General features: G+C 67.2%; 4 protein-coding genes and 1 long non-coding RNA gene across 5 annotated transcripts; 4 read left to right on the top strand and 1 right to left on the bottom strand.

Annotated features, from left to right (window-relative positions):
* The first annotated feature begins 7,920 nt into the window (after positions 1–7,920).
* Positions 7,921–30,243, top strand: LOC118498869. Its single transcript, XR_004901357.1, has 3 exons — positions 7,921–7,930; positions 13,016–13,025; positions 29,896–30,243. It is a non-coding gene; the product is annotated as an uncharacterized LOC118498869 (long non-coding RNA).
* On the bottom strand, positions 15,577–24,323 carry TACC3 (transforming acidic coiled-coil containing protein 3). The gene is made up of 16 exons (XM_028503866.2): positions 24,182–24,323; positions 22,497–22,659; positions 22,180–22,322; positions 20,140–21,033; positions 19,432–19,507; positions 19,012–19,165; positions 18,554–18,606; positions 18,173–18,285; positions 17,841–17,934; positions 17,642–17,728; positions 17,274–17,350; positions 17,141–17,184; positions 16,825–16,985; positions 16,126–16,232; positions 15,919–16,039; positions 15,577–15,814 (listed from the first exon to the last, which is right to left on the bottom strand). Exons 2-16 carry the CDS (start codon positions 22,656–22,658, stop codon positions 15,749–15,751), a joined length of 2,352 nt encoding a protein of 783 aa, XP_028359667.1. The 5' UTR covers position 22,659; positions 24,182–24,323; the 3' UTR covers positions 15,577–15,748.
* On the top strand, positions 24,429–30,243 carry TMEM129 (transmembrane protein 129, E3 ubiquitin ligase). The gene is made up of 4 exons (XM_028503781.2): positions 24,429–25,054; positions 27,262–27,736; positions 28,397–28,556; positions 28,689–30,243. Exons 1-4 carry the CDS (start codon positions 24,601–24,603, stop codon positions 28,935–28,937), a joined length of 1,338 nt encoding a protein of 445 aa, XP_028359582.1. The 5' UTR covers positions 24,429–24,600; the 3' UTR covers positions 28,938–30,243.
* A 1,242-nt stretch (positions 30,244–31,485) lies between these two features.
* On the top strand, positions 31,486–40,988 carry LOC114489958 (stem-loop binding protein). Its single transcript, XM_028503839.2, has 8 exons — positions 31,486–31,632; positions 31,733–31,849; positions 34,147–34,251; positions 36,338–36,397; positions 37,283–37,420; positions 37,950–38,099; positions 39,221–39,305; positions 40,653–40,988. The coding sequence occupies exons 1-8, from the start codon at positions 31,574–31,576 to the stop codon at positions 40,767–40,769; spliced, it is 831 nt and encodes a 276-aa protein (XP_028359640.1). The 5' UTR covers positions 31,486–31,573; the 3' UTR covers positions 40,770–40,988.
* A 5,110-nt stretch (positions 40,989–46,098) lies between these two features.
* FAM53A (family with sequence similarity 53 member A) lies at positions 46,099–59,666 on the top strand. Its single transcript, XM_036017923.1, has 5 exons — positions 46,099–46,843; positions 54,654–54,886; positions 55,874–55,931; positions 56,971–57,584; positions 59,323–59,666. The coding sequence occupies exons 2-5, from the start codon at positions 54,809–54,811 to the stop codon at positions 59,593–59,595; spliced, it is 1,023 nt and encodes a 340-aa protein (XP_035873816.1). The 5' UTR covers positions 46,099–46,843; positions 54,654–54,808; the 3' UTR covers positions 59,596–59,666.
* Positions 59,667–65,307: the final 5,641 nt, after the last annotated feature.

The raw sequence follows: 65,307 nt of genomic DNA, 5'->3' as shown, positions 1-65,307 counted from the left end.
CGGCCCCACGGGGAGGACCGGTGGCCGTGGCGGCTCGGAGGAGACCGCCGCCCGGGACTCGGACACACGACGCGGCTGCCGTGGCCGCGCTGCCTCCGGGCCGCCCTGCTGTCATTTCTCGTCCAGGCTGGCGCTGGGCTGGCGCACACAGGCCTGTGGCACACGGGCACCCACACGGGAGCACACGCGTGGGCGTGGACACACACATGCCTCGACGCGGCGTCTGCGCTGGGACTCGGCTCACGGGCACCCGGACGGGGCGTCCCTCGGAGCCTGACCACGCTCTCAGCACCAGGGCCCCCCCCCCCCCCCCGCTCGCTGGCCTCCTCTGCACCCGCAGGGCTGAGGCTGCGTGGGGGGGGTCCCACCGTCCTCTGCAGACGCCCCAGCGCAGAGAACCCCGACCTCTGCTGCTGCCCGGGCTGCAGGACCCCGACCTGGGCCCGCCTCTGGAAGTCTTCAGCCCTGTGGGCTGCAATCACAGAATTCAGGCTGCGGCCCCACGGCAGCCCAGTACGGGGGCCGGCCCAGGGTGGGGTGCAGGGCCACTCCCAGGGTGGGCTCGGGCCCAGGGAGTGGGTTCTCTGCACAGAGACCCGGCATCTGGGAGAGAGAGACCAGCTCCCTCTGGGCCTCAGGCGCCCCTGGGTGCCTTCCCTGGGAGCCACCCCTGAGCAGTCTGGGCCTGACCACACCCCCCTCCTCTGGCCAGGGCTCTGGTGGGTTGTCCACTGCGGCTCCGACTGGAAACTTCCATCTGCGGCCACACTGCTGCCCTCGGCCCCTGGACACCTTCCCCTCCAGAAAAACAAGGATGGGGCACCCAGGGGCTGGGCAAGGGCACGAAGCAAGGCCAAGGGCACAGTGGCTGACAGACCCAGAGGGAGGAGACAATCAGGCGGGGTTGTGGGGTGGCTGGGGCCGTGGGGGCGATGCTGCCTCTGAGGACCTCAGGGGCCGGGGGTAGACGAGGACTGAAGGTGGGGGGCGGTCTTGCCCCCCAAAGGTCCCCCCCACCACGACCCCAGCCTGGGCCCCGGGGCAGGCGGCTCCCATCACTCAGCCTCCCCACCCACCGTGCCTGTCTCGGGGGTGGGGAAACTGAGGCGGAAGGGCAGGAGACTCCAGGACTGCGTGGTGTGAGTCACACAGGGCCTCCTCCCCCGCCCCCATGAAAGGCGAGGGGAGGGGCTTCCGGGGGGACAGTGGGTTCCCACGGGGCAGGTGGCCGCTCATCCTTGGGGGTCAAGCGGCTGGCCCGGCCGGAGAGCCGGGGGGCTAAGTGCAGAGGGTTCCGGGCCTGGGTCTGGCCCGCCCGGACCCTCGCCTCGGCGCCTTTGGCAGGGCGCCGGCCACAGGCTGCCCGGTGGGGGTGTCGGGACTCCGTTTGGAGAGATTTCCACTTTGTTCCCGGCCCCTCGGGGTCGGCGATGGGGGCCCGGCGGGCTGCGGGCGTCCCCAGCGTGAGGGCCCGACAGGGTTAACGAGCTTCCGTGCTGCCGCGTGACGGTCGGGTCATTAAAACCCCATCTCCTGCCTGTGTCCCAGCCCTCCCGGGGCCTCCCGGGCCTTTGTCTCGCTGTCTGAGGCTGTGACAGCGTTGCCTGTGGGGGCCCGGGAGGAGAGAGGGGCCGCAGCCCCCCGGGCCCCCGGCCCTGGCGCCGCCTCTGCCAGGGCGCCAGCCCGCAGCCCCTCCGGGGGTGCCCTCCCGGGGGGGCTGGAGTGGCCCCGCGGGGCCGCTGTCCCCTGGGTCCGGTCCGGGGCAGTGTGCCCGGCCGCGCCCAGGGCCACCCCGGTGCTGTTCCCAGGCCCGCGGTGCGGCCCCCGGCCCTCCTCCGATTCGCCCACGCTCCGCTGCCAGTTGCTAGGAGCTGGGTGGGGGCGGGGGCGTGTGGCAATGGCAGGGCTGGCGGGGGATCCAGGCCCGGCGGGCGCACCGGGGACAAAGCCCGCCTGCGATTAAGTCATCTGCCGGACGGCGCCGTGCAAGCCCCCGGGCCCACCGAGGGCCGCTCCTGCCGACACCGTGGCCACTGGGCCCGAGGCCTCCTGCTCCAGGCCGGCACGAGGCCCCACCGTGGTCAGGGGCGTCTTCCTCCTCAGCATCCCCCGCCCACGGCGTGCCCCCCCCCCCACAGCTCGTGGCCTCTGCTCCTCAGGTGTCCCTGCCGCCCTGCCGGCCCTGCTCCGACCCCAGGTGACCAGGGCCAGGGTCCCTCTTCCTCGGTGTGCCCATCAGCCGGACGGACACTTGCACGCCCCCGCACCCCCTGGCGTGTGACCCCTCCCTGGCCCCACCTGGCTGCCAGAGCTCCAGTGTGAGCTGCGGCCTCGGCCTCGGGCGCCGGGGCCAGGCCAGGTGGGCCCCCTCACGCAGGGGAGCGGGGCAGCAGGAGGCCCCCGTGCCCCCAGCCACCTTTCCGGCTGCTCCCAGCGTGCCCCCCAGGCCCCCCGGGGACCCCCTCCTTGGGTGGGTAGTCTCGGCCCGTCCCGCCTCCCACAGAGGCTCTGGTCTCTAGGACGGAGCCATGCACGGGGCGGCCGTGCCCAGCCCCCCGGCCCGTCACAGGAAGCACCCAGCCTCGGGGACCCTGGGGGGCGGGTGGGGTGTCTGAGGCACAGGAAGCACAGACCCAGCACCTCGGGGCCCGCCGGCCCCCTGGCCCTGCGGGGCCCTGGTCACGGCAGGACTGCACCCCTGCTTCTTCGGCCTCCGAGGAGCGGGGGCCCCTAGGGGACTTCCCTGTGTCTGAGCAAACGCTAAGGGGGGACCCCGGGGGCCTGGACCCCCCAGCCTGCCGCCCCTGAGGTGGGCGTGCCACCCTCGGGCAGGGCAGGCTGGGGCCTCGGGTAGGGGCGCTGGGGGCCGGCGGCCCGGATGGGCGGGGTCGCTGCCCGCCGGCGGGAGCCAGGCTCCAGATGGGGTTTCAGGATGGGGCGGGAACTTCCTGGGATTTGCGGCGACACGGGCCCGGGGCCGAGGAGAGGTTTATCTCTGCCTCCTCGCCTCCCCGTTATCTCTGTCTCCGCCGGGGGAGAGGGCAGGGTGGGGCGCTGGCGGGGGCCGGCCCAGCCGAGGCGGGGGAGCGGACACCCCCACAGCCTCCCTGCGGGACGGACCCGGCCTGTCTCTCTGTCCACGTCCCCAGCCCCGTCCGGGGGTGGGGAGGCTGGCGGGCTCTCCAGCCCAGCGGCCATCGGAGGAGCAGCCAGTGGGGGTCCCAGGGCCCCTGCTCCCCAGGCAGCTGCTGTGGGCGGTGGGTGGGGGTAGGTGTGGGCTTGGATGAGATGATGCCCAGAGTGGGCGCAGGACGGCCGCGGGCGTGCTCCCTGAGGGGGGAGGGGGTGTGGGTGGGGCCGGCCCCCAGGACCTTGCGAGGCAGGACCCCGTTTCCCGTCCCCGAGGGGTTTCGGCCCAGGACGCTCTCCTCCGGGCCCCTGGGCCTCGGCCCAGCGCAGGCCCAGGCGGTGGTGGGGAGTCGTCCTGGTTTGTGTCCCTGTTCCCAGCTGCACCTCAGCCCAGTCCCGCCCTGAGCTCCCCCGAGTGTCCGCTGAGCAGCCCCAGGACCCCGCAGAGCAGCCGAGGGAGGGGGCCGCTCCGGCCCCGGTGCGTCCCGGAGGTCCCGGGTGTCCCCAGCAGGCACTGCCTCCCGCCGCCTGCACCCACTCATGTTCCTCCCACTGCGAGCCCCACTGGTCGCCGAAGGTGGAAGGCTGGCACCGGCCCTCCTCTGGCACCTTCCTCGTCGTCCCCGACTCTGCGGCCTTTCCTTCACCGGCCCCCCCCACCCCGGGGCAGCTCGGAGGGTGGTCGCCAGGGCCAGGACCCGGGGCTGAGAGCTGGTGGGCGCCTGGTCTTTGCGTTTTCGGGTGTGAAAAGGGACAACGCCCCTCCTGCCCGGCCAGGGGCCACGCCAGCCGAGGTGGCAGTGACAGGGCAGGCCTGGCCAGCGCCCGGCGCCCCCACGCACCTGCCTGCCGACCCCCAGGAGGACGGCCCCCTGGGGCGGACGCAGCCCGTGACCCAGGCTGCACAGGCCGGCAGGGCCTCTGCTCACCCTGCGGCTGAACTGGTCCCCCTTTTGAGACCCACGTGGGGGCCCCTCAAACAGAGTCTCCCCTTCACCACCACGTGTGAGGGGCAGCTCCCGGGAGGGTTCTGGGGTGCGGCTGGCGGGACTTCTGGCAGCTGCCTGAGGCTGGATTGTGGGGGGGACTCTGGGGTGGCCACGGGCAGGGGGCGGTCAAGGTGGGGGGAGGTGTCGGCCCTTGTCTGTGGATCCCCCGTGGGTCTGCCCAGGTGCTGGGCGGTCGGCGGCCTGCCTCCCTCGGCCTCTCAGGCCTGGCCCAGCGAGCGCTGCGGGGTGGAGCGGCCGGCTCACGCACACACGTGTGAGTGTGGGGGGCCGTGCAACTGCTCTGTCCCCCGCCGCCCCAGCCTGGGTGGCAGCCCTGTGAGAGTGTGAGAGCCCCCAGGCCCACACCTGTGGTCAGCAAAGGCGGGTCAGACGGACAGACGGGGCCGGGGGCAGGGGAAGGTGCTGCGTGCCCGACAGGTGGCCAGGGGGGTGGACATCGGGGCTGGGTGAGTCCGTAGGCGTGCAGATGTCCAGGGAGTGTCGCTGGCCAAGTGGCTGCTGCAGGCGGAAGAGACGGGGGGAGGGGCAGGTGGGCTCTCGCGGCTGGGGGCGGGGGGCGCGAGTCTGTGGAGGGCGAGCCTGGGAACGCAGGTCGGCACCTCCTGGGGTCCTGGGAGCTGCTCCCAGTCTGGGCGCGTTTCTGAGACGCCGGGAAGGTGGTGAGAGCCCCAGAATGGGCGGGCGGGACCTGTCCATCTCAGGTGTGTCAGAGCGTGACCCGTGGGCTCGGTCCACACGGGGCAGGCCCCAGGCTGGAGGCGGCTGCCCACGTCCGCCCCAGGAGGCCCGAGCCCCCCGGGGTCAGCTCCCGGGCCTGCCGCTGCCCCTCCCGCAGGGAGCCCAGCGAGGGCCCAGGTGGGCGGGAAGGGGGTGAGTCATCCGTCAGCCTGGGGAGCCTGGGTGAACCCGCACCCACGCCTGCCTCGGTGGGCCCAGTGGGTGACGTCACGTCTGCCGTGGGTGCCCCGGGGCCGGGCGAGGAGCCGGAGCCCTCTTGGGTCAGGTGCCCTGCCCAGGGCGGGGCCCGGTCCCACCTGGATCCCGCAGCGGCTTCGGCTCGCTCGGGGTCACCCCGGGGCCACCAGCACGTGGGCGGACCGGGAGGAGGAGGCAGGCTTCCCCGTCCTCCCTGGGCAGCGGGTCCCTGCCCGGCGGTGGCCCCACTGCAGCCAAGGGCCCCGTCTTCCCCCCCGGGGCCCCGGGTTGGTGCTTCGGAGGAGTTGGGCCGGGGTGGGTCACAGCCGGGGGCACTGGCTGGGGCAGTCGGCGGGGCCAGGGGGGGCCGGGGTCCCATAGGACACAGCCAGCCCCTGCACCCTCCTGGGTGCTCTGGGAGGGACCCTGTCTCTGTGCCCCCGTTACGGGGGCGGGGGGGGGCACTGCGGCCGGGCAGCGGCAGGCCCGGGGGCTGCAGGCGGCACAGACTCCAGAGACCCTGGTCTGATGGGTTGGTGTCCCCCAGCCCAGGCGCGAGCCCCGCGGACCAGGGTCGCCCTGGCCCCCTGCGGCCAACACCTGGGGCGTGCGGGAGCCCCACCCACGGGCCCTGGCAGCTGCTGCCCCGCACCCCGTGCCACCGTGCCCACTCACGCCTCCCAGGCCGGCGCTCGGGCAGAGACGGAGTCTCAGCCCCCGGGGGTCCCCGCCATGCCCCCAGCTTCTGATCGCCACAGGAGGGGCCAGGGCCCGCGTCTGTCCCGCCGCTGGGCGGGACAGGCTGGGCGGGGCCGGGGTGGGGGTCGCAGCCGGCCGCAGAAAGGACGGCCCCGGCAGACGCCAGAGCCAGGAAAGCTGACGGGCAAATCTCGTTAGCAGCGGGCCGGCTTCCGAAGCGCCCGTCGCTGACCGCCCGGTGACCTCCCTCTGCAGCCCGCCCTGCCCTGTGCGCGCCCGGGGCTGGGGCTGCCCGGCGTGCAGCATGCGGCCTCAGGTCCTGGCAGAGCCCCGGGCCAGGCCGCGGCCTCCTCGGTCCTCACTGGGCCCCAGTGCCCGCTCGGGGTCTCGGGGTGCTTCCCCGCCCGGAGGGCCTGCAGGGGGCCGCCCAGCCCCGGGTCTCAGGCAGCGGCGGGGACACAGAAGGCCCGGGACCAGCCCCACCCACCCAGAGCCGGGTCGGCCCGGGCTCGACCCTTCCCCGTGGAGGCGGCTTTCCTGGGCCGCGTGGGTCAGGCCCTCTCCTGAGCTGGGGCCTGGACCAGGGGCCCATAGCCCTGACACACGGCCCCTGCAGGCAGGCCCCTGATCCAGGGTCTGAGCCGGCCCACCCCAGGGTCCTCCCAGCTGGGAAGGAGCGGGGTCTGGGTGCCACCCCCCACGCCTCCGGCTGTGCACACCAGCAGGCCTGGGCCTCAGGCTCTCGTCTACAGAATGGGAACCGCAGCCAGCAACGGCCACTCCAGTCTGAGCGTGGGCTGGGCAGCGAGCCCTGGGCCACGGGGCCCCTGTCACCCCCGAGGGGGCCTGGCCCCTGCCCCCCCCCCAGGCACAGCACGGAGAGGCCGGCAGCAGGGCCCCCATCTGGAAATGATTGCGCTGTGGCCCTCAAAGATATAATTAAAATATATTGGGTTTTTATGCTCCCTCCTCGGCTGGGGCAGAATCCAGGCTGGTTTTGAAACCGATCGCGCTGACGCTGGCATGAGGCGCGTCCGACCCCCGCCCGCCCGCCCGCCCCTGGGGCCGCTTCAAAGCGCGCTGCAGGGGGCCTCTGAGGCCCGGGGGGCTTCGCTGGGCCCACTGCCCCTGGCCCCCAGTGACCCTGTTCATGCCGGGAACACAGGGCGGGGGGGGGGGGCGGCACCCACCGCATCAGTTGCTCCCGGGCCCTGGGCGTGGCCCTGCCCCCAGCCGTCTGTCCGTCCTCCCGGCAGGGACCCCCTCAGCCTGAGTGGGGGGTGGGCAGCACGACGCCCACCCACCCAGCCCCTCCCCCCTGGGACGCCCATCTTCCCCGGTTCTTCCCGCTCCGGGCCGGCCGCCTCTCCCCGGGGGGCCCCTGTCACCAGTGCTCACACCGCCATGGGCCCCGGTGGTGAGGTCTGAGGGTCACCCGGCCCCCCAAGGAGCGTGTGGCCCCAGGACAGGCTTGGGTATGAGGGCCCGAAGCCAACCCCTCCTCCTGCCTGCCCAGGAACCTCCGCCCAACTGTGGGCTCCTGGGTTCCGATGAGGATGGCCCGCCGGGGCCTCGGAGCGGTGGCCCAAGGGGAAGGCGCGGGTGGCCCTGGGCCCACGGAGCCTTCCCGCTCCTCTCAGCCTGCAGTGCCGGGCCCGCCCCACCTCAGGCAGCAGCCTGCGCCCTGTGGCGGGGCCTCAGGCTCTCCCTGTCCAGGTCACCCTGTGGGCAGAGCCAGTGGGGCTGGGCCCGGTGACCTGCCCCTGCTCCGGCAGGCTCTTCAGGGGCGGGGGTGGCAGCACCCCTGGCCCACGTGTGGCCACGTCACCCACCCCACCTGAGCAAGTGGTGGTTCCGAGGCCCATGGTCACTAGGGACAGTCACCCCCCAGGGCCTTGTGGCTGCCACCCCTTGGACTCCCACCACACCCCCCCACCGGGCTCTGGTTCCCATACCCTAGTCCCAGTGGCCCCCACCTCCCCAGCATCCCCCCAGGACAGGCCCCAAAGGTTGCCATCCAGCTGGCCGCTGGTCTGAACCCTCCTCACCCCACACCCAGCCCCCCAGGGACCCGCCGCGTCTCTGGACCTGGATCCTAGGCTGGGGCTCCCGCCAGGGTGCGGCCATGCGCAGGCCCCCTCCCCCGTCCCCCCAGCCCCACCCGGTCCCCAGCTCTGGTGGAAGGGAGGGGCCTTGGCTCTGGGGTGGGGTCTTCAGCGAGAAGACGGGGTGTGCGCCCCTGGAGGCAGGAGCCGGGAGAGGCCCCGGCTGGGGCTCCAAAGCCAGGTGGTCCGGTCCCCCTCTCCCCGCCCCTCCCCTGTGGCCCGAGGCGAGGCCCTGCCCTGTGTCCTGGCCCTGCAGCCTCCCCACCTCCGGGTTGGCCTCTGGGAGGCCCCAGGCACCTCCACCAGGAAGCCAGCCTCGCCCCACTGGGAGCGGGGGCGGGGCGGGGGGTGGGGATGGGGGTGTTGTCAGGCTGGGTTGGTGGGGCATCTGGGGCCAGGCAAGCCTGGGCCGGGGCGAGGGCGCATTCTTGCTTCCTTAGCGTGTGGGGGGGTTCCCAGACGCCGAGGAGGCCTGGCCGGTGGCCCGAGGGGAGAGCCCCGGCGCTTCCTGCCCGGCGAGAGGCAGGCCCCGGAGGAGTGCGGGTGAGGCCCGGCCCCCGCGCCCCTGCTGCCGGCACATCCGCTGCAGCAGCCTGCTGCGGGCCACCGGGCCTGGGCCTGGGCCTGGGCTGGGCCCCCCCCACACCGTCACCCTCCAAGCGGGGACAGGTGGGCTCAGGCGCCCCTGGGCTCCTCCGGGGACAGAGGAGGGCGCTGGTCGGCAGGGCGGGCAGCCCCCGGGGTGTTGGTGGGACCCCGGGCAGGTCACGTCGCCTGCCTGCGGGCGGGGTGTCGCCAGGGCCCGCCCTGCCGACGAGGATGAGATCACGCTGCCGGCGGGTGAGCCGGCACCTGGCGCAGGGAGCGCTCCCGGGGGCAGCGGCGGAACAGGGGCACGTCCGGGCGGGCGCGGGTCTGGCCCGCACTTGCCTGGCCTGAGTGGCCCTCCGCAGGGTGGGGTCTTCCGGGGCGGGGGGGAAGGGTTGGGGGAGCACAGCCAGCCCCTGAGCAGCCGGGAGAGTGGCTGCTGCAAAGAGAGAGGCCGGGGCCTGGCCTGCCGCTGCCCCTGCAGAGCCCAGCTCAGGAGCCCCTCCCTCCAGGCTGCCCGCCCGCTGGGCCCGCCTCAGGGGTCACCCGCAGCAGAGAGGAGCGGCCTGGTTGGCAGGCCTGGACTCCAGGGCAGCCTGGGGCCCAGAAGCTGCACCCACAGCTCTGGAGGCAGCGCTTAGGGGCTGGGTGCTCTCACAGGGGAGGGACCCAGCACCCAGCTCCTGGCTGGGGTGTGGCTGAGCCGCTGACCAGGGCTCAGGAAGGGCCGGGCTCCCGGTGGCTCGGGGCTGCCTGTCTTCGACGAGTCCCTTGGACCCTGGAGACCGAGGTCCTCTGGACGCTGGGCTCCTGGGGCAGGAGGTGCCTCCCTGTGGGCCCCTCGGACCCTCGGCTCTGAAGGTCCACCTTCCACCAACAAGGCTGGGCGCAAAGTCATGAGCCTCCAGGCGGGCGAAGCAAGCAAGCCGAGCTGGGCGATGAAGGGGCTGGGACCAACGGCCTGTCCTTGGCGCGGAAGTAGAGTGGGCAGGCAGCTCCCAGCAGACCCCTGCCGCCTGGACCCCCGGCCCAGTGCCTGGTGCAGCTCTGTGGGTGAGCTTTCCGAGGGTGGACGCGGGGACACAGCAACGCTGGCCCAGCCTGGCCATGTGTCCATGTGTTTCTGATTTCTGGAGGCCTCCCCAGAGCTGCGTGCCCCCCCCCCGGCGGGCCCGCCCAGTGCCGGGCACAGGACGACCCATCCTCCGCCGACGCCTCGCCCAGCTGTGTGTGTGTGGGGGGGCTGGGCCCAGTGGGAGGCTGCCTTCCAGGCCCGAGGGGCCCGAGGACCACTGGCCCCTGGAGGTCTGGGTGGCACAGCCGGGGTGAGGCGTCGCCTGGGCCCCAGAGCAGGGGCAGGGCTGGCCAGCACCCCGAAGTGTTGAGTGTGAGGCCTTGCTGGCGTGCGGGGGCCGGCCCCTCCCGCGTGGGGGTCAGACCACCCAGGCCCAAAGCGCCTGCTCACGGCTGCTCTGGCCTCGAACGTGCCGGGTGCCCTGGAGCCCCTGTCTGGCTGGCATGGGTGGGAGCGAGCGCCCCAGCCCAGCACCCTGGCACTTCACAGAGGTGGGGGGGGCCCTCCCTCCGTGGAGTGGGGGTCAGGGGACACTGGCTGCAGGGGCACCGGGAGCCCCCCAAGACACACCTCCACCAACTTCCTCCCCTCTCTTTGCTGCCCCGCCTGCCCCGTCACCTCCAGACGTGTTCTGGATTTGATTGTTTATCCCCCCCGCCCCTCCCTGTCAGCTCCCCCAGCCGCCGCTGCCACCAGAGCCCAGGTCCTCCGGGGCAGGCCTGTGCCCGAGGCCCCCGGGGCCTGGCGTGGAGAAGGCTCCCCACCCGTGTCCTCACTGTCCTCACGTGTGGGAGAGAAGGGCCCAGCGTGAGGGCAGCCTCAGAGCCTCGGGGTTCTGCTCCCTTGGGGGCTGATGAGGTCACTGGGCGTGGGGCTGGGAGGGGGCTGGGCGGGCTCTGCCCAGAGCTAAGGGCCCCGCCCTCGCTGCCCCCCACCCCAGCTGCCTTCTGGGGGCAGCTCTGCCGATGAGACACCCCAGGCGGAAGCCCCAGCCGGCAGGCCTCTCTCAGCCTTGTGGCCGCTGTGCACCCCCCCGCCCCCCGGCCCCGTGGCCACGAGGGAGCCGCCAGGGGTGCCCCTGGCTGTCCTCGGCTGGCCGCAGGCACCGCCCGGGGATCCCCCTCTCGCAGGGCGCATGGGGAACCGGCGCCCTCTGGTGGGCCCCTTGGGCCGGCTGCGACCGCCGTCTCCCCACACTGCACTGGCACCCGGGTCACCCTGCAGAGAGAACGCCCCTTGGGGGTTCAGGCCGCTCCGTGGCTCCTGCCCAACGGCCCCCACGCAGGCCCCCCCAGACTTGAGAGTGGACACCCACTGGGCAGGCCCAGGCCAGTGTCACCTCCGCTGCACTCCGGCCAGCAGCGCCCCAGGTGGCCCCTCTGCCCCGGCCGGCCTGGCTCACGTGCTCTCCCGTCGAACATGAACACGCAGCGCCCTGGCCAGGTGGCTCAGCTGGCCGGAGCGCCGGGCTGTGTCCCTGAAAGGCTGCGGGTTCGATTCCCGGTCAGGGCACAAGGGTTCGGGCTTGACCCTCTGTCAGTCCTGAGCACGCACCACCCCAGGTCCGAGTGCGTCCGGGGGGCGGGGAGCAGCCGATCGATGTTTCTTTCTCTCCCTTCCTCTCTCTCTACAAAGCGAGGAAAACAATGTCCTCGGCGGAGGGTTTAACAAACAGACAAACAGGAACTCCGCCCCACAGCCCCGCCTGCCCCCTGCTCTGCTCCCCTGCAGAGGGGGCTTGGCCCCAGGAACCCCCCCGGTGTGGGTCCCCTCACCGCCTGCAGAGCCAAGGAGTGGGCGTTGGAGCACAGGAAGGGGATGCGGGAGAGGGGACGGGGCCGCCCACCCCCGTGGTGCTCACAGCCTTGCTCACTCACTCACTCGCTCGTTCATTCAGATGTCCATTCCAGCCCCGCCTGCTGTCTGCAGGGGGTGGGATGCCCTCAAATTACCCCTCGCCCTGGAGCAAGGGGGCCTGGGGGCCACTGGTGCCGCACACCCGCCCCTTACTCTACAAACACCTGTGACCCTGGCCCCCCCCCCCCCCCCGCTCAGGGGCCCAGGGTCAGGCTATGGCCCGCCCTGTCTCTCCGAGGGCCCTGCCCACTCCTGAAAAAGTCCTGGGTGGTGCTTCACAGGGCCAGGGTGCAGTGTCCACCCCGATAGGGCCTGGGAGGGGGGGCCCAGACCCGGCCACAGACCCTGTCCCACCCTAGGCTTGCCCAGACCCTAGGCCTGGGCCCTGCCCGCCTACTCCGCACGTCTGCCCCGGCCAGGCCTGCCTCCCACGAGCTTGGGGTGGAGGCCGTCCCTCAACTCTGCAGCTCGGCTGTCTGGGAGACACCCCCACCCATGCAGGAGTCTCCGCTGGACCCTCCGCAGGTGGTGGCTGAGGGGCCAGAGGCTCCAGCCGGCTCACCAGCGCCCCCTGCAGGCCTCCCAGCCCAGCAAAGCCAGCCCAGCCCTAGCCACTTGGGGACTCAGAATTTGGGGGAGCCCTTGGGGGTCAGGAGAGCTGGGGCCGGGGGGCTGGGGTCTGAGGATGGGAGGCCGCTAGGAGCCAGGGCCAGGATGCCCACACGGGTCCTAACACTGCCCCCAGGAGCCTGGGCCGAGTCGAGACGCCACTCTTTGGCCTCCTCCAGCCCCAACGGCTGTGGGGTGGGCGGCTGTCCTGCTTCCAGAGTGGGCTGCCCTGCACAGGGACACCGGGGATGTGTGCCCAGCATCCCCCGGGCACCCGTGGGCCGCGCAGGGAGGGGGGGCCTGACCGGAGCACAACACGGGGAGACGCCAGCAGGCGCTCCACCCCAGGCGGGCCCTCTCAGGCCGTGGGGACAGTGGCGCCCACAGGCCCGGGCTTCTGCGCGGGGGCTGAGGCCCTGCGGGCCGAGGGCCACGGAGGATAGGTGGGCAGTGGGTCACTACGACTCGGACATGGCGGCCCCCTCCAGAGGCACTTCCTGCCGTAACAAAACATCACGGACAGTGGACGGTCATTCTGCGTGGCGCTGGAGGCCGGACGCCCGCGGTCAGGGTGGCGGTCAGCTCGGTTTTTGGTGGGGGCCGTCACTGCCCTCACGCAGCGGAGGGGGACGCTCGGCCTCCCCTTCCCGGCATGGACCCCCTCGGGGCCTCGCTCGGGGCCTCACCCCGCCCCACTCAGCTCCCCACTCTGCCCCCGTGGCCCGTGGCTCCCACACGTGGGTCTGGGGGGAAGCAGAAGTTCCGTCGTGCTGCGGGGTCTCGGTCTGGGTCCCAGGGACTGGCCCCCAGGCCCACCCCTCTGGGTGCAGGGGCTTGGCCTCCTGTGCTCAGGAGGGGGGTAGCCCTGAGCCTGGGGGGCGGACCCCCGGTGCTCTGACCACAAGGCCTCGCTGCTTAGAGATGGGGACCCCCGGAGGTGGCCCCCAGGACAGCTGCCCCCTCCCCGTCTCCCCATGGTCCCCCCCGCCTGGCAGGCGGCCGCGTGCCGCTGGGGTGTTGAGGGGCAGGGGGTGCAGGGTGCGGGGTCCAGGCCCGCTGCCGAGGGCCCGGCTCGGGGCATGTTTACCCGCAGACGGCCCGTGCCAGGGCCCCCGCCCGGCCCCACGGCCCCGAGTCAACTCAGGCTCCAGGGTAAACACCCGTTCAGCTGCACAAGGCCCCTTTGTCCAGAGGGACTCCCGGCCCAGGACGATGCCCAGTGGCCTGTGGCCTTCACACAGCCAGGCAGCGTCCTGGGGTCTGGTCCAGAGGCCCCGGCGGGGGACAGGGCGCTGGGCGGTGCTCAGAGTGGCTGCAGAGGCCAGACAGGCTGAGATGGGCGGCGAGGGTGCCCCTCCAGGCCCCCTCAGGGCAGCCTGACTCTGCAGCAGGGGGCAGCCCCGAGGCCACGTGGGCAGCTCTCGGACGGAGCCCTGGGGCCGCAGGCCCCACTGGCCCCTCGCCCGCCCCCACCCTGACCCCAGGCGCCCTGCCCCCCTGTCTCCAGCCAGGGGTCACTGGGCCATTTCCCAGCCTGTGAAGCCAGCCTCAGCCGGCCCCGAGGGCTCCTCAGCCTCTGAGCTCCTCCCAGGTGGACTGCCCCCCACTTGTGTCTAGGAATGGGGGTGAGGACGGGGTCCCCGTGCGTGGGAGGGAGGTTCTTGTCCAGGGGCTGGTCGGTGTGAGGGGTGCCGGGGTGCGGCTGATACGGGGTGGGGCATACATGGAAGGGGTCACAGTTTGGGGGGGGGCTGCCTGCTGAGGGAGGGGCCCAGCATGGTGAGGAGGGGACAGAGCCCTGTTCTGAGTAGCAGGACTTGCAGGGGGGTTCTGGCCTGGGTTGGGGGGCCCACACCCATTGCCCACACCCCCACAGCTGGCGAGCGCCCCAGGGCCCGGTGAAGCTGAAGGCATCGCGTCTGCTCTGGGAGGGGTGCCTTCCAGGGGCCGAGACCCCTGAGACCAACTGAGCAGGACACCAGCAGTCGGATGAGAGCCCTGGACAGGGAGGCCGCAGGGCCAGGGTGGGCTGCTGGGCCTGCGGCCGGGAGGGGCAGCACCCTGCAGAGGTGGACCCCGTCCACCGCTGCAGCTGGTTTGGGTGGAGGGGAAGCCCTCCCCCAGGGGTGGCTTTTAAGCAGAGAAGCTCTGGCTGGGGGCGGCATCAGGCACTCACGCCTGGAGCCAGAGCCAGCGCAGGTGGGTCCGTGACCACAGGAGGGACGTGTGAGGCTGGTCATGCGAGCACCTCCCGTGGCTGCGCTGGAGGGGCAGCCGGGGTCCCAGGAGGCCAGAGGAGCTGCAGTGGGGACCAGCAGATGACGGGCCACAGCCCTGGCACCCGTGGGGAGCAGGGGCTAGAGCGGCCCCTGGGTCCCTGCCCCCCAATATGCTGAGAACAGAGGTGCCCTTCACCTGTGGGGCCCCAGACACCTGCTGGGTCACCAGAGCCCTGTCCCGCAGCTCCCGAGTCAGGACTCCACCGCCAGGTGCTGTGCGGACCCCACACCACGGCCCGTGGCCGGCAGTGCCCCCTGGTGGCGGACAGGCGTGTTGCAGCTGCCTACCCTCAGGCCCTGGAGGGAGACCTGACTGGGCAGGACCTGGCCGTCGTTCTGCGTGGGGAACCCTCCCCCACCCCACCCCCACCAGACACCGCTGACGAGAGAAAGTACCCCCTGGTGGGCTCTCCACACCCCCCAGCCTGAGCTGGAGCGCTGCCTGAGCCGCCCCCAGGTGGGCGCTGGCTCCCTGCACTGGAACCTGCTCCAGGAGCACAGGGAGCCCTGGGCCCAGCACCACAGGCCTCACCTGGGAACAGTTAGCACCACAGCCCTTGGCCACCCACACCCACCGGGCCAGCATGCAGGGGCCTGTGCCCTCCAGCCGGCCCCGGGGGCCGAGGAGGGAGCATGTGGCTCAGAGCAGGGGGCCACGTCTCAGCCTGTGGCCTGTGCCTGGTGTCCGGGGGCCGCAGGCCAGGCCTCTGCCCTGTCCCCAGGGGCTCCTGGGGTGGCCACACCCCCACTGCGCCTGTCCGGGGCCCCACCGCCACCCTGCAGTGCAGCCCCTCTGCGCCCCAGCCCCTGGACCACACGGGCAGTGGGGAGGGGCCGGAGGGCCCTGGTGTCCAGTGTGTACCACACGCTCCTCTGGAGTGGGCTGGGGGGTGGGCGCGATGCCCCCTGCGGCCAGGTGTCTGTCCCGAGACCTTGCGGGGGAGCTCACAGAGCCCCACCCACAGGCCGCAGACGCCCGCTCTGGTCAGGGCTCTGCAGGCAGGGCGGAGCGGGGGTAGCCCGCCTCAGCTGTGGCAGCCAGCTGTCCCCCGTGAGCCCCGGGGCACGGGCCTTGCCAGGGGACTCGACTGGGCCAGGCGGTGCAGGTGTCGACCCTCGGCCCCGCCGCCCCTTGCCCGTTCGCTCTTTCACTCGGAGACTCCAGTCCACCGGGTCCGGCCCTGGGCTCAGGGACCGAGCAGGCCGCCCACCCGGCTGGCAGCTCCGAGGCACAGGCGGCAGCGGCCGTGGCCGACTCGGACCAGGCTGGAAACCTCGGTTTTAGTCAAGACAAGGCGGCTGCAGCGGTGAACTCGAGGGAAACTTTATTTAGTCTTTTTACAGCAATCTAGTTTAAAAGTGAGCTGACGTGAGGAGAGGAGGGAGAACAGGGAAACCTCTGACGGACAGACACAGACACACAGACAGACAGACAGACAGACAGGAGGCGGGGAGGCCGGGACACGGAGCAGGCGCCGGCCGTCAGATCTTCTCCATCTTGGAGATGAGGTCGTCACAGATGCGGGTCAGCTCGTCGTTCTCCTTCGTCTGGGGAGAGACGTCGTCCAGCCCCGGGTCTGCCAGGGCTCAGGCGGGGCTGTGGGCCCCACACCCCGGCCCCCCCCCCCGCCCGGGCCCCCCGCGCGCCCCACCTTCTGCTCCACGGCCTTCTCCAGTGAGTGCACGCGCATCTGCTCCTTCCGCAGGCTCGCCTGGAAGGCCAGCGCCTCCGCCTGGGCCTTGCTCCGGGCCTGGGCGATCTCCTCACTGGCCCTGCGCACGCACCAGGTGGGGCCTGAGCACCCCTCCCCCGCCCCTGCCCTCCCCCCGCCGCCCGCGGGGCCCGCACTCGCACTCACAGCCGCAGTTTCTCCTCCGCATGGGCCTTCAGGGCTTGGTACCTCTGGCCTTCCTTCTCGATCCTGGCGATGTAGTCCTGCACGCACTTCTTCAGGGACTCCTCGTTCTTTAGGGAGGAGGGCGTCACTGCCGACAGGCCCCGCTCGGGGGAGCGGGCACCCTGGTTCTCTCTTGGAAAAGGCCCTCCCCACGCAGCCCAGGCTCCCGTCCCTGACCACCAGGCCCGACCCTCGGCCCCTCTGGCTGCTGGCGCCCCCCACGGGGCCCTGCCTGGCCCCAGAGCCATCCCTCGCCCTGTTGCCCTCCGCGTGACTCCCAAGAGCCCCACCTAGAGCACCACCAGGGCTGGCCTGGGCCCAGGCCCCCCCTCCGGAAGGCAGCAGCTGGTGTGTCAGCACCTGCTGTCACCAGGGCACCCCCCCCTGCCCCCTGTGGTCCTGCCTCCAGTTCCTCTGCTCACCTGCCCGGGCCTCCCCGGACACATGGCACCCCCACCCCCGCCCACTGAAGAGCCTGGCCTCAGGCCGGTGCAGGGCAAGGCCCGGCCAGGTGCGGAGGGACCAGGAGTCGGGGGGAAGGCTGGCTCCAGCCCGATGGGCTCGGGTCTGAGGTGGGGACACGGGGCAGCGCGGCCTGGTCACCGGTCACCGCCCCCCGCCCGCCGGGACACGCAGCGGGGCACGGCACAGCGCCCCTACCGTCCGGTAGCCTTCGATCGCCTCCTTCTGCTTCTCAAAGCGCTTGAAGAGGTCTGAGAAGGACTTCTCCATGGAGCTCAGGTCCGAGGCCAGCTGGTCCTTCTCCTTCAGAGCCTTCTCAGTCTCAGCCTTGGCCAGTTCCTTCTGCTTCTGAGCCTCCTCTTGAAAAGAGGGGGCGCATGGGGTTGGGGGGCAGCCTCCCCGCGGCTGCCACAGGTGACCGGGGGCGGGAGGCTGAGACGGTAGGATGGGGGAAGGGAGCAGGCCCTGCCCACCCCGCTCTTCGGCAGCAGGGGGCCCAGGGGCCCGCGCTCACCCATTGCCTGGTACACGATGCTCTCGAACCCGTCCATGACCTTCCTGGGGGGGGGGGGAGGGGGGTAGGGAGGGTGTGTGTGAGCACCGCGCGGCTCCGGGCCCCTCCCCGCCGGGCAGCCCTGGGGCCTCACCCCATCTCCAGGTTCTTCTCCTGCAGCTCCCGACACTGGCTCCGCAGCTGCTCGTTCTCCTTCCGCACCACCTCCACCTGCACAGACCACACCCCGGCGCCTCGCCCGCTGGACGGCAGCAGGCTGGGCCGGCAGGGACGTCGAGGGCCCAGGCTCGGGGGCGTCGTGTGTCAGAGCCTGGCCAGCTCCCCTTGAGGGCAGGGGTGCCCCAGGGTCCCACTGGCCCCGGGGCCAACTCGGAGCAGGGCAGGGACACGGGGCCAGGAGGCCAGGGTGGGACATGGCCCTGCCGAGTGCACACCCCCAGCCCCCACAGCAGCACCAGGGCGGCCAGCACCCGGGCTCCCCCTTCCCGCGCCTCTGCTCACCGCCGCATCCAGGTCCCTCTGGCTGTACTGCAGCAGGTCCACGATGGGCGCCCCTGGCCCGAGCACACACGGCGGTGGGCCTAGCACCTGGGGGGCAACAGAGGGGCTGGGGGCTCCGGGACAGCCAGGCGGCGACCAGAGACGAGGAGGGGGCCCCCCCACCGGCGCGTCCCCACAGGGCAGAGGGCGGCACACTCACGGGCAGGCCCGGCGCTGCGGGGAAGTCGAGGTCCAGCAGCCCGGCCTCGGGCGGGCTCCCTGAGGACGGCCCGTCGGTGCTCTGTGGGCTGGACCTGGGGCAGAGGCGCGGGCGCTGTTCCACTCCAGAGGGGCTGGGCCCAGGCCCCCCAGGACCCGCCCCCTGCGCCCCAGCTGCCATCACTGTCCCAACCCTTCCTGTCCCCAGTCACCCCTGAGGTGGCACCGCCCCCCACCCCCTGAGGGGCAGAGCCTGCCGCTCGGAGCTGAGCCGTGACGGCCCCTCAGACCAGACGTCCCTGGCACCTGAGCCCCCACAGACGGCTGGCGTACCTGTCCGTGTCCGGGGCCACGGGGGCCCCGGGGGCCGGTCTGCGAGGACTGTCCCTCAGGAGCGGGTCGAACTTGAGGTACAAGGACTGCTTCCTCAGGGCCGACTCCTTGAACTGAAGGGGCAGGCGCGTCAGCAGGGTCCCCGTCCCCCGAGGACGACGGCCCTGCCCGTGAGGCGGCCCCAGGGCCCGTGAGGTGGCCCCGGCCCGGCGCAGCAGCGTGCTGTGCTCTCGTGTCCCACCCCCCAGCCGGCCCCCACCCCCCGGGGCCCGGGCAGGAAGGGGCCCAGCCGCCGAGGGGTGGCCGAGGCACATGCCGCTCTGGGAACGCTGCCCCCCCCCGACGCCCCCAGGGACGGCCGCGGCGGGGGCGGGCTCTCACCAGGGTGGCCCCGAACTGCTCCAGGTAGTCCACGTCGGCCCCCGTGCCTAGAACTGAGGGGAGTGCGTCAGCGCCACTGCCGCCACCGCCCCCTTCCTCCGAGACTCAGAGCCAGCCCGCAGCTCCCTCGGCGCTCGGGTCGCGACTCCAGCGCCCCCAGCCCGCCCGACAGCACGCTCAGCGGGAAGCCAGACTCGGAGCCCGCGAACCCTGACCCTGGTCTGCCGACCAGTTTATCTCCCACAGCCCCCAAGGCCCAGGCGTCCACGTGCTCCTGACGGCCACAGCCCCACGCACGCCTCTGCACGCCGCCCTGCACGTGCCGGCGCCGGCCACCCCCAGCAGCCCTTCGCCCCCGGCTGCCCCCTTGCACCGCCGAGCTGCCCACACACACGGCTCAGCACACGGGCTGCCAGAGCTGACGGCAGGAGGACGGGTGACGGCCCGGGACGACGTACCCTCCGCCGGGTCCCGGAACTGCTCCTCGCTGGGGTCCGGGGCGGGCTCTGGCCCCTGCGGAGCTGGGGACGCCGGGCCCGCTGGTGAGACTGGGGGCTCGCGGCCCGGACCGCTGGGGGAGGCCGCTGCCACTGGAGAAGTCGGGATGCCCTCCTGGAAGGGGGGGGGGGGTGACGGTCACCGGCATGGCTCCATCTGCGCATCTCACAAAGTCGAGGGTCCCGGGGGTCCCCAGCCTCGCCCGGTCTGGTTGGGACGAGGGGGTGGGGCAGGGCTGTGTCCCGCCCGGTTCCCACCGGCCTTGCCCTGCTTTATGACAGCGCGCCAACCGTGACGGCGGTGCCGAGACGGGCTCACACTCGGACAGGCTCACACTCGGACGCGCTCACACTCGGACGCGCACACACACACACTCGTACCTCGCCCGCCGCTCCCGAGGCCCCCGCTGCGGTCTGTGCCACGGGCGTGCCCTCTGCGGAGGCTGGAGGCACCTGCCTGAAGAGACAGGTCAACAGGGCTGTGCTGCCCGCCCCGGGCTCCGAGCCACCCCTGCCCCGGGCACCCTCACCCAGAGGGCCAGGCGAAGCCCACCCGCCCCTGCGCGGGCCCCCAAGCCCAGGAGGAGGGCGTGCGAGCAGGCTCCGAGGGCTTTTCCACCCGATGGGCAGTGGCCCTGAGGTTCGTTTGTCCTTTTTACAGAAAACGGGTCGAGGAACAGAGGGGGCGAGGGCAGCCTCCCTGGGCAGTACCAGGATGCCAGGACCGGGGGCGGCTGGGGGTGGTTAGGGGTCTGCGTGCAAGTGGGAGTGCTGGGCACTGGGTAAGCTTCCCTAGGACCCAGCGCTTGGCAGCCACCCAGCAGCTGTGCCCAGGGCAGTGGCAGCTCGAGGGGCATGCACACGGGGACTGGAGCCTCGGGGACCACCCGCGCAGCCGCTGGCAGCCCGAAGCCCTGGTTTCCTCTCCAGGCACCTCTCTGCGGTGGGGACCTAGCAGGGCCAGCCCTGCTCTTGCACAAGAGCCCCCTGCCCTGTGGCCCCTTCTCAGGGGCGAGTGAGTGGCATTTGTGGGCCCGGGTCCTCCCGCACGCACCATGGGCCAGCTACGCCAACGCCCCCCTCACTCACTGGCTTGGAGGGGCGTCCTCTGCGGCCGCGGGCCCTGCCGGCTCGCTCCAGGGGCACGCTGGGGGCCAGGCCTCTCCGCCGCCTCCAAATGGGTTGAAGTTCGGGTCCTCCAGCTTGTCCCAGTCCAGGCTGTACGACCCCTGAGGGGGAGGAGCAGGAGCCGCGTCCACCTCCTGGGGGGCCTTGTCCTGCGTCGCTGCTGGTCTCTCCCCCAGGGTCCTCGGTGGAGGGGGCCTTTTGCCGGGGGCATCGTCAGAAAAGTCAAATTCTAGCCTTATGGGCCCATTCCTTGATGAGCTGGCCATTGGGCCACTGGCTTCCTCCTTCCGAGGACTTGGGGCCGTGGCCCCTCCAGCCTGCAGAGGGCCCGCTGGGGCGGTGTCCTCAGGGCCAGGGGTGTCCTCAGGGCCGGCGGGGGGCCCAGGCAGGCCTGGGAGGAGGTCCTCTCCGAGGGCCACTGCGGGGTGAGTGCCAGGGAGCAGAGCGGCCCCGGCCGAGGGGGCCAGGGGTCCGCTGGGGGATTCTCCTGTGGTTCTGTGAGCGCCCTGTGTTCTGTCTGCGGATGCGACCTCGGCAGGATCTTCTAGAACTTCAGAGGCGGACGTAATGGTTGTGTCTAGGGAATAAGAACTAACGTTCTCCTCCAAGCCCGGCTCGGGTCCGTCAGACATTCCTTGTGGAGATGCCATCGAATTTCCGAGACTTGCAGGGGCCTGGGGACAGCCCAAGAGGCCCGGCCGGGTCTGGGGGGCGGTGGCGGCGGCGGGCCTGCTGCAGTGCCTGTCCTCGGAGGCTGGTCTCACGTCCTCTGGAGGCCAGGGGGCGCCCGCCCCTGCTGGGCTCTGCGGAATCCCATCTGTCGTCGTGGGGTCCGCTTCCCGGGTGAGCTGTTGGCTTTTGGAAACACACCTAGTCAACACTAACGAGCCCGCGGCTTTGTGAGGAGACTTTAGTCTACACCGAAAACACTGGCTGACGACAGAAGATAAAGGGCGTTCGGTGAACCCCGTCCTCAGGATGAGCTTTCCCGAGCCTGTCCCCCTAAGTCACTGCTGGAGGGCCAGCTGGGGACACACGGGCCACCAAGGGACAGCGGAAATGCGAGAGGCAGACATTCACAGGTGAGGTTTTCTGCGCTGGCCTCTCGCCCTTCCGGTCGGGACCCCTAGCTCCGCGGTGAGGACAGTCAGGGCAGTCGAGGGCCATGTTTGCACTAAGGAGAGGGCGGCGGGGCCAGGGGGCTGCCCTCAGCAGCTCCCAGGGTGCCTTGCCGGGTCCTCTCCCAACCCGCCCCTCCCACTCTGGGGCCCTTGAGGCAGGGCAGGCCCCCCAGCCAGGAGGCGGCATCTGGGCCACCAGTCTCCCTGCTGACGTGGGGTTGCTGTATGAGAACAGCACCCCAGTTGCTCTCATCTCTTTCAGCTGAATTTCAAACATAAAAGTACAAAGTGAAGTTGAAAAGTAACAAGGAGACCTGGGGAGAGAAGCCCCCGCAGGGCCTCGGGCATGCACACCAGACGTTTTGCTCAAGCTGGACGGAGGGTCCATCAGTGGTGTTTTACTCAAATGCCTTTCTCTGTACGTCTGAAATCTCTTGAAGAGAGAAAAAAGTTCCAGCCCTGGCTGGTGTGCTCAGGGTTGGGTGTCATCCCGCAGAGCGAAAGGTCGCTGGTTCGATTCCCGGTCGGGGCACGCGCCTGGGTTGCGGGCCAGGTCCCCAGTTGCGGTGCAAGAGGCAACTGATTGCTGTTCCTCACATTGTTTCTCTCCCTCTCTCTCCCTTGTTTTAGAATCAATTAAAAAGTTTTTTTTTAAAGAGATAGCAGGTTTAAAAAATCATTTACTTATTTCTAGAGAAGGGAAGGGGGGGAGGGAGAAACGAAAGGCAGTGCCACGGGCCCTGGCGGGCCCCTCCTGCACGAGCTCAGAGCGCCGGCCAGGAGAAACCCAAGTGGGGTGGCCGGGAGCACCACACGGCTCTCCTGCCAAGTCTGTCAGAGACGTCACCAAATGCAGGATGACAAAAGCACCGACACTTACTTCTCTTTTTGGGTCCGGACCTGAGGAGCGTTCTCTGACCCGGCGGTGTCACCCAGAGCGGGGCCAGCGTCCGGTCTGCTGCTCACGCCGGGGCTCAGGATCCTGTGCGTCTGTGGGTCCCGTAGAGGCGTCTGAAAGGTCACCTGTCGGGGAGGGAGGAGCAGAGCACCTGTTTAATAATTCAGGTCCCCACCACTACACCGGTGACACCCGGCTGGGCCCCGCCAGCGCAGCTCAGTCAGCAGGAGGGCGGGCTCCAGGGCGACCGGAGGTGCGACATGGGGTCACTCTTGCTCGGGTGGGCGAAACGCACTCACCTTCACCGCTTTGGCCGTGCCCTTGGGCGGCACATTCTCCTTCTGTGACAGGCGGAGAACGGGCGATCTTCCGCTGAGTTCCGGTGGCAAAAACAGGAAGTCGCAGCTTTCTGCACTCCTGTCACCAGTGGCATTTTCGTCATTGAAGATCAGCAGACTCATTCTGGAGAAGCAGGCGGTTTGCGTCACTGTGAGGGCCGCACTGCCCGGGGGAACAGAGGCGACAGCGAGAGCTGCCCCCGCACGGAGGGTCGCGCCACGCCTCAGGCAGTGTCCTTCGGCAGGCAGTCCCCGTCCGACTTCAGGGGACTGGGACTCCTCCACGGGGCTGGGGGGCCTCCGCCTCCCAGGACAACAGCTAGTGGAGGCTTCAGCGAGGGGGTAGTGCTGGGTTCTCACTCAAAACCTCTGTGGGTGAGAGTCGGCGGACAGGTTAGTGCCGGCCTGGGAGGAAACTGGGGGTGGAGGAAGCCTGCTCCTGCCCGTGGGCCTCGGCTGGAGGAGGTGGCCGAGTAGTGGAGGACAGAGAGGCATGGAGGACAGAGAGGCGCAGCGGCGCTGGAGAGTGGGGCCCAGAGAGGCTGGAGCGGGAGACCAGCAGCGAGGTGCCAGGTGAGCAGGCAGGGAGTTGAGGAGCTTGGAGCTCAGGGCTGGAGTCTCTGAAACCCCAGGGGCCTCTGGTCAGGCCCAGAAGGTTTTAGGGCAGCACATTCTTCCTTCCCACGGTCTTTGGCAAGGTCACTGATTTGACATTCTCAATCTAGAAGCTGCCAGAGCACTGGGCTCGACCTGCCTGGGGGGCACCAGGGTTCCTGCTGGGGGTGTGGGGCCCCTGGGGGCTGTGGCTGGAAGGGCAAGGCCAGGGTGGCTGGGGCAGGGGGAACAAGGGTGGCCTGGAAAGAAAGTTTGGGGGCAGGGAGCAGGACAAGGTGGCTCGGAGGGCTTGGGGGCAGGGAGTGGATGGCTCCTGCAGCAGCAGGAACAGAAGCCAGCCATGGCTTGGCCAGCAGGCCACTACGCTCGGTGCTGAAGCAGGAAAGACAAGGCAAGGGTGATTCAGCTTTCTGGCCTGAGCAACTGGGTAAAAGGGGCCGGGGCCGCTTCCTGCAGTTCCCTGCCTGGGGAGAGAGCAGCACAGGGCTGGTGGCTTCCGTAAGGCTGGGCTCCTCCGGCGACAGGGGCTATGGGAGGGGCTTGCCAGCAGAGGCTGCCTGCGCGCTGCGGTGGGTGGGTGGGGAGGGTGTGAGCCCAGGTGTCGCGCCCGGTGCAGCTGGAGCCGGTGATGGGGTAGGGCTCCCAGGTGGAGGGGCCCCCAAGTGAGGAGGCGGGTCCAGGGGCGTCGGCTGGGGGCTGGGGGCGGGGCGGAGACGTGCCGTTGCCAGTAGCAACTATGTGTAGGATTTGGGACTGGGTGAGGTCTCGGGGGACCAAGGGGGAGGCCCGAGGTCCGCGCACGACAGACGAACGGACCTGGGGGACGGCCGAGAAACGGAGGAGCCCGGGAGGCCGGCGGATAGAACGGAAAGCGGGCTCGGGGAGGAGGGGCGGTGCCAGCAGCAGCCACCGAGGAGGAGCCAGGGGGAGGGGCGGCTCGCGTTAAGGACAGACGTCGGGCGGCGCCCATCTGCCGTCGGAGGGGCCACAGCCTAGTACGCAGGCCCCAGCCTGGGAGCCCGCCGCCTTACCTGCCGGCCGCCGCGCGTAGTCGAGGATGGAGCGGGAGGCGCCGAGTCCCGGAGTCAGCCCGCCCGCCACCGATTCAAATACCGACGTTTGGCGCGGGCAGCCAATCAGCGCGCGGCCGGGACGCACGGGGAGCCGGCAGCCAATAGGAGGAGGTGCCGGCAGGCCACGCCCCTCCAGCGCGCCCGAGGGTGTGCTTCCGGCATGAGGGGCGCACTGGCTGCGGCCGGAGCCGGAAGTCTTTGGGGGCCGTTTCTAACACAGCACGTGAAGGGGCAGGGCTGCTCGCGGCCGGGCGGTGACTGCAGGGTTCTCCGCCGGCCGGGGACCTCGGGCTCCGTTTCCAGTGCGACTGTACTGCGCGGAGAGGCTGGAGCCTGAGGGCCGCTCGCCCGAGAGTCTCAGCTTCCCCAGCTGTAAAATGGGACCAGGTGCAGCACCGCCTTCTAGGAGGGTCTTGAACGGGACCCAAACACTCGCGAGGACTGACGGGCGGCTCACGATTTCGGGCTCTGTCCGGGGTGCGAGAACTCCACTTCCCAGAATGCCTCTCGCCGGCCTGTGGGGGGACTCCATCTCCCAGGGCACCCCGCGCCGTACCGGCGCCTGGCTGACCGGGACGCTGGGGCCCGTTCTCCGTGCCGTGGGCGGCGGCGGCGGCGGCGGCACGATGGACAGTCCCGAGGTCACCTTCACTCTAGCCTATCTGGTGTTTGCCGTTTGCTTCGTGTTCACGCCCACCGAGTTCCACTCGGCGGGGCTCACGGTGCAGAACCTGCTGTCCGGCTGGCTGGGCAGCGAGGACGCCGCCTTCGTGCCCTACCATCAGCGCCGCACGGCCGCCACGCTGTTCTGCCACTCCCTGCTGCCCCTGGGTGAGGCCCCCGCCCTCCCGGCCGGTGTCCCCCTGTCTGCTAGGCGGAAGTGGTCGGCCCGGCCGGGGCTCGCAGTGGAACTTTGGGGTCCTAGAGGTGGCCGGGCCGCGGGACCGCTCTCTCTGGGGAAGAGTCGAGGGAGGGTTCTGGGATTCCCCGTCTCCCCGAGAGCCGAGGCTGCTGGCCAGCCGCCCATGTGTTTCGTACTGGCGGCAGCTGGTCGTTTGTAGGTGGCGGAGACGCAGGCTCAGGGCCCTGGGGAGAGGCGATGCTTCGCCCAGCTGGTGCGGATCGCGCACAGTCCTGTGGGTGGCGGTTCCCAGGAGAGGGGCGTAAGTTAACAGATCCCAACCGAGAGGGGAGGTGCCCTTGGCCCAGGCCTTGGAAGGTGGGTGTGGGAAAGGCAGGCAGATAAGGGTGATACCACCCCTGGGAAAGCCTGTATGTGGCCAGGACGCTCCCACCGTGCCCAGGGGCTGTACTGGGCAGTGACCCCGGTGCTGGAGGGCCTCTGGGGGGCGAGGCTGTCCGATGATTGATTGGCCGGAGTACAGGCTGATGAGTGGGGTGCCAGGCAGGTGTCTCTGGAGGACTTGGGGGCAGAATCAGGCTTGGGGCAGCAGGTGGCTGTTGCCTGCCCACAGCCCTGTGTACCCAGGGAGGGGTTGGCAGCCGGCAGCCGGAAGCAGCAGCCCTGGTGGGTGTGGAGAGCAGCCGGGAGGGAGGGCCCCCCCACCCCAGGCCGGAAGTGCATGGGGGCTGTCTGTGGGAAACCGGAACTCCTGGGGGTGGAGGGATTCAAGGAGGCCACACCTGGAAGGGTTAGTGGACCGTGTCTTAACATTTTTTTATTTCTCAACTACCGTTGGTGTACAATAGTAGTTTCAGCTATATGACCCAGTGATCGGACACAGACCGTAAGAAGTGGTCACCGTGTGAGTCCAGCTCCCACCTGGCACCACACGTAGTTGATAGAACGTTACCGACTCCACTCTCTGTGCTGCGTGCTTTAAGTTCCCCTGTCCTTTTTTTTTTAAATCCTCACTCAAGGATATGTGTATTGATTCTTAGAGAGAGAGAAAACATTGACCTGGGAGAGAAACATCGATTGGTTGCCTCCCATTTACAACTACAACAGGGGATCGAACCCAGGCATGTGCCCTGACCGGGAATCGAACCCTCCGCCTTCTGGTGTATGACGTGATGCTCCAACCAACTGAGCCACCTGGTCAGGGCTCCCTTGACTGTTCTGTAACTACCCGTTTTATTTAAGATTTTACTTATTTATTTTTAGAGAGAGGGGAAGGGACGGATAAAGAGAGGGAGAGAAACATCCATGCAAGAGAGAAACGTTGGTTGGTTGCCTCATGCGCCCCAACCGGGGACTGAACCCACAACCCTTAGCTTTTCGGGATGACGGCCAACCCAGTGAGCCACACGGACCGGCGCCAGAACTGCCACTTTGTACTTCTCACTCTCTTTGCCTTCTCCACCCGCCCCCTCCCGTCCGAGGACGGTTGAAATGCTGGTGAAGCCCATCCCGGGGTCAGGCTCAGGGCCCAGTTTCCGGTTCTTGTTACCATTTGTGTGGGACTGCTCGGAGCCTTTACAGCCAGAGTGTCCACTGCCGCACGACAGGGCACCCCGAGATGTCGCAGTGGGACCAGCGCAGGTGTTTGCTCTTAGCTTCGCCACTGCAGGCCTGCCATTGCAGCCCTTCGCACCTGCCTCGCACCTGCCTCGTTCCTTTCAGCGAGCGGGCTGGCCCTCAGGGGGCCTGGCGTGTCTGGCGCGTGACCTGTGACCTCCCAGCTAGGGCGGGCCTCCCTCAGATCTGTCTCCTCAGGGGGTGGGGCAATCTGTGCTGGGCGGCACCAAGCCTTGCATTTGTTTTCGCCTTTCCTGGGTTTTGCTGGGTTTCAGTGCTCACAGGCGCCAACTGCAGCGGCGAGTTAAAGACACTCTTCTCTCGCCTTCGGAGTTGTTGCCGTGGGCACGGGCTGGGCCAGGACCCATCTGGCCTGGGGCTCTGACTGGGGCAGAGGGTCAGTCCTAGGGTTGGTGTGAGAGGAAGTGGTTCCATGTGAGCTCACAGGAAGTGACCTGGTCAGGGCCCCCTTGACAGTAGTGTGGCTGTCAGTGGGCCCCACCGGGAGGACGGAGGCCGGGCGGCCCGACCTCCACTGAGGCCGCCCTGTCCTTTGCAGGCTACTATGTGGGCATGTGCTTCGCAGCCTCGGAAAAACAGCTCTTCCCTCCCAGCCAGGCCCCAGAGGCCTGGCGGCTCTTCTTCCTGCTGGCGGTGCTCCTGCCCACCGTTGCCGGCACCCTGATCTACTACTGGCACCGGGATGGGTGGGCCCGCCACCCCCTGGCCCGCTCCTTGGCCCTGTACGCCCTCCCGCAGTCGGGCTGGCAGGCCGTTGCCTCCTCCGTCAACACCGAGTTCCGGAGGATTGACAAGTTTGCCACAGGGGCACCGGGCGCCCGCGTGATCGTGACAGACACGTGGGTGATGAAGGTGACCACGTACCGCGTACACGTGGCCCAGCAGCAGGACGTGCACCTGACTGTCACGGAGTCGCAGCAGCACGAGCTCTCGCCGGACTCAAACTTGCCCGTGCAGCTCCTCACCATCCGTGTGGCCAGCAGCAGCCCCGAGGTGCAGGCCTTCGACATCCGGTAGGTGGGCCTCGGTGGGCCGGGGCTGGAGCTCCACCGGGCCTCGTGCCCAGCTGGCCCCTGGTTCCGGTCTCGGTGTCCCTCTGGGAGGTGCTGACGGGTGGGAGTGGCCCCTCCGGTGTGACTTCCGCTCAGGGCCCCTGTCACCTGCCTCAGGCCTCTTCCCTGGCCCTCTGCTCCCTTCCCGCCCCATGGGCACCCCCCCTGCGCTTCCCCTTTATCCACGCCGTGTCCTCTGAGCTGCCTTCTCCCCTTTCTCAGGGGAGCTCACTGGGACCTGCGGGGGCTGGACAGGACAGAGGCTGGGTGGCTGCCTCACCTCTGAGGCTCAGGCTGGAGCTGAGGTCCTCCCATCTCGTTCAGGCCACACTGGTCTGCTGGGCCCCTGCTGGGACACACCTTGCTCCTGAACCTGCAGAGGCCAGGCACTGGGTCTGTTGGCTCTGGCCTCGCAGCCATCTTTGCGGGCTGGTTTTCACTGGGCAGCAGGGCTGTGCCTGCAGCCTCCACGTTCTGTTTGTTTGTGGGCACCCTGGTCCCCGCAGGGTGCAGTCTTGGCCTCCCTGATGCCCGTCCCAGGGCTCTCGCCAGGGCGCGGGGGAGCAGGGTCCTGCCCCGCAGGGCCCAGGGGCCCCAGCTCAGCAGCCCCTCCTCGTGCAGGCTGAACTCCACGGAGTACGGCGAGCTGTGCGAGAAGATCCGGGCGCCCATCCTCCGAGCGGCCAACGTGGTCATCCGCCAGAGCCTGGGCGACCTGTTCCTGGAGACGTTCGCCTCCCTGGTGGAGGTCAACCCGGCCTATGCTGTCCCCAGCAGCCAGGTGGGGGGCTGGGGGGCGGGGTGGTGGGTGGGTTCCTCCTGCTGGGCCCCCATGGACCAGGTCCCCGGGGTGCAGTGGGGGACCCCTCGGGGTGTCCGGTGGCCTCCCGTGACCTCCTTGGGCTACCCGTAGGAGCTGGAGGCGTGCATCGGCTGCATGCAGACGCGTGCCAGCGTGAAGCTGGTGAAGACCTGCCAGGAGGCGGCCGAGGGCGAGTGCCAGCAGTGCTACTGCCGCCCCATGTGGTGTCTCACCTGCATGGGCAAGTGGTTTGCCAGCCGCCAGGACCCGCAGCGCCCTGACACCTGGCTGGCCAGCCGTGTGCCCTGCCCCACCTGCCGTGCACGCTTCTGCATCCTGGACGTGTGTGCCGTGCGCTGAGTCGGCTGGGCCAGGGTGAGGGAGTGGCCGTGGGGGTCCTGCCAGCCCTGCCAGGGCTTCCACTGCTGCCTCGGGGAGCGGCCAGGCCTCCAGGCCCAGGGCTCCTTACCCAGTGGCAGAAGGACAAGGGCTTTTTTTAAGAAAGGAAGTTCTCTGCCCGAGTTGGGGTGGGGGCGGGGGATGGGTCTTTCGGGCCTGCCGCCTTCATTTCCCACCCCTCTGGGTCCGGGCAGTGCAGGTCACAGAATACAGCGTGGGCCCATTGCCCAGGTGTTCCGGCCCCTTGAGCTGCTTTTGGGAGAGACTGGCGCCTGTCCCAGACGGCCCTGACCCGGGCCACTTGCCTTAATTTTATGGAGCACATCTGCCCCTTGGTTACATGCCAGACACAGATTCACCCGAGACGGGTTGTGGTCAGTTCTGCTACCGTCCCCACGCTGGCTGCTGGCCCCACGGAGGCTGCTCTGCGGAGCTGGGGCAGAGCCTGGCAGTGGAGGGGAGACCCAGGGTGCCACTGCGTGGTGACAGCACCACCCAGGGCTTCCTGGTGGCTGCTCCTGGATGGAGGGGCCCTACTTGCTCCTGGCCCCCAGGGACTCAGCTTCCCATCAGGGGCCAGGCAAGGCACTGGCTGCTTTCAGGCGCCTGTCCCTTAGCTGTGTGCTCCCAGGGCCACTCGTCCCCTGGAGGGTCACTGCCTGTATGCCTTCTGTTGCCCCCAAGAGTGCAGGGAAGAGCCGAGCTCTAGATTCCTGGCTGGTGAGGCGGGGAGCTGAAGACGGAGTGCCACAGTGACATCCTGCCTTACATGAACTTGTCAGGATGCAGCAGGGACTGGCCACAGCCCACGGGGCCCATCCGGGTCAGCAGGGGACATGCCCAGCAGCCAAGGCACCGAGTGGTGTCTCCCGGAGCTCTGGCAGTGCGGGAGTGGGGGCACTGCCAGGGCCCCGCTCAGACGGCATGGCCGCTGGAGCCCTCAGACTCGTGACTCGCAAGCCCCCCTCAAACTGGCCCCTTTAAGCAGAGGCGATGCACCCAGCTGGTCCAGCGCACCCAGGGCCATGCTGAACCCCAGGGACTTGTGGGTGGAGAATGTGTGGGCCCTTGGAGTGCGCAGCAGGTGAAGGCAGTAGAGGCCCCCGGGAGCCACTCCCAGCCCGGTGCGGAGTTCCAGGTGCTGCCTGGGGAGGGCCAGTGCGGGGCGTTTTTTCTACAAGAGGAACCGACCTAGTTTTATAAAGATAAGTCTGTTGTAGTTAAGTGACCCAGCCTTCAATAAAACCTTAGCCGGAGGTTAAACGCACTTTCTCCGAGTGGACTGTTTTTCCTGCTATTCAAGCTTTGGTGGCAGGCGAGGAGAAGCCGCCCTAAAAGTGTGCCCACTTCAGTGTGGGGGTTGCGTCCAGGAGGAGGAGGAGGAGGAGGAAGGGGGCGGCCTCCCCGGAGGACCTCCGCTCCGCTTTCCTGCTGGGGTGCAGGTCTGCGAAGCCCATTTCCAGAGCGGCTAGGGGGGCGGGCCCAGTGGTCCCGGCCGGCGTTCGGGTTGGAGGGGCGGTGGCCTGGGCCCCGGGGACTGGGGGGTGGGGGCTGAGGTCAACCCGGGACACTGGTGGCCCGAGGGCGCAGGCCTCCTCCTGCTCTTGCGAAATCCTGGAGGGTGGCCTGGGGGGCCCAGGGCCTGCTGCCCAGGCTCGGGGGTGGGAGGGGGCGAGTTCCCCAACTCCCGCTGCCGGACCCGAAATAGTTTTAGGGGAGGGGCACTGTAAGCCCTGGCCGGGCGGCTCGGCGGGCTAGAGCGTCGCCCTGGCTCGCCAGGGTTGAGGGTTCGACCCCCCGTCGGGGCGCGTACAAGTCGCTGTCTCGCGCTCTCTCCCCAATCGGTGAGGAACAAATTAGAAAACTCGACTTTTCTGCGTCCAGAATCCGAGGTCTCTTTCCACCCGGGGTCTCCTCCAGGCCGCGGCTCGGCTGCGCGGGGCGGGGCGGGGCGGGCTGAGCGCGGGGAGCGGCGGAGGGAGCGGTGCTGGGAGGTGGGGCCTGACGATGCGCGGCGCCGGCAGCCGTCCCGGCTCACGAGTTTCCGCAGACGTGCGAGGGGTGAAGACAGGCTTTTCGCGCGTCCCCGCCACCGCCCCTTCCGGGTTCCTATTCCCGCCAGCGCGTGGAACGCCGCCGCCTGGTGGACCAATCGGAGACAGCCCTCGCCAGGGCCTGGGCCAATGGAAGGGCCGAGCCTCTGGCCTCCCCGCCAGCGTCCGCGTCGCGCGCTCCCGAATCTCCCGCCAGTGCCCCGCCCTGCCCGCGAAGGAGCGTCCAATCAGCGTCCGAGGGCTGCGGGCGCCTCCACGACGAGGGGCGATTTTTTTTCTGGGTCACGTGCTCAGTCAGCCCCACGGCGTCTGCCCGCCTGCAGCCAGCGGCGTCCGAACCGCGGCTTCGCGTCTCCTGCGGTCCTAGGCCGCCTGCGCGGCGCGCGTCCGAGCGGGCTCCCCCCCGCGGCCCGTTGGTCTCGTCCGCGGGGCGCGGGGACTGCGCGGCGCGGGGCGGGGCGGGGTGGATAAAGGCGGTTGGGGGCGGGGCGCTCAGTGTGTCTGCGCCGCGGGAGAAGACGCGCCGGCTGCCGCTCCTCGGAAATGGCCTGCAGCCCGCGAAGCCCCCCCAGGTACCGGAGCCGCTGCGACCGCGACGCCAGGTGAGGACGGGCCGCGCGCTGTGGGCGGACCAGACCGGGGCGCGGGGCGGCGGGGGGCGCGGTCCGGCTCGCCCGCCCTGACGCGGCCTCTCGCCCGCAGCCCGCCGCCGCCAGCGAGATGGAGCCTCGGGCGCAAGCGCAGAGCCGACGGCCCGCACGGGGCGTCCGAGGACGCCGAGGGCCCCGCGAAGCCGGCGGACGACCGCAGACCCGACAGGTGGGCCCCGCGCGCACTCGGGGCAGCAGGCGCGGGCGGCGGGGTGGCCGGGGTGTCAGGCGCCGGTGCCGCCCCGCGCGACGGCGCGGCCCTTGAGGGTCCCGGGAGGGGCCCCGTGGAAGGTGTCAGCACCTCGGGCGGCCGCCCCTTTGTGTTCCCGGGCAGCTGGGCGGGCGCCGGCTTGGGAGCTGTAGTGTCGGGGCCGCCGAGGTGGCAGCCGAGCGCTCCTCTCTCCCGGGAGCTCTTTGCGGGATGCGCGTGTTTCCTAGGCCCGGCGGCGCGCTGGAGCGAGGTCGGGACTCGTGCCGGCCGAGGTTCCTCTTTTGTCTTGCCCGTGGCCGGCGCGGGGTGAGGGGGGCCGCGGGCCGCCCGTGGCCGGCGGCGCTGGCTCTGCGCTCCCTGGGAGCGTCAGGCGCCGAGGCCTTTGTCCTGCCGGCGGGCTGCGGCCGCGCGGAGGCCGTGGGCGCTGGGAGACTAAGCAGAAGCACGGGGGAACGAGCGCAGGGGAGGCTGGAGGCCGGACTCCGAGGGCGTGCCCGGGACTTGGGCTCAGGGAGGCCCCGCGGTTTCGGGGCTGAGCAGCTCCGTCGTTGGCCGGGTTGGGCCTGGCCTGGGGAAGGGTGGGGGGGTCAGGCTGCGAAGGTGCCGGGAGCGCGGATGACGTCGGGAGCTAATGGGATCCGAGAGTGGCGGGAGGCCGCTCCCGTGAGTCTCAAAGGTGAGGCTTGTAGAGCGGACAGGTGAGCTAGGAGGGACCCCGCAGGGCCTTGGGCTGGATGGGAAGACTGAAGACCGGGGCGGCGGCACCGGTGGGATCCAGCCCTGGGGCCCCGGAGCACCGTGGGCTCCCTCGGGTGAGGAGGAGAGGTGTGTCCCCACAGGCTCCCCACTGGCTCACCAGCCAGCCACTCGGGCCTCCTTCCGCTTCCCCTTCCCCTTCCGGTGCGGTGGGAAGGCTCGAGTCCTCCGCCCTTTCCCCTGCTGCTGCCCTTTCCCCTGCTGCTCGGCTCTGCCTGGCCTGACGCTGTTCTCCGCAGCCCCCTGTCGGGCAACCAGGGCGGGGCCTGCGGGCGGGGCCTGGCCCGGGGCCAGCCGCACGTGCTCCCAGGTCACAGGGTGCAGGCTTGGTTCCGCTGGAGTGCTTTCCCCGGGAGCACTCCCGTCTGCGGGTGGAACCCAGTGAGTGTCTCCTGCCTCCTCTAAGAGACGGTTTTAGCGCCACGAAAGGGAGTCTGTTACGTTACCGAGTGGGAGATGCAGCAGCAGGTCACTTGTAAGCACCTATGGGACGTTCAGGAGACCCAGACCTGAGCCTCGCGACCAGCCAGTGAGCGGGGTTGCCTGCGTCCAGCCGATGGCCCAGCCTGCGTCTCTGCATCCCTGACACGGCCACAGAGTCCGTCTCGCTTTGAGGTCGTTGATTAGGGCTCCCACTCTGCCAACTGTTTTCAGACTTTGGAAAGTTACTTTTGGAAATCCAATTTGGGAGTCTGGGCGGGGCAGCCAGAGAAGAAAGGAGAGCTTCATGAAGGGATGGATCACTCGCTACTGTGTTTCCAAAGTGCGTCATGGGCGGGCACCTAGGGCATACAGAGCTGCTTATCGTGAAAACGTAAGCTGACGTCGAACCTGGACCTGGACCGACCAGCGACTCTAACGGCCGCGGTTCTTGGCATCGGGCCTTGTGTGTTCAAACTGCCTAATCTCGACGAATGGTGTCCTTGAGCTCTGGGTGCAGCCGAGCTCCTTGGTTCCGTGGCACCCGCCCCGGGGGTCGCCTTTCCCCTTGGACGGAGTCCTAATGCAGCGAGGACCCCCGAGTCTGTTCCTGTCCCCCCACCCCCCCGTTTTAACCGTCACGGGGCGTGTTCCGGGTCAGCACCTGCACGTCTGCAAGGAGCCCGTCACCGTTGTTCATCAGGTCACGGTGCTGGTCACTCTGCTCAGCGTGAAGTGTGTCCTCTGACGTCCTTAAGGAGCCAGAAAATGAACTCCTTCTGCACAGAAGAGAATGCGCTGTCTTAGGCTCCGTCTCAGTGCAGATGAGGCCTTGCCGACCCCTCGTCTGCCTCCCCACGGACTCTGTCCTCATGGTGTGGCCCGCGCTGGCCCCAGGTGGGCCAGCGCACGCTCCCCCCAGAGCACGCTCCCCCAAAGCCCAGAGAGCAGCTTCTCAGACGCAGCCAGCCAGGTGGTCCCTGGGGGAGAGGGCAGCGCCCCCTCCCTCGATGCTCCCCAGACTCCCTCAGGCTGGGTCCCGGTGTCCCACCTGAAGGGACATTTCCCTCTCTCTGCAGCTTCACCACTCCTGAGGGCCCGAAGCCCCGGTCCAGGTGTTCGGATTGGGCAACTGCCGTGGAGGAGGACGAGATGAGGACCAGAGTGAACAAGGAGATCGCCAGGTGCGTGCTTCGGACCACGTTCGGAAACGCTGCCTATGGTCCGCTCCAGACCACAGCAGGCGGTGTCAGTGCGGCGGGCTCGAGCCTCTGGTCTCAGGCCCGCAGCGTCAGCAGCTCCTGGGAACTCGGCGGAAGTGTGGGTTCTCGGGCGCCCCGCATGCTCGCCCGCTGGGAGGGGAACTCCTCGGGGCGGGGGGGGGGGGGCCTCCAGACGAGTCTGCTTCCTGAGGTTTGAGGACTGCAGTCTCGGTGGCTGTCCCTGCGGACCTCGGCCGCCTGGCAGAGGACCGTCACGATGTGCCCAGACCTCCACGCGGGGCGCCAGGCCTGCAGGCTCAGGAGGAGCTCTCTGCAGAGAGGGGCGGGCGCACTCCTGGCCGACGCCTGGCCCAGGCTGCAGCCCCCGCAGTGGCCGGAGCCCAGAAGGGGCTCCCTGGCCTGGTGTCTGCGCCCCTCGCAGTCGTGCCCCAGGCTCTCCCAAGCTCTGAGTTGCTTCCCCTTCCTGGACTCTTGCTGGCTCAGGGGGCGCCCCCTGAAGCCCTGCTTGTCTCTCTCAGTGATGTTTCGCTGGTGTTTGGGGGCCTTTCTCCCCGTCGATGTGTGCTGTCCGACCCAGCTGGATGAACGAGGAGTTAAAATGTCATGGCTGGTGATGAGCCGAAGTGTGTTGAGCCAGGAGCGTGCTGGTCCCCCTTGAGGAGGACGCTTGGGGTGGGGTGGGGTGGGGTGGGGTGGCACGGCCCACCGCTGCAGGGCTGGGGCATTGGCAGCCACCTGTGCGGGAGAGGTGCGGGCACACGGGCTCTGGGCGTTGGCAGACGTGGGCCCCCGCGTCCCCGACCCCCTGTGGTTTGTGGGCAGGCCTTGATCCCGTGACCTCGGAGCTCAGCTGCTTGCCCTGGTCCGTGTGGTTTCCGTGCTCTGCTCCCAAGGCTCGGGGCGGTGCTTTCGGAGTACCCGGGTGCTCCGTGCGCCCCACCCCGTCACCCCTCGCTGGGGACTGTCTGCCGCTCTTAGGTTGTGCGGGGACCCCCCTTGCTCCTCGGTTGTCTCACAGGCCTCTCTGAAAATAGTCCTCCTTTGCAGACCAGGCCTGCTCTGTCTGGGGCCCCTCTGTCCACCACACCCCGTGACAGTGCCACCGTCTGGGGAACCCATGGGGGCTGGGGGCGGCTGGCGGCCTCGCCCTGGCTGGGGCTGTGAGAGTTCAGCTCACTGTGCTTCACGGAGGGTGACCTGGCGGCTGTCTGACAGCTTGGAAAGGGGGTTTTGTCACCCGGGGGTCCTGGGGAGAGAGGAGGTGTGGGGCGGGCAGGGTCTCAGTCCTCATGGGACGCTGTGTGGTCAGTGCTGCCGTGGAGACGAGCCAGTTCTCTGCCCCCTAGTGCCCCAACGGCGGGCAGCCGCTGCCCTGCGGGAGGAGGCACAGTGACGCGTGACAGCTGAGAGACAGGACCTGCCGCTGGAGGCAGTCCGTGGTGCTGGTGGCAGAGGGTTGGGCTGTTGCCCTGGTGGAGGCAGCCGCCCCCACGGGGCCACGGGGCGGCGAGGGCTGGGCCTCCCTCCAAGGTCGAGGCGGTGAGTGTGCGCCGCAGGTACACAGGCCCTTTGGCAGGTAGTTGTGCCGCCAGCGGGAAGCCCTTGGTTCCAGCTGACACACACACACACGTGTTTTGGGGCTGCAGGGCTCGGGGAGGTGAGTGTCCTTGTTGTTGGGGTCTTGGTCAGGGCGGCGGTGCCCAGCCTCTCTGCCACCAGGGGCTCGCCCCTGCTGGCTCGCCCCCCGCTCCCCTCCTGCTGTGCAGCCCAGGGGTCGGGGCTCCTGCGTTAGGGCTCCCCTGGCCTCGAGGAGCCGGTGTTCCCCGCGGGTCTGCGGGCACCAGCATGGTGGTGCTCCCTCCAGACCGCTGGCTTCAGGCGCTTCGTCGTCGTCTCCTGAGGGAGAGTGGCCGGGGCACGTGTAGACGACAGACGGCCCGGCGGGCCCAGCCGGCCCTGCTCGGGCGCGCGTGCCCCTGCCGCTCTGGACGCCGCGGGGTTCTGTGCCCGTGCCCCCCAACAACAGCAGCCTCTGCTCGGCCTCCAGGTACAAGAGGAAACTCCTCATAAACGACTTCGGGAGAGAGCGGAAGGCGTCGCTGGGAAGGTGGGTGCTGTCTTCTTGCCTTCCTAGTGGGGAGGAAGGGTGGGTGGGCCCAGGAGGTGCTGGGTGTCGGTGGCATTTACCGGCGAGTCTGTTCTCCCCTGACTGGGGGGCATTGTGCCGGGCTGGCCAGAGTCCGTTCAGTTCTTCCCGTAAAGCGAAAGAGAAGTTTTTATCTTCACCCGTAATTTTACTGATTTGGAAATGCTGAGTCTGTCGGCAATCTTCTGCTCACGGCCTCTCATGGTGAGGGGCCGGGGGCTGCTGCTGAGCACCCTCCCGTGCGGATACAGCCCCGCAGCACAGGGCTGTCTGGCCGAAACGTCAGCAGCACCAGGGAACCTCGCAGACCACTTCCGACACGTCCCGTCAGTCACAGCGCCTTCCCCACGCCCTGCACAAATGTTGTTTTTGTACTTCAGCCGCATGTTCACCTTCCTTGAAATAATAAGGCATAATATGTCAGGTGTTTATTTTCTTCTATCTTCAATACTAAAACGGCTGCACAAAAACTCACCAATTTTGTAAGTCTTTGTAAACGCATGCTGCTGTGACAGTTGTCGCAGTACAGCCTAACAAAACGGTTTCTGACGAAGTGAAAGACAAACGCCCGAGCGCTGTTGGAGCCGCACGCGGAAAATGCGGCAAACGAGCTTTCTGGCCAGCCCAGTGTCTGTCACGTACTTGACTCCCATGCGCACGGAGGTTTGGACTGTGCCAGGGCTGTCTGGTTTGCACTCCCGAGGGCAGGCCCCTCGTTACTGCTCCTGCACGGCGGCGACTCTGGTTGCGAGGGGTGTCCTGGTGTCGGACTCTGGTTGCGAGGGGTGTCCTGGTGTCGGACTCTGGTTGCGAGGGGTGTCCTGGTGTCGCTTGCGTCCTCTGCAGCTGTGATGCGAAGGCAACCCCACCCGCGGTGCCGGCCGACCTGGAGACAGACGAGAGCGTCCTGATGAGGAGGCAGAAGCAGATCAACTACGGGAAGAACACCATGGCCTACGACCGCTACATCCGGGAGGTCCCCAGGTAGGCCAGCGGCGCGCGCATGTCCAAGCCACGCAGGGTCCTGCGGTGCACAGATACCCAGACGGTGAAGCTGGCCCTGGGCCACAGTCGGCCGCCTGTGTGAAGGCATGGGGGGCTGGTGCTAGAGAGACCACGGGACGGAAGGGCTAAGGAGATAACATCCCGTTTCTCAGGACTCACAGCTGCCTTGCAGCTGCAGTCATCACAGACACGGGGGAGGGGTGGTGGTCACGGCGCAGGGTCTTCCCGGGGCACCAGGAGCATGGCCTGTGCGCGTCCAGGCAGCTCGGGCTCCCGGCTCCCTCACGGCCACACGCCTCAGACGGATGCCGCTTCCTCGGAAGGACTGGGCTTCAGACACACCTTTCTCGGCACAGGTCACGGGGTCAGGGAGTCAGAGAGGCGGTGCTCTTTCGGCCACCACTGGCTCGTTTGGAGAACACCGACCTGTGACGTTTTAGTGGTGCAGTCGCAGCAGCGCTGGGCTGGCCTTCGGGCTGTGTGCCGGGATAACCTTCCCCTCCCGCAGGCACCTTCGGCAGCCTGGCATCCACCCCAAGACCCCCAACAAGTTCAAGAAGTACAGCCGGCGCTCGTGGGACCAGCAGATCAAGCTCTGGAAGGTGGCTCTGCACTTCTGGGACCCTCCAGCTGAGGAAGGATGTGATTTTCAAGAGATGTATGTCTACTGTTTTTCTTTCTTTAGGACTTTGTTTATTTATTTATTTTTTAGGGGAGGGAGTGGGAGGGAAACATGTATCTGATGCTTCTCATACACACCCTGATGGGGACCAAACTCACACACCCAGGCCTGTGCCCTGCCGGGACCTGAACCGGCGACCTTCACGGTTTGCAGCACGACACCCAGCCCGCTGAGCGCACGCGGGTCAGGGCTCGTATTGCCTTCCCGTCCTGTGTTTCTGCAGCTCGCGCCCTGACCGGGCGGGCTGTCACGAGGCAGTCAGTTGTCAAAACAGAGGCCAGGAGGTCTAGAAACAGGTGGGGTTTTGTTTACTTACCGTTTGAGGTGGTTGACTTCAGGGGGCGGGGGGGCAGAGAAAGGCGGGTCTGTCGTCCGCCTCTGCCTGCAGGGTCGGCCAGTCTGGCCTGCGCCCTGGGCTGTCGGACGGCGCCCAGCCACCCAGCCAGGGCCTCTTCTGTTTGCTTTTAGGATCGACAGTCTGAAAGTCGTTCGAATAGTTTATGTCGAAGTAAAACTAAGAAAGGGTTTGTCCTTTCCCCACTGGTTTTAAACTCACGTCTTGTTGGGAAGACCTCAGGCCTGAACACGTGGCACGTGGTCAGGACACCGGTTGAACAGGGGGCTGGAGCGTTTGGTCCTGCCCCGCCTTCCGCTGCAGTTTCTGGGATTTTTGCTTTGTGCCAGGGAAGTTTATCAGAAGCTGTCGTGTTCGAGACGACTCCTAGCGTGGCTTTACGAATGCGGCCTCGCAGACGTCGTGCTGATGCTTCTGCCAGCGTGGCAGTGTCCCGCTCTCTTCTCGGGTGGGGGACTGGAGAAATGAGCGACGGGGTCGTCCGGTCTGCCCCCGCCCCCACCCCCAGATCTGCCTTCGGTCGGGGCCTCTGCTGGCAGGGGTGCTCGGCTCGAGGGTGTGTCCCTGCCCCCTGGGCGAGACAGCCACACCTCTGCGTGGCTGGGCGGGTGCAGTCCAGGCGGCGAGTCCCGGAAGGCCGTTGTCGCAGGGCCGAGCGGCTTTAGCGAGCGGCTCATGGGGCTCGCCACGGCGCGGGTCCCCCGGCTCTGCTCGGTGGGGCTGAGGCTGTTTGGTTCCGCAGGCGCCCCGTGGACCTCGGGGAGATGGAGACGGAATCCGTGGAGAGCAGCTCCGAGTCCCAGGCCAGCTCTCAGGACAACAACCTCGTGAGTGCCTGTCCTCGCCCCCCTGCGGCGTGGTGTCTCGGGCCACGGGTCGGCCATGCACGCCCTTGGTAAACTGTGGTCTCACCGCAGTGCAGTGACTCGGACGCCTCTGAGAAAGGGCCCTCCCCCTCCCCTTCCCCTTCTCGGGTGACCATCAGAAGGAGTGGGGGCGTTCCTAGGTAGTGGCCTCCATTTAGATTTTTGGTTCCGTCCACCTAATCCCATTTTCGTTGAGAAGGAGAAGGTCTTTCCCCTCTGGCCGCAGCACCTGCACAGGCGGGGCCGCCGGCATCCCTCCGGGCTGCGCTGGGCCTGCCCCGGCGCACTGCCGCCCGCCGTCACGGGTGCAGCGCTGTGTGTCTGGGGTTCCCCCCCGTCTGCCAGTTTTTAAAAATCCCATGTTTTGGTGGGGGCGGGGGTCCAACATTAAAAGCAATTAAGTCACATTTCCAGTTCCATGATTTTGGGTGGGTGCCCATTTTTGCAGACTTTAAAAAAAAAAACCCAGAGGGAGAGCTCGAGAGACGCCGTGCGTGGCTGCACTTACGGGCGTGCTCGTTGGTTGCTGCCTGTGTGTGTGCTGCGTGGGGACCAGACCCGCAGCCCTGGCGTGTTACACTGAGCCCCCCGGCCAGGGCTTTCCCAGCCTCCCCTGTCCGAGCAGACCCACGTCAGCAGGCCACCGGGAAGGGCCAGGCCCTTTGCCGCCCTCATGCAGGAGCCCAACGAGTGTCTGCACGTGGGCCGTGCGGCCGGCGCAGCCAAGTGTGTGAGAGCGGGCTCGGCTGGGAAGCCCCCCTCGGGGTTGTGGGACACTCACGCGTCCCGTGAGGTCCCCCTGGCCGGAGCGCGAGCAGTTCGGAAGCCCGAGCACTAGAGCCGCCCTCCCCGGCTCAGCCCTGGTGCGTGCCGCAGCGGTGCTCCCACGGGACTTGCACGGGTTGTGCGGTGTGGGGAGTGGCCTTCCCTCTCGGGGTGACGTGGGCTTGGCGCTCAGGTAGTCTGGTGTGACAGCCTCACCAGTCGTGGGGACATCGGTCACCGAGTCCGCACAGCAGCCCCTGAGCCCCCGTCCCAGCTGGGGGGCTGCGGCTCAGAGAGGCCTTGCAGGGCCTGGCAGTTTCCAGTCTGGGGGGGCGGTGGTTAGTGGGGTGGGGTCGCACACGCCCAGCTGTGGCAGAGTGAAATGTCACCCGTGACGCGTCGTCAGCCACAGGTTCCCTCTGGTGCACGCCAGCGCTGCAGGCCTTTGCTCCTGGTGACCGGCCTTAGGCCTGGAGTGCTGGGGCCGCGGGGGCGGCTCTCCCCGCCTGGGTGGGCCAGCTGTGACCACCGCCTCTGTTGCAGGACATGTACTCGGGCACGCCCACCAAAGTCAGACACGTGGAGTGCCGGCTGGAGGACCAGTTCGACCTGGAAGCCTGTTTAACCGAGCCCCTGAAGGACTTCTCGGCCACGAGCTAACCATCTGGTGCCATGCGGCGGCCTCGGGCGGCGCCCGGCCTGGCCCGGCGGAGGGCCAGCCAAGCAAGCGTGTGCTCGGCACACGGCGGCTCCTGTTCATAGTTTGTTATCTCCTGGTGAATTGTTCTCCTTGCCTTATTTTCTTAAGAAACAATTTTATGTATACTGAGTGAATTGTGCATGTTTTAAGTCGCAAATGGAACTAAATCCAACGAAAATCGACCTGGCCGCAACTTACGAGAGACTCGCCGCTCAGTCCCTGCCATCCCGAGTTCGCCTGACGCGCACTGGAGCTGGTTTTCCGCCCGCGTCTCGGCGTGAGGGTGCTGCTGCCCCTGCCCCGACGGCTGGTGTGGGCGGGGCCGGGGTGGTGTCCGTCGGGGTGCCCGCACACTCGGACCCTTGGACGTCTTGATGGGAACTCAGTTTTCGGCCTCCCGTCAGCATGGCGCGGAGACCCTTGCCCACATGCAGAGCGCTGAGGAGTCGGAGGTGCCGAGGTGACAGGTTTTATTGAGCTACACAGCCTTAGTGGGGAGCTTGTAAACAGTGTGAGGTGGGTCTCCTGCTGGACGTACTCCAAGAGCTGGGGCAGCAAAGGGGTTCAGGAAGCACATTTTTACGCCGTTAACGTGCCATGTAAAGTCGCTGTAAATGACGATGTACACAGGTTTTCTGTGCAGACATTCAGCTGTACACTTCTCGTTGGGACTGTTCTGTTTCTACCGCTTTTGTACGGAATGAGATTGCAAGAATAAAAAGAACCTTTGACGGACTGGCTGCGCTGCCAGATAGGCTAGCTGCCGGGCGGTTTCTGTGTTCAGAGGATCCGAGCGAGCTTCTGTCCGCGCCACGTGACATGGCGGGGAGGCCAGTGCACGGCGGGGGCAGAACCAGAACCGTGGCCCAGGCTTGTTATCCCCCTCCCCCCGCCCCCGGGCTTCCTGCTGAGGAGGCCCTACCTCTGCTGTGGCGCTGGAGCCGGAGCCAGGGCGGGCCGGTGCTCACCCAGGGCACGGGGGCCTGGGCGTGCGGGCTGCCGGCCTGCCCTGCCTCCTGAGACAGGCTGCGAAGTCTGCACCGGGGTGGAGTGAGTGCCGGACTGGGCCCTGCCTGCTGCTGCTGCCCACGACTGTGGGCCCCAAGCGCTCCTTCAAGACTCCCTTCAGGCCGGGGTGGGCTTTGGAGCTCAGCTCCAAGTGTTTCCGAAGGGCAGGAGCCCGTGCCCGGTCGACCAGCGTTTGTTGAGCCCCTGCCGTGCTGGGCAGCGTCCAGCAGACACTGGGGACGTGCGGGCAGCGGTGCCCTGCTGGGGGCCAGACAGTAAATGTGGTGTCAGGTTCAAGGGAAAAGGAGTGGGGGACGGTCCTGGGTGGTGGGACACACGAGTGGTTGGGAGAGGCCCGATAGTGGCATTTCAGCAGGGACAGCCTCTGGGGACAGGCACTTACCCCACACACGGCAGCAGGTGCAAAGGCCCTGAGGGGGCTGGTGTGTGGGCTGCCAGCCAGGTCCTCAGGCGTGGGAGGCTGGGCACTGGGGGCGGGCAGGGCAGGGGCGGCACAAGCCGGTGTGCTGGGAGACGGGGAGTGGCATGCCCCAGGTGAGACTGCCGGTGGGCTCGGAAGGCTCCTCTGGCTGCCTGCCACCGACACCCCCAGGGAACGGGAGTGGAGCTGGTGGTCCTCTGCAGAGCGGCCCTGGGAGGTCCCAGCCTTTCCAGGTGGCGAGGGAGGCCAGCTCCGAGGAACAGCCTCTGAGCGGAACCGAGGTCGGAGGGCAGCCAGCCGGACGTGGTCTGTGGCCAGACAAAGCAGTGTCAGGGCCTCTGGAGTGAGGCTGTCAACAGGAGGACTTCCCAGAAACGGGCCTGGTCCCTCCGCAGGGGCACCAGGCAGGGCAGCGCTTGCTTTGAGGAGGCCTGTGTGTGTGGCTTTTGTCACAGGAACCCCAGCGCTGTTAGCAGGACACTCAGAAGCTTTGGGAAATCACATTGTCAAACTCACTTCCAGTTTGGACTGAGGAGGACGGCGTGCAGGCTGAGAAAGCTACGCAGCTGCAGGCCGGCCCCTTTTCCTGGAGAGGGGCTCCAGAGGGCAGGGCGCAGAGGTCCCTGACGGGGTCGGGGACTGCTGTGGTCAGGACTCCTGTCCTCCACTCAGAGGGCAGAGAGCAGGTGCGTCTCTCTGTTCCGAGGTGTCCAGGCTGAGGACCGTCCATCCGAGGAGGGCCAGTCTCAGTGTGAGGGTCTGGACCTGGGGCTGATGTGGTAGGAGGGTGAGACCCGGAGGCCTGGGGAGGGTGGGTGTGGGCCCCTAAACCGGGTCAAGGTGCCTGGGCTGGCCGCAGCCGGTGAAGGAGGGGTCAGGGTCGGGGCTGGGGGGTGGACCTGGGCTTTCCCGTCAGTGAGGTGGGCAGCTGGGGTGGCCTTGCTCAGGGGCACGGTGTCTGACTTGAGTTCCGGAAGAATCTGCTCTGGCTGCTGGCTCTTCCTTCACATTTCAATTCTTGGAAGGCTCCAGAGCCCCAAGGAAGTCGAACGTCAAGGCTTCTGTGCTTGCCTTTTAATGCCGTTAACGTAATCCAGGATTTCCTGTGTGGGCTACGAGCACCCAGCCAGCCGGGACAGGACGGAGGTGTCCTTGGTCTCAGCCTGGCCCGCCGGACCGGGACATGTAGGGACTGAATCGAGTCCGTCCAGCCCGATGAATCTTCACAGCTCCCGGCTGACAGCTGTCTCGGTCCCCTTGGTGTGTCCTCTTCCTGGTGCCCCGTGGACGGAGGGATGTGGCTGGCCCGTTGCGGTGGTTGTCCACCCCCCACACACACACTCCCCACTCCCTGCTCCCGGGTACCGTGAGGCCATCCTGGGTTCTCGCTGGCCCGTCAGGACCCTGACCTCCAGGTGCGCTTTCTCAGCAACTCAGCCGTCAGGTCGCTGACGCCTCTGTCCTTTTGGCAGGACCGTGGCGGTGAGCACACAGGTGAGCCGACAGCCTGGACCCGAAGGCTGCACTTCCGGCTTCCTGGACCCAGGTGGGTGACTCTTCCGAGGATCGCAGAGCTCACAGCGCCTTGTTCTTCTTTCCACGCAGGCAAACGTGGAAGGCCTGCTGGGTCAAGTCACGTCACCAGACTGGGCCCACCGCCAGTGCCTTGGGAAGCACCGTGTGAGTGTCTCCGCTGAGCCAGGGCTGGCCGTGTGCCCGTGGCGGGTGGGCGCGGGGAGTGTGCCTTTGGATCACTGGGCTGCGTGTTAACTTTTAGAATCATCGGGGTGTTTGTTTTGAGGTTCTTTTCTTTGTTGTCATTGCTGTGTTCTTTGCTTTCCACGTGCAGGCCTTCACTGGACTCAGGCCACCCTGTAAAACTTACACTTCAGATAGGGGTGCACTCGCCTGGCACGGCAGCCTCCGCAGCGTGGAGCCGAGGGGCTGAGGCCCCAGGGGGGAAGTCACTCACCAGAGTGTGTTGCTTCTTCATCCAGAGCTGCTGGACTCCCCGGGCCAGCGAGGCCTGACCTTCCAGCTGCTCCTCTTCGTGCGCTTGTCCGGGAGCCTGCCTTGACCGGGAGTCACTGCACGGTTGGTCACGAGCTGGAAGATCTTGCACCTTGCACGTCAGCCCGAGGGGACTCCAGCTGAGAAGCTCTTAATTCCTGCGTGGTGTGTCCGAGGAAAAACCTCCAACCCATAGCGTCAGCTTAAAATGACGTGAACTGTTGCATGCTTTTGAAAGAACCATTGCTTTCTGCAGTAAAGTGCCTTCAGAAGGTGCATGTACAGCTTGATGTGAAAATGCCCCCTCAGGGTGGGTGGGCGGGAAGCAAAGGCTCCAGATACAGGCCCTCGGGGGCTTCAGGGCTGGCCTCTGGGAAGGACGCCGAGTGCACGGTGCCCCAGAGCACGCCGCCTGGCCTCAACGTTGGGCTCTTTGTGCAGGGCGAGGAACGCAGACCTGCCACCCGGCCCCAGCTCAGTCCCTTCCAGCTGTGTGACAGGGCTTCCTGCCCCTGTGGATGAAACTGGGATGGAAGTGTCTACCTCACAGGCCGGTTCTGAGAAGTCAAGGACAGCGTGGATGCCACTTGCTCACTAGTGCTCGGGGGCGGCAGCTGTGATGGTGGCGGAGAGCCCCCAGGGGCCCCTGATGCCCAGTGATCAGGCGTCCACAGGCCCTGTTCTGGACCCCAGCCTCCACCTCACACCTCCACCAGCAGTTACCCTCAAATGGGCCCCAGACTCCAATGTCAAGTGTGAAAGTATCTCACTTCTGGGAAAATCACTGGGGTTTAGGGTTAGGCAGGGGTCTTAGACTTGACGCCCAAAGCACAAAGGGACAAAGGCCTTGCACCTGAAATATATAAAGAATTCTCAAAACTCAGCAGTGACAATCCTATGGGGAAGCGAGCAGAGGGCGTGAGGACGTGTAGGTGGCCGGCGAGACCGCCATGCCTGCGCTGTCTTCCCGTTCAGGAATGAGGCGTTCTCGCCGTTCCATTCCGAGGAGACCTTCCCCCTAAAGGTCTGGAAACCTCACATCCACGCACAGGAACCTGACTGTCGAGAACGGTGCTTTCCCAAACGTCCCCGTTTGTCGCGGGTGCAAAGCTACAGCCCCCACTGCTGTGTGTGGGCCGTGGGCCGCATCGTAACCTATTATCACATGTTGGCCCTATCTTCCCTTGGTACTTAATCGTAGAGAACCATGTTTGGTATTTCCAGTCCTCATAACTCGTCTTTGCTTTTTGTCCCGTTGCGTTGCTGATGGCCAACAGCAGGCTCTTAAAGAGACTTGCTCAAGGTCACACTGCGGTCACCGGCACCGCGGGTTCTGTCCGGAAAGTGGGGACCCCGGTGTTGCAAGGCGGATACCCTGGAATGGCCAGGTGGCCGGCGGGACCACCGGTCTTCCTTGTCCAGAGGCCTACCGCCACCCCGAGTCGCAGTCGCCGTCCGCTGTTGCGATTTCGGAGAAAGTTGTGTCTAGAAAACACCCACGTCCCCGTAGGCTCCGCGTTTACACTGGTACAGCCCCGCCCCGGCCGCGCAGGCTCCGCCCCAGACGCAGCCCCGCCCTTCCCATGGCGCGGGGGGACCGCCCCTCGCGTCTCAGGCCCTGCCCACCGAGGCGCAGCCCCGTGCGCTCTGTCGGCGCCGGCCCGCCTCTGACGTATCAGTTCCCGCCCACACAGACGCAGCCCCGCCTTTCCCACAGCGCTGGCCCGCCCCTGGCTTTTCAGTCCCCGCCCACCCGGACGCAGCCCCGCCTCTCCCTAGGCGCTGAGGGGCGGGGCTGCGGCTGGGCGGCCAATGAGCGCGGCGCGAGGGGGCGGAGCCGCGCGGTGTGGTCCTCCACGGCTGAGGCGCGTTGGGCGTTGCGGGAAGAGCGCGGCCTGCGGGCCCGGCGATTCAGCCGCTTGGCCCGGCCGGCCGTGGCCGCCGCTGCTCGAACGCACTGAGGTACCGGCCGGGTGTCGGCCGGCGGAGCGGTGACCGGCGCGCCCACGCCTATGCGTGCGCGCCCCTCGGGGACGTGCGCGCGCGCGCCGGCGCGGGACCGCGTGTGAACTTGCACCGGACTGTCCGGCTGCTGTCAGCGCTCACCGCCCGGCCAGCGCGGCCTGATGCTCTGCCACTCTGGTCGGTGCCAGCGTTTTCGCCGCTGGACCCCGAGAGCGCGGCGGCCGGGTCGCTGAGGGCGCGGGGCCCCGGGGCTCGAGACCGGGACCGGGACTCCTGCCTCCCGCGAGACTCCGCGGACCGGCCCCGGGACCCCCGCGCCCCCCGCGCCCCGGGACTGCACGTGCGCCCTAGGACCCCACTCCCTCCACGCGCCCTCTGGCTGTAAGGGTCCGCGCCCGGGCCGCGCCGCCACTTGTTGAACCAACGTGGGTGTCGCCTGTCCGAGCTGCGGTCGTCCCCGCGGCTCGTGCGCTGGTCCTTTCGGAGCGAGAGGAGCAGGAAGTCCGAGGTGACACACTGCGTTAGGGGAGCTTCCAGGGTGGCCCGGGCGACGTGGAAGGCCGGACCCTCCCAGCGACCTGTGCACGGCGGCTGCACACAGCGCAGGGCGTAAGTCTCGGGCTTGGGCGGCCGAGGGGGGCGCTGGCTGCGGCGGGCGCGCGGCGCTGGGTCCCTCCTGTTCTTCCCGTCTTCTCCGTGCGCCGGCACATCTAGACGGGACGGTGTGCATTTTGTCTGGGGCACCTCTGCTTTGACCCACAACTTCAAAACGCGCCGGAAAACCCCTCCCATCGACTCTTCGACGATCGATCAGCACTGAGAACTTTTTAAAGACGGGTTAGGCAGCAGGGGCCTGCTTCAGTTTCACGGTATTGAAGGAATTGAACTTGAGTCTATAGATTCTGCTTCTTCAAACAGAGCAGCCGTCATCTCACGCCCTGTGACTGGGTGTGACCCGGGCCCCAGCAGGTCCCCGCAGGGAGGTGCAGCCTGTCCCACTGATGGTCGGCTCCCACAGGTAGAGCATGTAAGGACACTCTGTCCTGGTTGTTTCGAAGTTCTCGGGTACGACTCTGAAACTGAAATGGTGTAGAAACAGCAGCTTTTCTTTAAAATGGGTTAGTTGGTGCAGGAGTTCTGGTCTTCGAGGAATTTCCCTGCTCAGGAGGAACTCTGGGTCTGGCCCACGTCCTCTCCCAATCCTCTTTGCACTGTGGGCAGTGGGCAGTGGCCGTGGCAGGCCTGGTCCACTCCCGTGGCCCAGTAGACAGCCCCTCTCTGCCCCCTTCCTGTGCATGGCCTGGGCCTGGCCTGGGGCCCTGTCCCCCTGGCGCACTGTGTGATGCCACTTGGAGGCTTGCACACAGGGCAGCCATCATGATGGTTCTGCCCCGCCTGTGACACGATTTGATCTGGGCTGGATGGGGGGGCCACGGAGGGGAGCACAGCCCTTGTTGCTGTGGGCGTACGCAACGGAGAAAACGCCAGAGTCACTCTCGTCTTCTTTTTGAGTGGCTGCGCTGGGACGGCTCCTCGTCGCAGGGACAGTTACCCTCGGGCCTGGAGAGCAGGCATCTAGGGAGACTCCCTTGCTCTCACTGGGGGAGGAAGGAACCAGGGGGACACTTAGGTATTTTTCACAGGTGCATGGCAAACATTTGGGAAAAAAATTTTAAAAAATCAATTACTTTTTAAAAAGATTTTACTTACTTATTTTTAAAGAGTGGAAGAGAGAGAGAAAAAGAGGGAGAGGAAACATCCATGTGTGGTTGCCTCTCGCACGCCTCCTACTGGGGACCTGGCCCACAACCCAGGCCTGTGCCCTGACTGGGAATTGGTCCATAGGCCAGTGCTCAATCCACTGAGCCACACTGGCTGGGAAAAACCCAATATTCTTTTTTCTAAGATTTTATTTATTTTAGGGAGGGAAAGGGGGCGAGAGAGAGAGAGAGAGAGAGAGAGAGAGAGAGAGAGAAACATCAATGTGGGGTTGCTGGGAGTTATGGCCTGCAACCCAGGCATGTACCCTGACTGGGAATCGAACCTGGGACACTTTGGTTCACAGCCCGCGCTCAATCCACTGAGCTACGCCAGCCAGGGCTTAAAAACCCAATATTTTTAAATACAAACCCTTTCAGCTTTTTCTGCAGCAGTATTTTTTAAGGGAGAGTTGACTTTCACACTTTTTAAACATCTGTTATACGTGGTTGTAATTTAAACACGTGTGCCAGGAACCCGGGCGTTTTCTTGCATCTTGTTTAGTTTGACTCCTTGTGGCTTGTAGCGGGGGGTTCTTTCCTGTTTGCAGTCAAGACGACGCAGACCCAGAGAGCCCAGCCAGGGAGCAGGCCAGCCGGAATCAGGACCTGCGTCTCCTGTCCCGCCCGTGGGAGCCCGCCGACGTCCTTTCTGTCTCGGTGAAATTGCATGTCTGCTCGCACCAGGAGAGCGGTGGCCACGACAACCCGCATTTTAAGACGTGCCTTTGTGCCTCGCTGACCCGCAGAGCTGCACGTCAGGCCGCGTCTCTGTGCACTTTCAAACCGAACGTCCTGCTGTCCAGACCTGGCGCTTGCGGGCTGCAGAGTCAGCGAGGCGCTGGCGGGTGGGGACCGGCCATTCTGCCCTCGTGCTGCAGCCCTCAGAGGGACGCGAGCAGTCCGGGAGGCGGTCCACCCGCAGTGCCAGCGGGCGGCACCATACAGGGCATCCCCCCCCCAGGCTGTCCTCGGGACCACTGCCCAGGGCACCCACTCAAGTCCTGTTGGAGAGCGAGTGGCGCCTGGGTCCTGCCGGATGAAAACCGGTGGCGGTGGGGGTCTGCGCAGCCTTCACCTGTGTGGCCACGTGCCCCTTCTCGCCCGCCTCCGCTGGCCCCAGCGGAGAGACGGCCTTGGACTCCGTCTGCCTTGCTAAGGGTCGCTGCCATGGTTGCCGTGGCCACCAGCACCCTGTCTCTGGAGTTGGGGTCTCAAGACCACCTGCGTCATTAGTCACTGCCCGTGGTCTCAGGGGTTCGGGGTTTTGGGGCGCCGTGGCTGCCAGTGCTTGCCTGGGCGTCTTGCGTGGGCTGCGTGGAGCGGGCTGGGCCGAGCATCCCTCTCAGGCATCCCCGCTCCGTGCCTCGCACCCGGGCCGAGGACTCGGACCACCCGGGCTCCCACCGCCGTGCTCTGGTTGCCCCACCGAGTCTCCCGGCCTGCGGGCCTTCAGTGTGTCCCAGAGGAGAGCCAGGTGGCCGCGGCAGGTGTTCCTCTGCAGTCTGGGAGGCTCTCTGGGCTCTGGCACATCTAGGGGGCTGCTAACCCCACCCTCTAGTGGGAGGCGGGGCAAAGGGTCTACGGCCCTGTGCTCAGCCCCGGCACTCGAGGTTGCCAGTTAGTGACTGATGTCCTGCCGGACAGTAGGGTATCAGCCAAGTGCTGTTGGGGAGGAAACTAGACAGAAAGAAAGCTCCGCCGACCTTGACCTTGAGCCGGGGCCACTGTGTGGGCCGTGGGGTGGGCTCAGCTCCATGCTCCTTGGACCTGGGGGGCTCCACTGTCGTCTGCTGTGAAGAGCCCGGCACCCGGTGCCCTCGGGCCTGCAAGTGGGTGGACACCGGCCCGTTCCTGGGAGATGCCGGGGACCTTGTGCCACTGGCCAGGTCTGGGCGCAGCAGACTGAGCCGGTACTTGGGGCCTGCCCCTGCCCCATGCCGCAGAAGCCAGCGTGGACAGGCGTGCGTGGCTGGTCTGGGGCCCAGACTCAAACTTGGCATCTGGTCCATCGCTTGTGAAGGGCCTGGGCTGAGTGCCTGGCCAGGCCCCTGCCTGGGACTCAGGGTGGGGAGCAGCGGCCACTCCAGGCACCCCCCTGCCCGAGGCTCCAGCCCGGCAGTCTGCACAGCCTCACTTATTCTGCTCATTGCCAGCTTCTCCCTCACGTCAAGCGCCTGTTGGTGGGGGTGCAGGAGTGGTGTGGGCCGGTGGGCAGCGTGGACGGTGGGTCCTCTGTCTCGGTGGGCGTGGAGAACCGAGGTGACAGGCACAGAGACCTCCAGAGGAGCCGAGGAGACCAAGGGTACCGGAGCAGGCCTGAACAGATGGTGGACAAACAGCCCCGTGCAAGGGCACGGCCTCAGGGGGCCTCCCTGGAGCGTTCGGAGGGGAGGCGGGGCGGGGCCTTGGGGGTTGAGCACAGGGGGCAGAAGTCCCTGCGTCGCTGGCAGGGGGCATCTGGGGCAGCCCTGGGAGGGGAGCCGCAGCAACAGGAACCTGGCGGAGATCGGAGGCTGGGCAGGCCCAGGAGGCCCGGGTCAGACCGCCGATGGCCCCAGAAACCGGCTGGGAAAGGGGGGTGGACAGGACCTGGCAGTGGTGAGGCCCCACAGCTGGGCTTCCAGGGTGGGGAGGCCCTGTCCCCAGGCCCTGGGGTACGTTTTTCAACACCAGGAGGGAGGAGACCCCGAAAGCCTGGCAGGCATCCAAGGAGAGGGGACGTGGGTGTTGCCCATCCGCCAACCCATCCATCCAGGGCACCCACTCGGGAAGCCGGGAGATGAGGGCAAGGGAGAGTCCCAGGACCCTGCTGCACAGCTGCACCCCGACCTGCACAGAGGCGGGGGTCCAAAAGTAGGGGCTGAAGGGTATCCTGATGTCTTCAGCCAAATGGAAGTTGTCAAGTTTTATTTTTTATTCTCTTTTTTAAATTATGTTTTACTGATTATGCTATTACAGTTTTCCTGATCCCCCCCCTTTGGCCCCCTCCCCCCTGCACCTCCAGCCCCCCAGGCAGCCCCCACCACGGTTCACGTCCGTGGGTCGTGCGAATGTGCTCTTGGCTGCTGCATTTCTGCACTTGACGTCCCCGGGGCTGTTCCGCATCTGCTTGTTTGTACTTCCTAACCCCCCAGCCCTCCCCCGTTCCCCCCAGCCCCCTCCCATCTGGCAACCCTCAAAAAGCTCTCCACAGCCACGGTTCTGTCTCTGTTCTCCTTTGTGTGTAGTTTTGTTTTAGAGTCAATTGTTGATAGACATGCATTTATTGCCATTTTTAAGATTTATTTTTAGAGAAAGGGGAAGGGTGGGGAAAAAGAGAGGGAGAGGAACGTCAATGTATGGGTGCCTCTCATGCACCCCCAACCGCGGACCAGGCCCTTGACCCAGGCATGTGCCCTGACTGGGATTTGAACTGGTGGTCTTCCGGTTTGCAGGACAGCGCTGAACCCACTGAGCTATACTAGCCAGGCATTTATTGCCATTTTATTGTTCATAGTTTTGATCTTCTTTTTCTTTCCTTTTTTTTTAAAGAAGATCATTACTTTATTTTTAAAATTTTTTTTTATAAATTACTTTATTGTTGTTCAGTTACAGTTGTCTGCATTTTCTCCCCACCATGCCCCCCAACCCCAGCCAAACCCACTCCCTCCCTTGCTTCCACCCCCCCCCCCTTGGTTTTATCCATGTGTCCTCTATAGTAGTTCCTGAAAACCCTCCTCCCCACTGTCCCCTCCCCCTCCCCTCTGGCTGTTGTTAGATTGCTCTTAATTTCTATGTCTCTGGTTATATTTTGTTTGCGTTTTTCTTTTGTTGATCATGTTCCTGCTAAAGGTGAGGTCATGTGGTATTTGTCTTTCACTGACTGGCTTATTTCACTCAGCACAATGCTCTCCAGCTCCATCCAGGCTGTCACCAAGGGTAGGAGCGCCTTCTTTCTTTCTGCCGCATAGAATTCCATTGTGTGAATGCACCACAGTTTTTGATCCACTCATTTACTGATGGGCATCTAGGTTGCTTCCAGCACTTGGCTATTGTAAATTGTGCTGCTATGAACATTGGGGTGCATAGGTTCTTTTGGATTCGTGTTTCAGGGTTCTTAGGATGGAGTCCCAGCAGTGGAATCGCAGGTTCAAAAGGCAGATCCATTTGTAGTTTTCTGAGGAAACTACACACTGTTTTCCATAGTGGTTGCACCAGTCTGCAGTCCCACCAGCAGTGCACTAGGGATCCCTTTTCTCCACAACGTCTCCAACACGTGTTTGTTGATTTGGTTGTGATGGCCATTCTGACCAGTGTGAAGTGGTATCTCATTGTGGTTTTAATGTGCATCTCTCTGATAGCTAGTGATGCTCAGCATCCTTTCATGTGTCTCTGGGCCCCCTGTATGTCCTCCTTGGAGCAGTGTCTGTTTAGGTCCTTTGTCCCCCTTTTTTTTTTTTTTTGGTGGAGTGGAGTTTGTGAGTTCTTTACTTTGGAGCTCAAACCCTTCGCTGAGGTATCATTGGCAAATGTGTTTTCCCATATAGTTGGTTCTCTTTTCATTTTAATGTTGTTAAAAACAGGCCAGGGTCAGTCCCCACTTGTGTTTTGCCCGGGGCCACCCTGCCTGAGCTATAAAGCAATCTGAGATGCCTGCTACTTGTGCTGGGCCTGGAGATTCCCAGGCAGAGCCAAGCTGTGACTCTAGGCCAGCTGCTGCTAGTGCCTGGCATGGACTCGCTGGGGCCAGCTGTTGCTTGTTTGAGAAGATGTAGGAAGCCGTGAAGTATGAGCCAAGACCAGCCTTCCACAGGGAAGAAAGGAGCGTGGGCAGGCCCCTATCCTGGTTGGGGTAGAGTCTCGGGGGGTCTCCCAGGTGGGTCATACAGTGTCAGCCAGGTTGATGGAGTCTCAGACGTGGCAGCAGCTTGCTGGCTCTGGAGCTCTGTAGGGGCAGGGTGTAGAAAAGGGACAATGGCCTCTGCCCGCCTTGGTGCCAGATGCCTCGGTTTCTCCCTCTATGCCACTGGTGTCTTTCAGACTGCTACCCCGGCGCTGGAGCTCAGAGGGACTGAGGCTGAGTAGGGGGGTCCGTGTGTGGGTTCTTGAGGAGAAACTGCTTGGGGCTTTCTTCCACAGCCTCAGTCCCCGCAGGTGTCTACAGCCAGAAGTTGTGGGGTCTTACCTTCCTGGAAGTGGAACCCTGGGCTGGGAGGCCTGGTGGGGGGCTGGGATTCCTCGCTCCTGAGATATCCCTCCCGAGTTTTTATCCACCACACGTGGGTGTGAGACCAGCCCGTGCCACATCTGCGCCCCTCCCACCAGTCTGATGGACGTGGTTCGATTCCGTCGTTGCCAGACTTCCATTCAGCCTGACTTCCGGTGGTTCTGAGTGACAGCTGTTCTGCATTTTAGTTGTCATTTTGGTGTGGTCATGCGAGGAGGCGAGTCATGTCTGCATACACTGCCATCTTGACCAGAAGTCCCAAATTTTAAAAAATTATTTAACTTTTTAGAGAGAGAGAAAGGGAGGGAGAAAGAGAGGGAGAGAAACGTCGAATGGTCGCCTGTTGGATACATCCCAACGGGGGACTGAACCTGCAACCCAGGCATGAGTCCTGACTGGGGACCGAACTGGCGACCCTTTGCTTGGCGGGACAACGCCCAACCACTGAGCTGTACCAGTGAGGCTGCTGGTTAAGTTCCATAATTTGGGGAACTTGCTGGATTCAGGGGAAACATTTCTATTGGGAAGAAAGTTTGCTCATGAGAAAGAGGGCATTACTGACTTGGGGAACCGGCGCCCCCGTGTGGCTCAGCCGGGAACACGCGGCGGTGACGTAGCAGTGACGTAGCAGTGTCACGGTGACGTGATGTCAGCGTGCACGCGGCCATCGGGGGCCTTGGAGGTGGGGGCGTCGGTGCGGACAGGTCGGAGGCCGCGGAGCCCGTAGGTCTGCGTGGGGGGCCCCAGCCAGCGGGCAGCTCTGCGTGCCGCTGGCGAATGCCGACACCACGCCCGAGCACAGAGCCCGCGGGAGAGGGGCTGCGGCTGCCCGGCCCCGGCCCCGGACGCCGCACCGTTGGTGTCGGGACTGCGGGCGTCGCCGCGTCGTAAACCGCACACGGCTTGCTACAGGCCGCAGCGTGCCCCCTGAAAACCGCTCCGGTGGGCCCTAACCCCAGCGCCTCACAGCGCGGCCTCGGAGGCGGGGTCGCCGCAGAGGGAATGGGCTGAGACGCGTTCGTGCTGGAGCCGGGTGGGTCCCGATCCGAGACGATGGGTGTCTGTGCAGGGAGGGGTCTGGGTGCAGGCGCAGGGACAGTGGTCTGGGGAGCCTGGGGCGCTGCAGAAGCCAGGGGAGGCTGGTGCCCACCTTTCCCCGGGCCCCGGGGGCCTGTGCTCGCGGTGACCTCGGACTTCTGGTCGCTGGGCCTCGGCCTCCCTCGTTGCTGCAGCTGGGCTTCGGGAGCGGCTGGTGCTCGGGGCGTGTGTAGCCCACCGTCCTTCCGCCGGCGCTGCTGGTGCTCACCCCCCAGCGCAGAGCCGGCCTGGGTGTGTGCCGGCGGAGGTGTGACAGGTGCCTCACCACGGAGCAGGTGCTCCGCGTGGCGCGGGTGCGTTGCCCGGGCGGTTCTGCGCCGGGTCACAGCGGTGATGTCTCTTTACCAGTGCCCAGGCCGGAGCTGCAGGAGGCCTCGGAGATGGACCGCTCGCCTGCACAGTGGTGGTGCGGCCGGGAGGGCTAGCGCCCGGCCCGCGGCGGCCCGGACCGGCTGAGCCCCATGTCCCGGAGCCCCCGAGCCCGTTGGTGCGGACGCGGCCGCCCTGACCATGGTCACGCTCATCACTGAGAAGCTGCAGAGCCAGAGCCTGGACGACCTCACCCACAGGAGCTGCGATGCCGGCCCGGTGAGCCGCAGGCCTCGGGGGCCCGGGGCGGGGGCGGTGGGGACACGCGGCCCCAGGGCCCGTCAGCATCCTGGTGGTGGGTGTTCAGCATCGTCAACAACCCGACTGTGTGCGGAAGTCCGAGCTACACCCCGAGGTGTGCAGCCCTGAGTGCACTCCGGCGACCAGCCCCTCCCCCCACCCAGCGGCCTTGGCCTTGGCCTGACACCTTCGGTTGGTGCTGCCGGGTCGGAAGTTCACGTCCTTGGGGCCGTGGTCTAGGGTCGCTTCAGCGTGAGTGTCAGGACCCCACCCTGCCGAGGCCGAGCACCCAGACCCCGTGCTCTCCCCAAGACAGGGTGCTCAGGGCCTGCTGGCTCTGCACCCCAGACTCTGCTCTGTGGCTGCTGCTTGTTAAGGTGGTCATAGGGGGCTGTGGGCCCTGGGCCTGCGTGCCGGGCGTGTGGCCCGTCGGGACAGCAGACGACTGGGGTCCACCGGTCAGATGCTGGTTCTCCGTCCCCTGGGGCGGGAGGCCGGGCTGCCTCGGGGCCTGTACCCGCAGCTCCGGATCAGGGCTGCCCGGGGAGCCGGGCTCGGGACGTCCGGTGGGGAGGGCTCGCGGAAGCGGAGCTCAGCCGTGAGGTTTGTGCGGACCCGTGGGGCTCACGGGGCGGGTGAAGAGGGGAAGGGGGGGGAGTGCAGACAGCCGTGGCGGGGCAGCCGCGGGGCGTGGAGCCCGGGGGGCGGGGCGGAGAGAGAGGCAGGGCCGCCGTGGGGCTGCGTGGTGCCGGCCGGGCGCCCGCCCGCAGCGCTGACGCACACCGGGCCGCACTGAGGGCTGCACTCGGGAGTGACGTGGGTCTGGGAGTGGAGCCTCTGTATTGTCACCGAGAGAGACGGTGCCGGGGACAGAGGCATCACGGCCGAGCTGCAGTTGGGACCTCGGCTGCGGTTCGTGCCGTTGCCGGAGCCTCACGGGACGCCTCTCTTTCCTGTCGCGTCCAGCGTTCTGCCGAGAAACGCAGCAGCAGCAGCGGCCCCTCGACGCCTTTCGAGACCCGCGGTGAGTGTCCACAGGCCCCGACCAGCCGTGTGCTCAGGGCTGCCGCAGGGGAGCCGGACGGTGCCCGGCCCGGGAATAGGTCCCGACTGGCAGGGAGGGGCCAGCTGGAGCACCTGTGCCTTGGGCGGGCGTGGGTGGCGCGGGGGTGGCTCGCCCCTACCCAAAAGGTCTGCCCCTGGATCCCACAGCCGCTGGGGGCAGGGCAGGGCAGGGCAGCGGTGCACACCCTGCAGCTCTGGGGGGGGGTGCAGTCGCACCCTGGAGTGCGTGGGTCCACTGACTTCCCGTCCCTCCAGGGCGGGGCCCGCACGCAGGTGTCCTGTGGTCTGAACAGGGATGGGGGCCCAGCGGCCTGAGTGTGAGTGTGGGAGTGGGCGAGAGTGGGCACGAGGATGCCTGTGGGGGAGTGTGCGCGTGAGTGTGCATGCGTGAACAAGTGTGTCCGTGGCTGTGGGTGTGAGTGCTGAGTGTGTGAGTGTAGGAGCTCCTCAGGGGCCTTGGCCGGTCCTCGGTCACAGTGGAGTGTCAGTCCTGTGACTTCCAGGTGGCGGGAGCCGGGCTGAGTCCCGCCCCACGTGGTCACCACGGCTGTGGGCACCAGAGGGCTGGGGGGGGGGCGTGTCGTAGCAGACACAGCCAAGTGGCCGGGTGGGAGCAGGAGGCGTGGCCAGAGCCTGGCCCTTGCCGCCTTGTCTTCCCTCAGGGGTGGGGGCTGTCCCCGCCCACAGCCCCTCAGGCTCCTGGCGTGGCCCACGGCCCACGGCTTCTGCCTGGCTGTCCTCTCTGCGCCCTGGGAGGAGGGTGGGCAGCACCAGGGCGGAGCTGCCCAGGGCAGGCAGCTGGGGCTGGCCCTGACTACAGGTGAGCCCGCGGCGGGGCTCTGGTGACCGCAGCACCTGCACCTCAGGGCCACACGGCCCCGGCTTTATGTTGGGTGACAGAGTGGCTCCACGGCTTTATGTTGGGTGACAGAGTGGCTCCACCCCGGGGGTGGCGGGTGCCTCTTGCTCACCTGTGTCTCTCCTTTCTTTTTCCTTAGAAGACGGGAGCCCCTGGAAGGCCCTGAGTGGAGGACTGCCCAGCAGAAGCCAGGCCCCTGCGGGCCCCACGCTCCCCTACCTGCTGGGCCCCTGCGGCGTGAGCGTGGGCCAGGGCACAGTCAGTGTGGGGGACCTCAGGGAGAGCTCCGGGCCGCCCTCGGCCCCGCCCAGCAAGCGCCACTGCCGCTCCCTGTCGGAGCCGGACGAGCGGGCCCGGTGCCGGTCCCCGTGGCGCCCCGGCGGCTCCAGGGTCTGGACCGCCGTCTCCAAGCGGCGGTGCCACAGCGGCGGGAGCTCCTGCCTGCCGGGGGGCGCCTGCCCTGCGGCCGGTCCCAGCTCACCACCGCCTGGGCCCCGGCCGGCCTCGGCCAGCAGCGGCGTCCTGGACCGCAGCGGGGCTGGGCCAGGCCCGCCCTGGTGCCGCCGTCTGTCCCTGTCGCAGGAGCACCTGGCCCACGCGGACTCGTCGCCCGAGCGGGGCTGGCGCGTGGGCCTGCCGCGGAGCCGCTCGCAGCCCTGCGTGCTCGTCGGCGGGAAGAGCCGGCTGAAGCGCCGGCGGGACGAGGACCCCCGGTGGCCGCGCCCGTCCTTGGACTTTCTGAAGATGACGCGGGTGAGGCCCCCCCCCCACCCCCCCCCCGTGCCCGGGTGGCCGCCCTGCTGGAGCCCCCGCTTCCCGGGGCGGCTCTGGGGGGGGCGGGCCGGCGTGCGGCCAGGCCCTCACTGCCCACACGGGAGGGGCAGCCTGGGGGCGCGGTCGGACCGCAGCCTCAGCACCACCCAGGCCCCCCCCCACCCCAGGAGTGGGGACCTGGATGGGCCTCCTTCGGGTGGGAGAGTCTGGGGGCGGGGAGCTGGGCCAGGGTGTTGGGGCTGCACCTGCTCCGCTCCGACCCCACGCTTCCCCGCGGCCCCGCACCGCGTTCTCCGCCCCTTGCTCCTCGGGCCCCTCGGGGAGGGCAGGTGTCGGGGACCCTGGGCTGCAGACCAGCTGGGACGCTCGGGTGCTCGGGCCCAGCGCTGCCCGTTCCCGCAGAGTCCGGCTCACAGGCCCGGGGACCGCGGAGGGTGGGGGCAGAGAGGCCGTGCAGGGTGTGTCTGGGCACTCGTGGACCCCAGTGTCCCGTCCCCCCAGGGACTCGGCACCCCACTGGGACTGGGGGCTCCCCGTGGGGAGGTGACACGGGGGGCCGGTCTGTGACAGGAGAGCAGCAAACGCTCTCTGAGGTGGTTTCGCTTTTGCTGAGGCCCCTGAGAGCGGCATTTGCACGCCCGGAGGGAGGGACTTGGAGAGGACAGGCCCCCACGGGGCTGGGGACGGACCGTCCAGGCCGATGGGCGCGCGGGCCCAGCCCGTGTGTGGAGCGGCCTCGGCGCAGCAGGCGGGCGACCGCAGCCCTGCGTGGGTCTGGCCCCGGGGCCAGGTCAGCCATGCCGGTGTGGCCTCCCCGGGCCCCATCTGCGCCTCGGCCAGCCTGCTCGTGTCCACTGGCCGAGGGGGGCTGTCTGCTCGCCAGGCCACCCCGGGAAGCTGCTCTTCGCCAGTGTTCACCCGCGTCTGTGCCCCCCGAGACTCTGCCCCCCAAGGCCCCGCCCACACGTGCACAGGGCGGGGCAGGCGCTTGCGGGCAGCTGGAGGCCCCACTGGGCTCCCGCTCAGCCCTGGCCTTGGAGATCGCTGCCGCCTGGCCGGTCCACTCTGTCCAGCACCGGTGCTAGGGCCAGGACCCTGCTGGGTGGGCCTCGGGCAGGAGGAAGCCAGATACCTGGGCAGGTGGGCAGGCGCCGTGGCCTGCCAGCCCCTGGGCGTCGAGGGCACGCACCCAGGTGGCTCCTCGGAGCTTTCTTGGTTTCGCTGGGAGTCTCCCGGTCACCTTGGCCTCGGGGTGCAGGCTGGGTGGTGCTCTCACCTGCGTCTCCACGGACTGACCTCTGTCACAGCACTGGACACACCTTCTGCAGTTCAGAACCCAAAGTCTTGACCTTTGATTTTGCAACAGATATTCCGTGTTCGTGTGCCTGTGGGTGGGGGCTGCGCCGGGCCCCTCCTGCGTGTGAGCACCCTGTGGCCACAGCTCCACACCCGAGTCCCTGGGCGTCCCTGCTGCTTGAGGGGCCCACAGTCTGGGGCGTCATCCTGGGTGGGGCCAGACCCGGTCTCCCCCGGGCGCCTCGCCAGTGGCCCGGTGAGGGCCGGGGCCGTGGACGCAGCGCTGGAGGTGGCCGCCCGAGGCGGGGCCTGGGTCTGAGGCCCAGGGGAGCAGGGGCGCTCGGTGTGGCTGGGGGCCTCTGTTGGGCCGGTGGGGCCTCCCTCCTGGGGGGACCTCAGGCGCCTGTCTTTCCCGTTGCAGACACTGAAGAACTCCAGAAGCCTTGGCTCCCTCGATGGCGACGGGGAGGATGACGACGGCCCCAGAGCGGAGACGGCCGTGTCATGCCCACGGGAGCCACAGGAGCCACACGGCCTCGCCACCCCAGGCCCCAGCCCCTGTGGCCCTCGGGAGCCGGTGGCCAGCGAGGGCAGGGGTGGCGGGGACCCGAGCGCCTGGGGCAGCGCCGGGGAGGAGGGCGTCCTGCCGCTGGACCCCGGGGCGCTGGACCTGGAGCAGATCGAGAACAACTGACCCGCGGGGGCGGGGCCACCGCCGTCTGCTCCATTCGGGGTGCGGACTGGACCCGGCTACGTGGTGTTTTGACTGTTTCCTGAAGGTGTTTTGTATCTCCGTGGTTTCTACCGTTCTGGGGAAAGCGTCTCTGGTTGGAAGCGAACTCTCCCAGGGCACCCTGTTGCCCGGGAGACCCCGGGGTGCGCTGGCTCCTTCTGAAAGGCCTGCGGTGGCGGGCGCACGGTGCCGTGCGGTGCTCGGCTGCGAGACCCCGTCCCCCCCCCCCCCAGGACGTCTTTGTCTTGAGTGTGTGGACCCCCAGCTCTGCCCTGGGCCTGGGCCCTGCGGTGTGGAGCGGCCGCGTGCTCTGTGGCCGAGGACAGCGGTGGTCCTGGCAGCCCCTGGTACAACTTCAATAAAAACTCTGCTTCACACGCGTGACCGTGGCCTGGGTGTCACCTCCAGGTGGGACGTGGGCCGGGGTGCAGCGGGGGCGCGGCCGTGGCTCCCCCCGAGTCTGCACTGAAGATGCTGACCCGGGAACTTGGGGACCAGGAAGAGTTTGTGGTTGAGAAGGAAGCGTTTGGAATCTGTGGAGGGATTTTCCGGATTTTCTCTCCTTGCCTGAGACGAGGGGGCGGTCACCCCCGGTGGTCCCGGCGTTAACAGGGTGGGGCTGCAGGTCAGAGGCAGGCAACGAGGGCCGTGGTGGCTTCCAGACCGGCCTTCCTGAGGCCCAGCCCCTGCGCCCCTCGGCCCTGGTCCGGCCCCGTGGGGCCCTCCACTCGCACCGTCCCGGTGGCCCTGGAGGCCAGGCCTGAGCTGGAGGGTAAAATCCCGCAGCGCCCGGTCGGGCCGTCCACTGCGGAGCGGAAGTGGCCTCTGTGGTTTCCCGTCCATATCAGAGAATCGGGGGCGCTGAGGGGGGTGGGCAGGGGTGCACGGCGGTGCCTTGCCGCTCCTTGGGGGTTTCTGGGGGGCTGGGGGGGGGGGGGGCGAAGCCTGCAGGTCCCTGTCCTGGGGCTGCTCTCGGCCACGGGGAGTTTGGAGTTGCTGCCGCCTGGGCCTGTCCTGGGCTGCTGGGGGGCACCGGGGCCTCGTGGAAGGACCGCAGGTGGGAAGTGAGGTCCGGGGCGCCCCGGGCAGGGAGCTGCCTCCTGTCCTCAGCAGGCCCTTGTCCTGACATGGTGATGCCGTGACTCGGTTTCACTGTGACGTGGGAAGCAGCAGGTCCTGATGGGACAGGGGCCTTGGGGGTTGTGGCAGCCCCCGACAGTGTCGCCTGCTCCTCCAGAGCCTCCACCGGGCCCCTGGGGAGGTGGAGGCGCTGAGTCCCGACCCGGGGGAAGGAAGAAGGGACCAGCCCAAGGAGAAGACGGGGCAGGCAAAGAACGAGCAAAAGGGCGTCTCGCCCTGACCCCTGGGCTGCGAGAGGGAGCCCGCAGCCGCTCCAGCAAACAGGGCGGAGCCCGGGACGTCACCAAGGTGGTCAGGGTGACGGAGGGACAGCTTAGAAGGCTCCGCCAAGTCCCTGCCTCCTATCCCTCCCTCTGCGGGGGCTGAGGGGACCGCCAGGGGCAGGGGCGGGGCTCAGCGGGCCTGGCCGGGCAGCTGCCCCTGGGTGATCCCTTCCTCACTGTGGCCCCCCCCCCCTCCCGCCTCTCACTCTGACCCCACACCGGGGTTCTGTTTGCACGAAGAGGGTCTCGGGCAAGTGGCCTCCTCCCTCCACCCACCCTTAGCCCTCAGGCAGCGAGCAGGGGGCACGGCCTCTCCCCTTCCTCTCCCTGGCCACTGACCTGGCCCCCTCCTGAGCTGGGATGACCTCCCACCGCTGGGCTCTGCCCTGGTGTCCTGCAGGCAGGAAGGGCATCCCCATCCCCGATGGCGGTCACCACCGCCACTTCTCTGCAGAGTGGGCAGAGCGTTCTCAAGGCTCTTCCTGTTATTTGGTCCTTTACACCGTCTCAGGGGACCGTCCGTTTCACCGGGAGTGCGCAGCGTGCTGGCCAGCCACGTCCTGGCTCCGCGGCCCGGACGACACTGGGCCTGGGTCGGCACCCGTGTGCCCGGGCAGGTGGGGCGCGCACTCCTTCCGAGGCGCCAGCCCTGTGGTCCCTGGACACACACACTCCCGTTCTCTGGTTTCCAATCCAGTAGCTCACCCCCATCTCCACCCCCGCCTCCTGGGCCTGCCTGCCTGCTGTCCCCGCTCCCTCTCTGCGTCCAGGGTGCGGTGCCTTTGTTTTCAGCCTCTGGCTCAGCAGTAAGAACATCTCAGGCCGTGAATTCTACACCGTGAGCCGCTCTCTCTGTGTGGCTGCCGGGTCGCCCGTCACGGCCCCTCCGGCCAGGGACTCGTTCGGGGGAGGGGCTTTGTGCCCCCAAACCGCTGGCCCCCCCCTTTAGACCCTCCTGTTCGTCTCCGGGCCCCTTGTGGGGCTGTGAATGACAGGACCTCTGAGTGTGTGCTGCGGCCAGCTTAGAGAGCACACTGTGTGTGTGTGTGGGGGGAGTGTTCTACCTCTGGTGACATGGCGAGGTGCACGTGTGCATACAAATGTGCACACACACCCCCGCACACCCACACACGTGTGCACATCTGTGATACATGTGCAGCTGTGCCCACACGTTTGCATGAGCACCCACATATGTGTACACACGAGCATGTACACTGTTCCGGTGAGTGCTGCCCAGTCGGGCCCTCGTCCTCACTGCGGTCTGGTCCGCGGACCCGGGGTCTCAGCGCGTGTGTGTGTGGGGGGATGACAGGCAGGCCCGCCCCTCTGTGTGGGCGGGGCCCCGGGGCTCTCGCCCCTCTTTGAGGTCTGTGGGCCCCAGACTGCGGGTCTACAGGCTCAGAGGACTCTGAACCCATGGGGGGTGGCCCGGGAGGGGCTCGCTGGGGACCCAGGGTGTCGGGGGGAGCAGCGGAGGGGTGGGTCTCGGGGGCTAGGTCCTCCCCCTACCTGGAAGGCCGGAAGTGGAGCTGGGCGGACCCTGGAGCTGTCAAACAGCAGGTTCAGTGTTTTGCCTCGTCGGCCAAGAGGTCACGAGTGGACGCGGGACTGCGGTGCTGGTCCCTCTGTCGGGTGGTTGTGTGAGGTCTCCCCTGTGAGCCGCACACCCATCTTCCAGGGCGCCCTAGCGAGCGCCGCGGGCCGGGGCGGAAACACCGGCGTTGACCCTCCCGCCCCCCGCCCAGGGCGGTGCTTCGAGGCCGAGGCGCGGCGGGTGGTTCCCCGGAGGCCACGCCCCTTGCGTGTGGACGGCCGTCCCCGCCCCGGGTCCTCACGTGGTCGCCCCCTGTCCCAGCCGCGTCCTCCTACAAAGACTGCGGTCTGACTGACCAGGGCATCCCGGGGGCCGTTGTACCTTAACTGCCTCTTTAGACAAACACCCCGCTTCGTTTCGTACGGCGGCGAAACACCCACGTGGGACGCCCCGGCCCGGCCGTGTCTAGGCGCCCAGCCCGGCGGCGTCAGGGCCTCCTGCCGCTGCGCACTGCCCCCCGCCCCCTGCCCCCTGTCCCCAATCTCCAGGACCCTCCACCTCCCCCACTGGGACTCGGTCCCGCGGACACGCAGCCCTCCCCCCGCTCCCACCATGCACTGCGTCGGCCGGCGCGTCCTGGGGCGTTGTCCGGACCAGGGCGCTCCTCGTTCTGCTTGCTCGTCTGTAACTTCACTCGACAGTTTTGTTAGATTGTCCTGTGACAGCCGCCATGCGTTTAAAAAAACATCACAATGGGTGATTTTTTGTGCATCCATTTTATTATTGAGGATGGAGGAAAACGTGCAATGTTTTCGGCGTATTGTGCTCTATTATTTTAAGAAAGGTAGAAATGCAACTGAAACCCTGGCTGGCATAGCTCAGTGGATTGAGCGCGGGCTGGGAACTAAAGTGTCCCAGGTTCGATTCCCAGCCAGGGCACATGCCTGGGTTGCAGGCCATGACCCCCAGCAACCGCACATTGATGTTTCTCTCTCTCTCTCTCTCGCTCTCCCTTCCCTCTCTAAAAATAAATAAATAAAAATAAAATAAAAAGGCCAAATCAGTTTTAAAAAACCATGATTTCTAAAAAAAAAAGAAAAAGAAAAAGAAATGCAACTGAAACACACAAAAAGATTTGTGCTGTGTATGGAGAAGGGGCTGTGACTGATCGAATGTGTCAAAAATGGTTTGTGCCCACCTGGCTGGTGCGGCTCCGTGGATTGAGCGCCAGCCTGTGAACGAACCGGTTGCAGGTTCAATTCCCAGTCAGGGCACATGCCTGGGCTGTGGGCCAGAACCCCAATTTGGGGCGTGTGAGAGGCAACCACATGTTGCTGTTTCTCTCCCTCTCTTCCTCTCTCCCCCCTCTGTCTAAAAATAAATAAATAAAATATTTTTAAAAAGTGGTTTGTGAAGTTTCGTGCCAGAGATTCCCGCTGGACGAAGATGCTCCACCGTCCAGCAGACCAGCTGAGGTTGACAGCGATCGAATTGAGACATCAGAAGAATCAACATTATGCCCCGGGGGAGGGAGCCCACGTACTCAGAATGCCGACATCAGTACGGTGATTGGTGAAAACGAACGGCGTCTTTCATTTCCCGGGGAAAACCACACAGCAGAGCAGGGCTTTGGGTGGGACCCCAGGGGCCAGGGGCTTGGAGGTCTTCTGCGCCGTCGCCAGGCACAGGGTTTGCCTGTCGTCACGGAAGGCTCTGTGGTCGCGCTGGGGGCGGAGCCGGGGCCTCTCTGAGCCCGCCTCCCGCTTTCCCTCCGAGCCCCGGGGGTGACCTTGGGCTGGGCTCTCCCTGTCACCAGGCCCGCCCCCCTCCTCTCCTGTGTGTCCCCTGAGATTCCGTCTCCGTCCCGCAGGTGGCGCCCTAGGACTCTCCCCTCCCGCGGAGAGACTCCGCGGCCCTGGGTCACTTGCGTTGCGGCCACTTCTCCTGCAAGTCGGGCAGTTTTCCTTTCTCAGCCCCACGAGCCGCGTGCGGTCAGTGGCCTTGGGTCCCCAGACGTGTCGTCACACTGGGGTGGCTCTTCCTGGCGCTCCGCATCGCGACGCTGCCTCCCGGGGCGCCCTCGGCTCGGTGCCGGCCGGCCTCGCCGCAAGGGGCTCGCACGTGGCTGCTCGGTCCCCACCGGCAGGACGGCATGGGCACCGCAGTCAGAAGCCACCGCTGGGGAACCTGGCCTCAGAGGTGACCCGGCCCCTCTGCCACTCTGTTGCCTAGGAGCGAGCCACAGGCGCAGCCGGGGTGGGCCGGGGTCCTGACATCGCAGAGGCCGCCTCCGACGCCGGGAGCACGAGGCCCCGCCCTGCCGCCCCCCCTCTAGCTGGGAGCAGGAAGCCACGAGGCCGGCTGGAAGGGAGACCCCGTGACGCCGGCCCGGACCTGCAGGGGGCGGCAGTGTGTCACCGCTGCCGTGTGAGCGGTGGACAGAGACACTCGAGTGCGCTGAGGGCCTGGGGCACGGCGGGGAGGGGACGTGGGGTCGCATCGCCGGCACCTGGGCAGCCAGGTGCTCCCCGGAGGGGGCACGGGTGAGCGGTGGGAGGGGCTGGGCCTGGGTGCATCGGGCGCTGGGACAGAGGCCCCGTCTCGGTGACTGTGTTTCAGTGTTAAAATAACTGACTGGGAACGTCCTTTCCGATGTTGGAGTGCACGAGATTTCTCGGTTGGGTGTTACTGTTACATGTCGCTGTGCATCCGAACTATCCGTCTTTTAAAAATAGT

This window comes from Phyllostomus discolor, chromosome 1, assembly GCF_004126475.2.
Source record: "Phyllostomus discolor isolate MPI-MPIP mPhyDis1 chromosome 1, mPhyDis1.pri.v3, whole genome shotgun sequence".
Classification (NCBI taxonomy): Eukaryota; Metazoa; Chordata; class Mammalia; order Chiroptera; family Phyllostomidae; genus Phyllostomus; species Phyllostomus discolor.
This window is presented reverse-complemented; position numbering and strand designations above follow the sequence as displayed.

What these genes read in the sequence shown, in the direction of transcription:
- TACC3 (XM_028503866.2), bottom strand. Translation starts at nt 22,658, where the DNA reads ATGAGTCTGCTGATCTTCAATGACGAAAATGCCACTGGTGACAGGAGT. An exon ending in AGCAGTTCGGGGCCACCCTG is followed by an intron (nt 18,286 to 18,553) that starts GTGAGAGCCCGC and finishes CTGCCCCTTCAG; the next exon opens with TTCAAGGAGTCGGCCCTGAG. An exon ending in CATCGTGTACCAGGCAATGG is followed by an intron (nt 16,986 to 17,140) that starts GTGAGCGCGGGC and finishes CCTCTTTTCAAG; the next exon opens with AGGAGGCTCAGAAGCAGAAG.
- TMEM129 (XM_028503781.2), top strand. Translation starts at nt 24,601, where the DNA reads ATGGGACCAGGTGCAGCACCGCCTTCTAGGAGGGTCTTGAACGGGACC. An exon ending in CCACTCCCTGCTGCCCCTGG is followed by an intron (nt 25,055 to 27,261) that starts GTGAGGCCCCCG and finishes TGTCCTTTGCAG; the next exon opens with GCTACTATGTGGGCATGTGC. An exon ending in GTGCAGGCCTTCGACATCCG is followed by an intron (nt 27,737 to 28,396) that starts GTAGGTGGGCCT and finishes CTCCTCGTGCAG; the next exon opens with GCTGAACTCCACGGAGTACG.
- LOC114489958 (XM_028503839.2), top strand. Translation starts at nt 31,574, where the DNA reads ATGGCCTGCAGCCCGCGAAGCCCCCCCAGGTACCGGAGCCGCTGCGAC. An exon ending in CGCTGCGACCGCGACGCCAG is followed by an intron (nt 31,633 to 31,732) that starts GTGAGGACGGGC and finishes TCTCGCCCGCAG; the next exon opens with CCCGCCGCCGCCAGCGAGAT. An exon ending in GCTCTCAGGACAACAACCTC is followed by an intron (nt 39,306 to 40,652) that starts GTGAGTGCCTGT and finishes CCTCTGTTGCAG; the next exon opens with GACATGTACTCGGGCACGCC.
- FAM53A (XM_036017923.1), top strand. Translation starts at nt 54,809, where the DNA reads ATGGTCACGCTCATCACTGAGAAGCTGCAGAGCCAGAGCCTGGACGAC. An exon ending in GACGCCTTTCGAGACCCGCG is followed by an intron (nt 55,932 to 56,970) that starts GTGAGTGTCCAC and finishes CTTTTTCCTTAG; the next exon opens with AAGACGGGAGCCCCTGGAAG. An exon ending in ACTTTCTGAAGATGACGCGG is followed by an intron (nt 57,585 to 59,322) that starts GTGAGGCCCCCC and finishes TTCCCGTTGCAG; the next exon opens with ACACTGAAGAACTCCAGAAG.